The 59,355-nt window shown below is 31.8% G+C and overlaps 5 protein-coding genes across 10 annotated transcripts; 3 read left to right on the top strand and 2 right to left on the bottom strand.

Moving 5' to 3' along the window:
* The first annotated feature begins 13,876 nt into the window (after nt 1–13,876).
* On the top strand, nt 13,877–25,865 carry TT8 (basic helix-loop-helix (bHLH) DNA-binding superfamily protein). Of its 3 annotated transcripts, XM_011034428.1 has the most exons (9): nt 13,877–13,972; nt 14,385–14,563; nt 14,754–15,008; nt 16,449–16,545; nt 17,650–17,664; nt 17,808–17,864; nt 17,971–18,517; nt 24,514–25,436; nt 25,558–25,865. In XM_011034428.1, the coding sequence occupies exons 2-9, from the start codon at nt 14,460–14,462 to the stop codon at nt 25,636–25,638; spliced, it is 2,079 nt and encodes a 692-aa protein (XP_011032730.1). In that variant the 5' UTR covers nt 13,877–13,972; nt 14,385–14,459; the 3' UTR covers nt 25,639–25,865. The 3 variants fall into 3 exon arrangements, with proteins under 3 accessions (XP_011032730.1, XP_011032731.1, XP_011032729.1); XM_011034429.1 differs by lacking the exon at nt 13,877–13,972 and having other exon boundaries at nt 14,220–14,563; nt 17,971–18,505; XM_011034427.1 differs by lacking the exon at nt 13,877–13,972 and having other exon boundaries at nt 14,220–14,563.
* A 1,962-nt stretch (nt 25,866–27,827) lies between these two features.
* Nucleotides 27,828–30,456, top strand: LOC105131446 (uncharacterized). Its single transcript, XM_011034426.1, has 7 exons — nt 27,828–28,029; nt 28,244–28,301; nt 28,382–28,687; nt 28,787–28,835; nt 28,920–29,014; nt 29,497–29,618; nt 30,056–30,456. The coding sequence occupies exons 1-7, from the start codon at nt 27,896–27,898 to the stop codon at nt 30,111–30,113; spliced, it is 822 nt and encodes a 273-aa protein (XP_011032728.1). The 5' UTR covers nt 27,828–27,895; the 3' UTR covers nt 30,114–30,456.
* An 85-nt stretch (nt 30,457–30,541) lies between these two features.
* Nucleotides 30,542–32,930, bottom strand: LOC105131445 (uncharacterized). The gene is made up of 5 exons (XM_011034425.1): nt 32,705–32,930; nt 32,528–32,602; nt 31,122–31,293; nt 30,917–31,006; nt 30,542–30,826 (listed from the first exon to the last, which is right to left on the bottom strand). The coding sequence occupies exons 1-5, from the start codon at nt 32,795–32,797 to the stop codon at nt 30,684–30,686; spliced, it is 573 nt and encodes a 190-aa protein (XP_011032727.1). The 5' UTR covers nt 32,798–32,930; the 3' UTR covers nt 30,542–30,683.
* Nucleotides 32,931–40,706: 7,776 nt separating this feature from the next.
* LOC105131444 (Pentatricopeptide repeat (PPR) superfamily protein) lies at nt 40,707–42,784 on the bottom strand. 2 transcript variants are annotated; one of them, XM_011034424.1, is made up of 3 exons: nt 42,493–42,784; nt 41,103–42,368; nt 40,707–41,005 (listed from the first exon to the last, which is right to left on the bottom strand). In XM_011034424.1, the coding sequence occupies exons 1-2, from the start codon at nt 42,769–42,771 to the stop codon at nt 41,106–41,108; spliced, it is 1,542 nt and encodes a 513-aa protein (XP_011032726.1). In that variant the 5' UTR covers nt 42,772–42,784; the 3' UTR covers nt 40,707–41,005; nt 41,103–41,105. The 2 variants fall into 2 exon arrangements, with proteins under 2 accessions (XP_011032726.1, XP_011032725.1); XM_011034423.1 differs by having other exon boundaries at nt 40,768–42,368.
* Nucleotides 42,785–42,914: 130 nt separating this feature from the next.
* On the top strand, nt 42,915–49,805 carry LOC105131443 (mitochondrial Rho GTPase 1). 3 transcript variants are annotated; one of them, XM_011034422.1, is made up of 14 exons: nt 42,915–43,310; nt 43,386–43,518; nt 43,623–43,772; nt 44,170–44,346; nt 44,681–44,932; nt 45,020–45,088; nt 45,210–45,265; nt 46,870–46,951; nt 47,674–47,885; nt 48,060–48,129; nt 48,320–48,432; nt 48,796–48,946; nt 49,100–49,286; nt 49,412–49,805. In XM_011034422.1, exons 1-14 carry the CDS (start codon nt 43,099–43,101, stop codon nt 49,483–49,485), a joined length of 1,938 nt encoding a protein of 645 aa, XP_011032724.1. In that variant the 5' UTR covers nt 42,915–43,098; the 3' UTR covers nt 49,486–49,805. The 3 variants fall into 3 exon arrangements, with proteins under 3 accessions (XP_011032724.1, XP_011032722.1, XP_011032721.1); XM_011034420.1 differs by having other exon boundaries at nt 48,308–48,432; nt 48,796–48,940; XM_011034419.1 differs by having other exon boundaries at nt 48,308–48,432.
* The last annotated feature ends 9,550 nt before the right edge of the window (nt 49,806–59,355 follow it).

The raw sequence follows: 59,355 nt of genomic DNA, 5'->3' as shown, positions 1-59,355 counted from the left end.
GGGGGGACGGGGGGGGGGGGGCAGGAAATTTTTTTTCCAACCCCCTCCCTTCTAAATATTATAAAAATAATTAAAAATTTAACTTTGCTCTTCTTAATTTTTAATTTGGCTCCCCTTAGCTTTTTTTTCTTGCTCCGCCCCTGTTTATATTCTTCAGAAAAATATAAAGTTTCGTATATACTCCTTGGATCAATAACAAATAAATATAATAATGGAATCATATTTTTTATTTTGATTTTCTTAGAGAACCACGAATTTGAAATGAACAATGTTAATATTCATTATGAGACAAAATCATCAGATATTACTCTGACTCGACCACCACCTACGTCAAATCTAATTAATGGTATCATCATTAGTTGAAATTTCTTTTAATGCATGTCAAAGCAAGCGGGGGTTAGTCCATAAAAAAATGTGGAAATAACGTCAACTTATCTCCATTTAACATTCTAAACTGATGTGGTAATAAACTCGATGATAAAATAGAAATTTTGCAATAAAAGTTCAGGGAGTCCTCCGTTAACGGCAAGACTATCGAATGACTTAAAGCAAAGCCATTTACTCGGCAACCAAGAAAAAAAAAGAAAAAAAAAAAGATAGTACCAGGTTCAGTCATATGGTAGGAGATTTCTTTTCACTGGAAATCAACTGTCGACCATTAGTGAATGGCAGAAAATCCTTGGCCATGTGAAGTTGCACTTTCCCAGGCCGGGGAGTGCGGGCGACAGCAAAAGGTGCTTGCAGTTGTCTTCAATGTGTCAATCCAGGCAAAATACTGAGCAAGGAAACGAGTTGGTAAAAGATAGCACGACAGTATCGTTTTAGCGAGGTTTTAATAAAACGTGGAGTTCTAGAGTTCTAGTTCTAGCTAGTCCCTTGCTTTTCATCTAAATTATTTTACAAGCTTGAGGAAAAACCCTATTGTATTTGGGTTTTTTTAAGGCTGATGGATGGACTTTAAGATGAGATGGTTGGACTTGGATTTTATGAACACTTGCAAAATAAATCTTCAAGACTATGTTGTGTTTGTTTGCAAATAATATGTAAGGAAAGAGATGGTTAAAGAGGTTGAAGAAAAAAAATATGAGTTGAACGTCCAAACCTTTTACCTTGCCTTATTGATGTTCTTATATCTATAACTCACACTAATTTGCATGAAGATGATGGATGTTCTTATATCTATAACTCACTAATTTGTATGAAGATGAAGATGAAGATAAGGTTAAGAGTTGACTATTTAGTGAAAATAATAAGATCATTATTCATAAGTGTCATTCCTCGAAGGTATGGACATGTCATAACTTCATTATGTGAGCTTTATCACAGTAAGATGATGTGTGGGTATTTAATATATATATTTGTTTTGTCTCCTTTTCATAGTTAGTGTCAAGTGAACCAAGATGTACCTTGGGTAATTAACTCAAGATGTAGTATTGGATACATGGATATAAGCCCTGTTAGAAACGATGCATGGTTAATAAAAGGAGGGGGACTTGTGGCTAGTCTGGAAGGACACACAGTCAATTCTTATTTTAAAAGACAGATGATCAGTCTAGAGAAATGCTCCTAGATCCCGTATAAGAGTATGCACAATTAGTTCAAAATGGATGTAAGAGCAATCTAGGGATATTTTCTTGATAGGTACTTGTAGATACTCTGGGTCCAATCTAATGGGCTTTATAAAGGAACCCAATTCTTACATGAAAAAAATTTCATTGTGAACATATATATATATATATATGAAGAAAATTTCATGCAAAATACACATGGTGAATAACTCATGAAGAAAGAGCAATATGTGAAGGTAGTTTCATAAAAAACAACATATAAAGAATAACATATAATGATAAATTTATGGAGATGATTTTATTATTTATTTTACTCGAATATAGTTTTTCATGATTTGTCTTATATATAAAAGGGTAAAGGTGTATATTTTTATCCACGAAACCAACCATTTATCAAGGCCTTAATGTTGAATGGTTATAGAAGACTATTTACCTTTAATTACATATCTTCAAGGAAACCCTAGTGCCCACATTTTCTCTTTGGCAATGATGAAAAGTTTGATGAACTTTTCTTGATTGAGATACTTATGTTAAGGTAGGATATGAGCTTTATACAAAGATCCTCGAAGTAAAAAATTATTTTGGAGTTGAATAATGCCTGGTTTAAAATTAAAATGAGATGCATCAGCCAGAAAAACTATGCATGATGGCACACTTATTCTTATGGGATTCATGTGGTCTCTAAGTGTTCTAACATGATTATTCTCATTAGTCTCATTATGAAGTGATTGATTATCTTCTTTAGCCATATTTTTTAAAAATGATGAGGATACCCTACAAAATCTACCATTTGATGTACGTGACCACACTCTTATGCACGTGTAGGAATAGAATAAAAAAAAGAAGAAAACAAAAGAATAAGAAACAAGAGACAAAAAACAAAGTTATATACAAGAAAAGTGAAAAGATAAAATAAAATAAATACTATAATTTGTACAAGAACTTATCTCCCTGACAACGACGCCAAAAACTTGACACGACTAAAAGATTGATGTCTTCTCCCAAGTGCAGGAGTGTCGAAGTAATAAATAACCCAGCAAGATCGGGGTCGAACCACAAGGAGGTTAATTGTACAAATTATATGCAATAACAACAATAACAACAATAATATTAGTAGCAATAATAATTCCATATTCTGTATAAGAGAATCTTATACATGTCATTCGTATTTTGTATGATTAGTTCTAGACTTTTATGTATTCTTTTTATATGGTCTCTTGAATTTATAAGCCCATTGTAACTGTTTAAGTTTATTTTTATAGCAATGAAGTCCCTCAAAATATGAGTGTCCAATACTTGTTTAGCTAATGGAGAGCTCTTCTTTTGGTAAGGAATGCACACCTCTATATTAGTGGCTTGTACAACCATGAACCTAACTTCCTTCTAGTCGGTTTTTTTCCTGACTGCTATAAGAGACATCTAATAAGGTGTGAAGACGATGATTGCTTTTATGATGATGATTGTATGTTGGTTTGCCTTTTGACTTTTCTTGATCGTGCTTGTAGTGCCTTCTTATAGAACACTTTTCATTATAATAAAAACAACTTTTTTATTGGATTTGGTAGTGGTAACGCTCTCTCTTGCTCTATTATATGTCATTTTAACTTATTTTCCTTAAAATTAGTGTTATCTATATTTACTAAGTGGTAAATATGATGGAGCTAATAGTCGAGCCACCCTTTAAGAAAAAGCCAACACCTACAGTTGCTCTTGTACGACCAAAATAGCTTATGAAGCATTCTTATTTAATGGGCCACCTATTGCAGATATGTAGAAGTTATTGAACCACTTATGGTGGGAAGGTTTGTAAACCTTTCATTTCCTGGAGTTTCTAGGTTGTGAACTATAGAAAAACAGGAACAATATATAGAAAAAAAAATTGAATTGATTCTGTACAATAAATTTCCATAAACAGGATCATTAACGAGGTTTATAAGAGAACCCATTAAATTTAGGTCATTTCAAATTTATTAGATAGACTAGGAGATTAAGATTACATGATTTGAACTTCACTGTCACCTGCAAAACAAGTTCATTGTTAGACCTAGAGAACTCTTTAATGCTCAAGTTAGCACTAGTGTTGGAGGAATGAAGCCTTGGAGGTTGTGCTGTGTGTTTACAAAGAACATATAAAGATATAAATGATTAAAGGTTCAAATTGAGAATATAATTTAAGACCTTTAAACCCTTTACTTGATGGCTTATGCGTGTTTTTGATCTATGAGTTATGTCAACTTGCATAGAGATAATTTTAATAGTTCATTATTGAGTGGAAAAAATAACATCATGTGAGCTATCTTTTAGATATGGTCATGTTATAACACTTTTTAACAAGTTTCATTATGACAAGAGAGCGTGTGAGCATTTAACACCTATATTTTTTATCTATATAGTTGTTAGCGAGTAAACCAGGGATGATTAAAGGTAATGGACTATTAGTGTTGTTTAATTTTTTTAAAAAAACAACATGATTAATAATCGTATTTGGAACCAAATTAAGGTTAAAATTTTATTGGAATTTAACCTCCAACATAAACTTTTTAAAATGAAACATTAACATAATTTAAATAAATTATAGTTGGATGAGGAATTAATTTCAAAGAAACCTTGGTTAACATGCTTTAAAAAAACTCATAACCATTTAAAAGTTTTATCTCATATAAAAAATAAACAAGCTATCATAGTGTTTTAAATAGTAAAAATATAAAAAGTTAAAATTGGATCTAAATAGCACCCATGTTTTTGGATGAAAGAGGATCTAAATAATAGGTTTTGGGCTTAAACCAATACACATTGTATCAATCCTAGTTTTTCCAAAACAAAGCACATATCTACATAAAGAAAGTGATGGAAATTTTCTTATATATCTTTTATTTTATTTCCTTTTAAAATCTTAGTAGTGTTTCCTTTATAATAGTAACATCCAAGTTATCGACTTAACTTGTTGCATTTATATATTATTATTTTTAACTGGTGGATCCAATTATCCTAGATCATAATTACATCAAATCGACTTTATGAACATATTATCTCAAGCATATTTTCATAACATTTCTCAAGCATATAATTAGATATAATACATGAAATTTCAAAATTTAACATTAATAATCATGTTTCTAGATAAATTCAAATTCCTTAAACTTGATAATACTTGATTAGACATTAGCTAATATTTATATGAAATAATATAGAGTAAAGATACAAACATATAAGTTTAAATTAATGTTCCAAAATATTTCATACAATATATTAGTTATAGTTATAATAGTTTTCTATTTAGAGAAAGTTATATCTAATGTATAGTAAAATAAGTATAATCTCAGCTAAATAACTGGTCTTGTCTTGAATGAGATGAACTTGTTAACAAATATGTATATAATGAAGTTTATAATATAATAATTACATAACCTCAATAATAATAAAGTGAATCATTGCATTTTAATAATATGGTGTAATAAATCTTTTTCTTACAATTACATCTCGTAAAAAAAATTAGTTTTTAGTGTCAGACACCCTAATATTCTTTATTACTTATAACCTGGGTCAACTGAATCAATGCCAATATTGTTTTCATATCAATATCATTAGTTACCATCTCAATGAATAATTAAAGATATGCCAATACGTTTTTTCTATTATCATTATCTTTCATTTAATGGATAGCTAGTCGTATTTTTGAAGAATGTTGACACTAGTGTAACCCTACCGACATCATTAACCTTTATAATCCTAAAATGACTAATCAAATTTAAGAAATTGTCAATACCAACATAATTATGTTGGTATCATTAGCCTTAATGACTTGGAAGACTAATAATTCTCGTTTGATATTTTCCTCCCGTATTTTAGATAGCATGTTGATATCAATATAGTTCTTTTGACATCATTCTAGAATGGTTAGTCAAATTCTTATCTTCGTGAATGCTAATAGTAATGTTTTACATTGATATCATTAGCTTTCAATTTACCTTGGACAACTAATCAACTTCACAATTTTTTCTTTTCTTTCACCTTATTATTAGTTCATTTATTGTTCATGATTTATATTTCCAAAGAAATTACAATTAACACAATCTTAAAAGAAACAATTTAAATATATCAAAGTGTAGGATGTTAGTTGTTGTACATGATGTTTTAATACCTACTCTGTTATGTGGTCTAGCTATCAAGGTGTCCCTTGTCAAAATAGAACTAATTTACTACTATTCATTTTTATAAACTTAGAAACCACAATGAAGTTCCATTATAACAATTTCCATCATGGTATATGCCGCATCATAAAATAACTATTCTCGTTAGAGTACTTTACTAGACAATAATATATACTTTAAAAGCTAACTAATCAAAATTTCTCTAATTTTTTTTATTTATCTCCCTAGCTTTCTTTCTCTAATTCGTTACTTTCTTCTTATTAAAACTTTTTAATCTCAAGTGATTGAGTGTTTATTCCAGTAAAACCTCAAACTTAACCCCTTTAAATATTTAGTTTTTCCTAGTTTTTCACAAGATTAAGCTTAAAGGATTGAAGAATTTACTCTTTTTCTCTTTTTTTCTCAAGGCTGGTATCACACATGCATAATTAGAAAACAAAATTAGGAGATACTAAATAAATTGAAATGAGTTTGAAAGATTAAATATAAATAAATAAATATATGAAAAACAACCAAAAACTAAAAAAATAAAGAAATAAAAATAAAAATTAAATGGATATGATACAAGAAGAAAAGTGATGGGATATAATTCATTAAAATTCAAAATAGCCTAGCTTAAATTTGGTAGAAACAAATGATAGAATTGCAAAATATTACTTGAAAAACATAAAAAAAAAAAATGTAAAGGAGGGATATATTTTGGCAATTAACAAAACTATTACACACACATATCTTTATTTTATTTTCTAATTATTTCTAGGTTAAATTTAGATATTTATTAATAGTAGAAATTTAGGGCAGGGGTTTACACACATGTCTAAGTTTTCTATAAAATAATTTTTTAGACTTCAAAATATTATTTTTTATCAACTTAAATATAGACTTGGATTTGTTCCATGAAGAATTATTTCTTCTAACTTATTAGTTTGTCTTGCCCATCAATGTAATAATTTGATCCATTTTTTGCACAATAGTTTCTTCAAAACCTACATAGTATTTTTTAAGCTCAAAAACATCTTATTTAAAGTTAAAATATTCAAGTTTAATTTTTATTTTATGGTATTTTATGATGGGTAATTAAAGCTAAGAATAAATAGAATTTATTTTGATAATTATTAAAATTAACTGTATATTAATTTTGATTATGAAATCATCTATAAAATAGGGTGAATTAGAGTATTTTGTGGTTTTTTTTCTACACAAATCTTGCAGATATTTTGACACTTTTTTTAACCTAATTTTTCAATTTAGTTTTTTCATTTTAAGTTCTAGTTTTCCCCTTTGTTTTTCTCATAATCTAATATTTAGATTCACTCTTTAGAAATAATTAATTAAATAAAAATTTCTTGGTTTATTGAATCTTATTTAAGAATGTATCTAAACAAGATAATGATTTTAAAATCTTGAAAGATTTACTGAAGTTAATTTTTTTAAATTAAATGAAAAACATTAAAATTAAAAAAAATTATTCATCATTGATATCAAAAAGAAAAAAGAAAAAAAAAAAAAAAGAAGCACCGTCAGTTTGTAGGAACGCGTGGCTAATTCGGGGAAGCTGTCGTTGTTAAGCCTTGGAGACATTTCAGATCCCCTCTAACGAATACTGTAAAGGAACTCAGATCTTATTCTTCATCACTACTGAAAGTCTCTGCATTTGGTACTTCCACGTCTTGTCAAAACATCTGATCTTTGCTTATCACGATCAGGTAGTACTTTGTATCCAAAATTAAGGAAATTCCATGTAGTTTTTTTTTTTTTTTTTTTGGTGTTGCAGCATTTGATTTCCTTTCGTATTTTAAGCATTCCTGTTTTGAGTTTGTGGGTGTGTGTTTTTCGAAGCAATTTTTTCTTGTTTGAATGGAGAGAGGCCCTCCCCCTCCAGCCCTCGGCTTATTGTTGCTAGGATGATTCAGAAAAACGAAGCCCAAACTATCGATCTCGAATTGTTTGAATGGAGCCCAGGCCATGAGGTGGCTTCATATAGTTGCGCATGAATTCGGTAAATTGGACTCGGGTCTGATGCAAATTGGCTTCTGCTCCTTTTGCACAAGCACAACTAAATCAGTTAATAAATGCTCAAAAAAAAAAAAAAATGGTATCCTTCTTACATGGTTAATTTCCTACGCAAGCCTTGGAGATTGCCTTCCTAATTATTAGGGTTAATTATAAAAACACTTCTGGTTTAAATACTGGCTGCCAAGGTTATATTTTAATATTCAGTTGAATCAATTTTATCCTCGATTTTAGCTAACAATTTCGATATTCCTAAAGAGAAGGAATTAATGAATTATCCACTTATCTAATTTGGAAGAACAATTAGCAACCATAATGGTGGTGTATTTAAGATACCATTCCCCAAAGAATTATTACCGTACACACACTCTTCATAGAACAATAGCCCGTAAATTATCAAAATTATAGCAGATTGGACAAGTCATCCATTTACTAAGAGATTTAAGGTATAGAGCTTTACTGTTTATATAAACAGTTGAACTTTTATTTTTTTTAAAAAGTTTTCTTTCTTTTAATTTAATCATTCTATAGTTAAGAAATTAGTTTTAAAATTATTGTACAACTACGAATTAAAAGAAATAAAAATGAAATATAAACTACAAAGAAAAAATATGCCTAATGTCAAGTTCTTGATAATTTTCATTTCTGTTCAGAAGGTTGTTTTCTTAGTTATTTGGTCATTGGCTTTGAAAGAGGAGACAAAATTGTGGATTGCATCACTTTTTAGCGACAAAACTATTATTTTTGGTATTAATGAGGTTTATTTTACAAAGGGATTCAGCAATGATAAATTTTTTCTATAGTTCCATTTTGATTTTTTTATTTGATTTTTTGGGAGGGTAATTTAAGGGTTTTTTTGTTGGGTTTTTCAAAGCACAAACACCTAACATTGTAGAAAGGGTAAATTTAAAAAAAAAAATAGAAGTCTCACAACCTCTTTAAGCAATCTAGAGTTGTTTCAGGGTTTGAGCAAAATTTACTTAAATATTAAATCTTATTTTAAGGTTTGATCAACTTCTTCAAGGTTAAGTCATTACAAAATATAAATTGTCCAAGTTCTCTTCCTTGACAAACTACTTATAAAAAGTCTAATGAAACCTTTTTAAGAGAGAGAGAGATTGTTATGTCTATGAGTACTCTCTTTATTCTCTAACTTATATAATCTTTCTCTACCAAGAAAATATGATGCATAACATTTTATTTATAAGAAAAACTTAATAGCTTTAGAAATAATAAAATATTATTTTACTTTTTGAATAATATCACTTATATTATTTCAAGATAATTTTAGAAATTTATTCAGTCAAATCTCTACTTAATCTTATAAATTTTTCTACTTGAAAATATTATTCTAGTTTGATTTTGACCAGTGATTCTTATTGTGTTTGACCCATTAGATTTCTAATAAGTTTATTCAAATATAAATAACAATCCTAAATAAACTAGGACTAAATAAATTAAAAAAACAAATTTGTTACCAATTCAACAATTAATTGATCTATATTTAAAGATCGAGTATATTGTATAACAATATGTTATAATCCTAAAAATATTATAAAAATCATAAATGGTTTGACTTAACCTTTTAGTGAGCAGTTCTCATTGTAATTATTATTCATTCATCAAGAATAGTTGATGTAAACATTATAGCATGTAATGTGTTTGCTTTGTCAATTATTTTTGTTTTCAGCACTATAGTTATTGAATTTTTAAATAAGATTTAAAACTCTTTTTAAATATCATTATGCCTTGCAAAAATATTTTACAATTAATATTATTTGAGAGCATGTGAAATATTTTTCCTATTTCATCTATGATGATAAATTATTTCTTGATTACACAAATACTTTTATATAATTCATGTTATATATACCCAATATATGCTCATTTATTACAATTAATTAAGACAATGTATAATCAGGGTCAAAGCATAATATTTTTTATATAAGATAACTTAGTAATCTCAAGTATAAGTATCACTTACACAACTTTCATGTGAATCTTTTCGTAAATATTAGTGATCTCTCCATATAAAATTCTCATGCATGCTAGTATCAATGTATATGTCATCTGACAAGTATCTTTATATTAGTTCTAGATATCCTTAATAAACGAATTAGTTATGAAAACAATTATTTTCTTTCATAAAGAAAAGAACATTATCGCACCCGACATCGCGACGACCTTAAAAATTTAAATTCAAATCTTCAGAAAGAATGAATTTCTGGCATCCTGTTATTTAATGAGGATATTCTTTGTTTAAGGAATCGCCACCTAGTATTATGGTTATTAGGAATCCTAACTGGTCGATAGAGATTCTATGGTCTGAGACTCATTACGTAAAAGGAAAGATGTTATCACCCCTTAAACGTCCTGCCTGAGGCAGGCTGCATTGCTGATCTTTATCATTAATTGCTAATATTTTTTTTTTTAGTTTTTGGTTTATACTATGATTGTTTATGTGTAATATTCCTGACTCTGGCGCCAGTGAATATTCAATTATGGATATTTCCAACTCTGGCGTTGGTAAATATTATATAGCTATAAAAATAAATAAATTTAAATCATACCTTTTTTTTTATTCCTGACTCTAGCGTCAGTGAATATAAAAAATAAAATCAGTTTATTATTTTTTATGCATCATAAAAAAAAAAGCAAAAATAAAATAAATTTAAATCAGTATTTTTTATATTCCCGACTCTGGCGTCAGTGAATAAAAAGATCAAATAATTTTATTTTTTATACATATATATTTTTTATGTAACTAAGTAAAAGAGAAATACAATAAAATAAAATAAATTATTACCTTTATTCCTGACTCTGGCGTTAGTGAATAAACTTATAAATTTATTGTATTCTATTTTATTTTTATTTTTTTACCTATTTTTATTTTTTACGAAATTAAACAAAGTTCAATGAAATAAATTTGAATCAATATTTTATTCTGACTCTAGTTTCAATGAATAAAAACAACAAATTTATTTTTTTTATTTTTTACACATTCAGAATCTTTTATTTTTTATATTTTTTTATTTTTGGGCTGGGCTGGACCAACCCTAGCCCAGCATATATATTGGTGGCTGGGCTCAGCTCAGCCCCACAGGGACCGGTCACTGGCCCGAGCCATGCGAAAGTAACTTCACATGTGCTGCATTGTACGAAGGTAAATTACCTTCGTACGGTGATTACAAACTCAATATGCAGGGAATGAAAGGAGAAAGGAAAGAGCGTACCTGCTTTGGGAGGCGACGATGCTTGCAGCGCTGATGGATTCTCGCCTATTGCTTCCCCTTATCTTCCTTCTGTGTTCACTCGTCTGTGTGTTCTCTTTGTTTGCACAGCAGCTTTTGAAACTGAGAAAATGATGAAAAGGCCGGCCTGCTGGGAATTTGCTTTGATTCTGGATTTTCGTTGTTTACAGGGACGAAGGCAATGGCAGGGCCAATACTCGTCTCTGTGTATTGTTGCTCTCTTGTTCTTTCTGACTCTCTGTGTATTATTTCTTTCTCTGGATTTATGCTCTGTTTTTCCTCTGTTCTCTTCTCTGGTTTTTGGTTTTTTTTGTCTGGGTTTGGCTTCAGTTCTGCCTCTCCCTATTTTCGTCTTTCACTCGTTCTCTGTTCCCAGTGTTTTTTTTTTTTTTGCTCTGTATTTCTGCTCTCTATTTTTGCTCTGTTTGTATTTTTTCCTGCCCCTGGTGTTTTCCGGCTTCCTCCATTTATAGAGACCCCAACTTACTCCTCAGTAGTACTGCCTTCGCAGGACTGTATCTTCAACAATCGAGATCATGGGCAAGGATCGTGATCCACAATCAAATCTGTTGCAGATTTTCAGGTCTCCAGTTGAATCGAAATGAAGAACATCACACGACTCTCCAACCAGCAATGACGACGTTCGGCAAAGGATACTTTGACCCCTGGACTTTGTAAATTCAGCAATTGGACCCCTGAGCAATTAAAAATTTCTTTTAATTTTGCCCTTTTTAATTAATTCTAATTAAATCCCTGAATTATAATGCTATTTACACAATAGTCTTGAATTTCTAAATTATTCAATTTAATCCTTGAGCTTTAATTTTCCAGCAATTTTCTCTGAATAACCTCCAAACTTTGATATTTCTTCAATTAAACCCCTGATTCTTTTAATTAATTAAATCTAAGTTTAATTAAGTCCTCAAACTCATTAATTTCTTCAATTTCTTTTAATTTGGTTAATTAACTTAATCCCAAGCTCAATTAAATCTCAAAATTTATTAATTCTCCAATTAAACCCTTAATTTAATTAATTAAACTAGTCAAGAGTTTAATTAAATATTTAAAATTTCTAATCATGTTGCCATTAACCCAAATTTTAACTCATTCTTCATTTACTTTTTTTTTTAATCATTTTTTAATCATTTTTTAGTAAATAAAATAATTCAAATAAATAAAAAATCCAAAATTGAGTTATGACAAACATAATATGTATCAATTTCAAACTCATATTAATATCTAGTATTCATAGAGATTTTATCATAAACATTTAATTAGAAACAATTACTACCATAATTTTTAGATTTACCGACAAAAATTTTTCATCGGCATTTGCACTACCATTCTGTTGGTGAAAAATTTATCACCGATGGAAAGTCTCTGTCAATGAAACTTTCATCGATAATTTTTTATCCATCGGTAAATCAGTGGGTAATAAAAAAATATTATTACCGATGGATTTACTAACAGAAAAGGTGAGCAAATTTTTTTTATTCTATTGGTAATTCCCTCCGAAATAAACCATATGTAATTTGGTCGGTAATGATTTTAAAAAATATATTTTACAAAACTATAAAATAATTAAATTAATATTAATCAACACTCTATAATACTCAAAATGCTTGAAAAAAAGAAGAAGAAAATCAACTCAAAAAAAATTTACAACAAAAAAATAAATTCAACTAAAAAAATTCATATGAAAAAAAATTTAAAAATCCTATAAATAAATTAACTAAAAATTGATCTCATATGAAAAAAAAAAATCATACAACAACATTCATATTATTAAGAACAAAAAAAAATTAAAAATAAAATAAAATACAAATATAGTGAAAAAAATGAAAAAAAAAGATTTTTTTTCACCTTAATGTAATGGTAAGTAAAGCTAAGAAGAGGAAAACAATTCATCAAGTATACTAATTAAAAAAAAAATAAGAAAGAAGAAGAATATATAACCGAGTATGAAAAAGAAAAGAATGAGTTGAGGAGAAAAGAGAAAGAAAAAAATACATAACTGAGCATGAAGAAGAGAAAAAGGAGTTGAGGAGAGAAAAAAAAAAAACAAAATACATACTTTATCTAAGAAAAAATATTGTCTGCACTAGGATTTTATGAGGACTTGATGCACTCACCTTCTTTCCTAGTTTTTTTTTTATTATTATTAAATATTAAAATTTTGTTAAATTTTTATTTATTATTTTTTTTAATTTTAATTTTTAATATTTTATCTATTTTTATTTAGTTTTTTTTATCATTGATTAAATAAAAAATTATAATTAAATTAATTAGAATTCATCACTTAAGTTATAGGTTTGACGAGTTAACTCGGATTGATTTAGATAGATTTAATACACTATTATCTCAAAGTTTTTTATATAAAAAAATTATTATTTTGAATTTTTTTAAAATAAACTATATTTGAATTGCTATATAATTAAATAAAAATAGATTAATAATTGATATAATTAGCATAACTAGTCAAATATTCTAAAATCCTTGATTTTACGATACTCAAGGAACACAGCACAAGGCTATAGACACTCGTTTAAGAAATCATAGATTTAATAATTGATTATATATTAGTATAAAAGAAGGGGCAAATGTTTCAATCCAATCCGTATTCTCTCCTACAGAAACTCCAATTTCTTTTACCATTGATCCCAACGCCCAGTCTTTGCCACCTAAACAAATATGATCCCTCACCAAACGAGCACGCGCTCGCGAACACACCAACTAACAAACCCAGCACATACACCTTATCAGGGCAGAAATAAAACAGTAGAAAAGGAGTAATATCAAACTGTCCGGTAGAACAACCAGTCAAAATCTCAAAGTATGTCTAATTTTCTTTCTCTTGTATCGAAAAACAGTGACATTGTTTCTCTTTCCTTCTTCCGATCTCTTCTCTTGTTCTCTCATTGCGTTTATATACATATATATTTCTGCCCATAGAATCCTTATCTTCAACAATACATACATACAGAGCAAGGTAGCTAAAGTCCACTCATAACCCTTTTATGGATTGAAGATCATCTGACAAGGTCTGGTGGGCGGGGCAATTTATGTTGGGGAAGTGATCATTGTAGGAGTAGTAGTTGTAGCTGGAATCTCCTCAAAATCATGCACACATCTGCCCTTCTTTCTTTTGTTGTCCCTCTTGTCTTAATTACCTGCAAGTCCGCGCTCTACCACTGCACCTTCTTCTCTTCTTCTTTCTATATCTTTAAAAAGTACTTTCCAATTCTTTCTCCCTTGCTTGGTTGGTATTCAAGGGTCTGATTTTCGTTCAGATCCTGATTGAGTTCGTGTCCTATCTGTCTTTAGTTCTTGTATAAGAAAGAAGACCGAAGTGTTTTTTTTCTTCCCATTTTTGACCTATTTTATTCGACTGATTTTGTTAGAGTAGAGAGCAGGAGCTGGAGTATTAGAAGGAAAAGAGGTAGCTCTCTGGTGGTGATCAATATACAGTTGCAAGAATGGCTACCCCGCCTAGTAGCCGCTTGCAGACTATGTTACAGGCTGCGGTGCAATCGATTCAGTGGACATACAGTCTCTTTTGGCAAATGTGTCCACAACAAGGGTAATATTTTTCTTCCAGAAATGATGCATCCTTTATATGTTTTATGTATGATGATAGATTGATGAGCAAAACTTACAAAATTTCATCATGTTCACATGTATCAAATACAATCTGGGTTTTGGAGAATTATAATGTCAATCTCAATGAATTTATAAGTTTGAGTTATTAAGAACTGCGAACCGTTGTTCAGGATCTTAGTGTGGGGAGATGGGTATTACAATGGGCCAATCAAGACTAGAAAAACGGTGCAACCAATGGAGGTTACAACTGAAGAAGCCTCCTTGCAAAGGAGTCAGCAGCTTAGAGAGCTCTATGATTCATTATCTATTGGAGAGACCAACCAGCCAGCACGTCGACCTTGCGCCGCCTTGTCACCGGAGGACTTGACGGAGACTGAGTGGTTTTATCTGATGTGTGTTTCCTTTTCTTTCCCTCCTGGTGTTGGGTAAGTTTGTGTTTCTGTTTCTTTTCCATCTTTTTTCTTTCCAGTTATTTGATTTACTTCAATGTAAATTTCCTGATATTGAAGTGAAACCCAGTGAATCAGTCTGTAAGTAGAAGTAGAATATATATATGTGAGGGCGCGCTCGCGCTTGTGTGTGGGTGATTGTGCATTGAATTCAATTTTTTTATGGCCATAGTGAAGAAATAATGTATAAGACACCAAAACCTTCCCCTCATAAGAAATGGTGGCCGATTGATGGGTGTAAATGACGAAAAGGCTGGAGAGTACATTGTGGGGGAGTAATTAAGATAGGGCGCAGGATCGTTTATGATAGCTTGCCAGACAGATAAAAATAATGATAAGAAAAAACTGTTTTCGATTTAATAGTTCCTGAGAAGAAGCTGACTTATGATTGTCAATAAATATATCACTTTTGGAAGTGTAGATATTACTTTTTCAGTTTGCAACATGTCGATTAGGTGAGTGAGCTTTAATGTCGTCTTCTTAATTTCCGAGGAAGAACATCTTGGATTTTCGATAAACATGTAAGCGCAACTTAAGGTCGAATGCTATGTTAGAGATTCAAAGTAGTGTTTCTTATTGTGTTTTAAAAATATTTTTTAAAAAAATTAAAAAAATTAATATTTTTTTATATTTTTAGATATTATTTTACTATATTGATATCAAAAATAATTTTTTAAAAATAAAAAATATTATTTTAATATATTTTTAAATAAAAAATAACCACAATTATATTTTTAAACACTCTCTAACAATAAAATTATTGTTTTCCCACCAGCAATGGTCGGAGAGTTTTTGTTCCCAGGATATTCATTGAAAATTTGTAATACATGTTATTTTTTAATAAGATTGTGAAATATATCTCTTAAACAAACATATTTTTAAACTTGGATGGATTAAAAGTTTCAAAATTGGGACGTTAGTAACTTCATTAGTACTAACCATATATGCCATTTATTTTGATAAGGCATAAATTAAGCCAGCGCCCCTATAAAATGGGATATATATTTGGTAACTCTCCTTCTCACTTGAGCTTGCTAGCTCCATGCATGATTTCACCCCATACTTTCATGTCTCCTCTTGATTATGAACTCCATTAATGTAACAACTTTTAGGACCTAGGTTATCAAATAATCGATCGATTGCTGTCCATAAAGTGTTGAGCTAGGTCATATATTCAGCAATCAATCAAGTGCCGCGCGCAATGAAGCATGTAAATGTGTTAATCACTCCTGTACCAAATAATTCCATGGCGTGCGCGCATATCCAGCGTTGGCTGCAACTTAATTATAAGTTATTGATGCAATTCTCATTCACCGTCTCTAAGAAATACTCCCTTTCTTGCAAATATGTAATCTGTTCATGCATGTAAATAAGACTGAATGGCATATCAAGTGTATGGATTTTACGGGCGTGCAGGTTACCAGGAAAGGCCTACGCAAGGAGAAAACACGCATGGCTTCCTGGTGCAAACGAGATTGATAGCAAAACTTTCTCTAGAGCAATCCTTGCCAAGGTATTATTTGCTTCTGCCTTCATTTTGACTATCCACGTTAAATGGCTTGAACTTATGGTATTATATAACCTGCTAGCCTAACTAATTAAATTGAATGTGCATGGAGACCTGCTTTGTAATATATATATCTTACACGCTATACTCCGACATATAGTTCAATATTGGGATGGCGTTTGATTATCCAATATTTATTGAATTTGAAATATTATTATGATTATAAAAATAATCAATGCTACTTGAGGTAATATTTAGTTAATGTTTCGTGACAGAAGAAATGGAGATAGTGGAACAAAAAAGATGCATCTTCATGTATTTTCTATTTTAAAAGTATATAAATTTGATTCCAAAAATATCCTATAATAGATTTATTCTATGTTTTTATTTTTATTTTTTATACCAAACACATTTTTATTTTCATATTAGTGAATTAGATAAAAAAAAATACATGGAAGAGAAAAAATACCTTAACTCTTGTCTCACACTTCACTTTATCTCTATATTGATATTGCAGTTATTGTCCAAGGAAGCTTCTCTATAATGTAGTTATGAGTACTTTTTAAATAATTTTTATATTAAAATACATATTATTAAATTTTTTTATTTTTAAAAAAATATTTTTAATATCATACATCAAAATAATTTAAAAAAACTAAAAACATGATTTGCTGCTTCCTGCTGCTTGCTCTAGCTACTTTCATGGCCTTTATACTGAAAATGGGGAACACGCATCCCATTTCAGCCATGACTCTCAAAAGATTCACCAAAAATCTTTCTATGATGTACAACTATGAAACATTCCAGTCTAATTAGTAGCTCTGAATTCTTTCCTTCCTTTCCAGCTAGATTTGTAACTTGATACATGCGTCTATATTGTCTCCACACTCAACAAGATATCCCTATTTTTGGATAAACAAAACTAATGTAATTAATTAGTTAAAATTCTATTTAATAAATGGCTCGCATGTTATTCTTTTCATCGTTTCATTCTCAATTTCAATGTTCAAACTGTTTATTTTTTTCACTAGAAAACAAATGCTAACCATCTTCTCTCTCGTTTCTGATCATGAACCTCCTACCGATATATCGATCATAATGTTGTACTAGAGTGCTCGTGTACAGGTAAATCTATTTGCCAATGCTATTACATCCTTTACTAAGTGTATACTTGTCACGTTCTTTCTTTTCTTTCTTCTTCCATGTTATAACTTTCATACGCGATTTTGCCATATTTTTAACGTTTATAAATAAATATATTCATGCAGACTGTGGTGTGCATCCCTCTTCTCGATGGTGTTGTTGAATTTGGCACAACAGACAAGGTGAACAAATTCTGCTACTACATTTTTCGTAAATGTATTTTATATATATATATATATAAGGACTTCAAATTGTATATCAATTGGTGATCGTAATATGTAATTGAAGGTTCAAGAGGATATTGGGCTTATCCAACACGTAAAAACCTTCTTTAGTGACCACCGCCACCTTACTCCCCCAAAACCAGCTTTATCCGAGCACTCCACTTCCAACCCTGCCACCTCCTCTCATGACCACCCTCGTTTCCATCCTCCACCCATTCCTCCCTTCTATGTGGCTGCAGAGCCATCAGCCAATGCCGAACAAATTGATGAGGATGACGAAGAAGATGATGAGGAGGAGGAACATGATTCAGACTCAGAAGCCGAAACCAGTCGCGATGATCCAAGACAAGCTCAAAGCCCTCATCAAGTTGCAGCAGCTGAGCCGAGCGAGTTGATGCAACTTGAGATGTCTGAGGATATCAGGCTTGGTTCTCCTGATGATGGGTCTAATAACTTGGACTCGGATTTTCCTTTGACTGGTCCAGACAACTTGATGGATCACCGGAGCCGAGCTGACTCGTATAAAGCGGAGTCCGCTCGGAGGTGGACAATGTTGCAAGACAACCCTTTCAGTGGCAACCTTCAGCCATCAGCTTCAGGTAAAAAAAATGGTAATAGTATTTTTTTTTCCTTCTCCCTTCTTCTTCTTCTTCTTAATTTCAAATAAGAGTAAAAAAAAAAGAATGATAGTGCATGCATACGTCAAATATTCTTGCTAGGAGAGATGATCATAAATTGGGTTCCAAATTAAATTTTGATGTTTAGGGTTGTGTACCAGTAGTCATTAGCCACCCCCTGCTCATTTACAATATCAGTACAGGTGATGTCCGCGGAAGTTAAAGATAATAATAAACAAAGAAGGAACACGAGAATTTTAATAATAAAATGGACCACAGGCATAATCTTCAAGTTCACAAGTTGTATTCTTTTCAAGATAACAATCCTCTGGTCCTTTTTTAAGAAGATTTATAAAGTTTTAAATAGATAAAAATCTTTATTTTAATTAAAAAAATAAATATTTGAAATTATAAAAGAAAGAACCATAAAATCAAAAAATAATAAGTAAAATTATAAAAACTAGCAAAACCCATGTCCAAGGCGAGATTCTTAAAATTTAAAAATCAAATGATGGGAATGGTAATTTCAAATTTTAATGTTTTTTTTAAATTATTATTCTAATTTAACTCAACCAAATCTCCTCTTCAACTAAAGCTCTGTACAGCTAATCTATGCATCTATGTAATCTATCAGAAGTAAATTTTATCTAATTACAACAAAGTCACAAGTAAATACGACAAAGGATGTAGGGTGAGCATTTTGTTTTCCAGAAGATAGTGGGGTTTTTTACATTGATTGATGCTGTTTGTACTTCGTTGTGAAAAATTTGTGATTTTGGCATCAAGATTTAAAGAGATTTGGCAGGTCATGTTCATTAAGAATCCCTCTCCTTAAATTTTCCAACTTCCCATTTAAACTGTTTCGAACAATACATTCTGTTTTTTTAAAAAAACAATATAGTGAATCATTTTGGGAAGATACAAAATGAAAATGCCAGTATTGTGATCTGATTAAAAGGATGTTTGATAATGCAATAAGGGATATTTAAAAAAAAAAAATTGTTTGAAAATACATCAAAATAACATTTTTTATTTTTAAAAACTTATTTTTAATATAAATATATCAAAACAATTTGAAAAAATAAAAAATAATTAATTTAAAATGAAATAAAAAAATTATTTTTTAAAATATATTTTTAAAATATAAAAATAAACTGATTTAACTTGGTCATGTAGGGCCGTGAACAAGCAATGCAGCACATGAATCCGTTATTGATTTTGTCAATAGGAAAATTCTCACTCGTGGATAATTGTTTATTTGTAGTAAATGGACTGAGGCCTCTCTTGCAGTTTTTTCCTAGGTTCCTGAGTCCTAGTTAGACACGTTAAACTTGCTTATGTTATTATTTAAAATAATAATAATAAAAAACAAATAAACATGGTTAAATTTTTCTTAGCGAAATAAAAAAATGCTCGGACAATAAAAGAGTTTTTAAATGAGCTAAAAAAATTTGAAACTTGAATTGTTGATGCAAATGGATTCAAGAAATTATTTTAATAACATGATTATATAAAACAAAGACAATGACAATTAAAAAAAAATAAAAAAAAAATCACAATGACTAATAAAAAAATAAATATTTGTCAATATTATGAAAAAACATCCTCTAAAAATCTTTAGAAAATCTGAAGATCTCATTTAATAATAAAGTAAAAATTAAATGGAAATAGGATATCCTTATAAAGATAGAAAAAAATTAAAAAGCTTAATTATTAACGAATTAAATGTTGAAGGATAAATTTAAAAAAATTAGCTTAAAAAAAAGACAAAAAAAAATTGATTCAAGCTAGCATGCCGAATTCATAACCCGATTGTAAGGTCAAGATAGCCCTATGTAAAAAAATTGAATAAAACAACGAATGTCAATGTTTGAGTAAATTAAATAATGAAAGGAAAAATATAAAAAATTTAATAAAAAACATTAAAAAGATACGGGTTCACTTGACTAACATGATAAAAGTAAAAATGATATCAGTTTTTTTAAACAAATCAAAGTTAAATCATTCTAATTTTTCAAACTTACGACTCCGGGCATGAGATTAGACTACCCTATAATAGACAAACCAATATCATGTAATAAAATCCTAATCAACCAAAATATAAAAAATGACAATAAAAAATAAAAATCAAATCTAGATTAGAGCATGATATACTGTGAACCAAAATGTTTTTGTGATTTCTTTTAATTTTTTAAATAATGACATAAGCATGCCTAACGTATCTAGTTACATTGATTCAGAATCCTAGAAAAGAGCTGCAGGAGTGGTCCCAATCCATGAATGTTTTTGTGATTTCTTTTAATTTTTTGAATAATAACATAAGCAAGCCTAACGTATCTAGCTACATTGATTCAGAATCCTAGAAAAGAGCTGCAGAAGTGGTCCCAATCCATGCACTACGAACTGACAATACTACAGGAGTAAAAGATTTTCTTTTGACAAAATCAATAATGGACTCATGTGTTGCATTGCATGCAAGTTCACACCCCAACATGACTTTGTTTTTACATTTTATTTTTAAAAAAAATGAATTTTTTTACTTTAAATTAATGTTTTTTTTGTGTTTTTAAAAGTTTATTTTTGAACTTGTTTTCACTTGAAAATACCTCAAAAATACTATAAAAGCCTTGATAAACTCATTTGTAAGTCTAAAAAACCCTAAAATACTTAGAAAACCAAAAATCAATCAAATCTAAAAAACTTCTTGAAACTCAATCTATTTTTTCAAATAAGATAACATCTTAATGAAACTTTTTTTGTTGAAAGAAACCTGTTAACACCAAGTATAAGCTTTTTCATGACCAGAATCTTGACTAACTGATAACTTTTTTTCTCTTTCACTATTTTTTAACGACTTTCTCTCCCCTTTCTCAAATTAAGGACCAAGATGAGAACAAAAGAAAAGCTTGAATTGCAATATTTGATCTCCAAACTAAAGGGATAAAAAAGAACTTAAAAAAAATCCAATGAAAAGTTTAACAAAAAAAAAACAAAGGAACTAATTTTTCTTTTTTTTCCACGATAGAGCTACTATTGTTTGCTTTATTCATTTTCAATCCCTTAAATTTTAATTTCATGTAAACAATACAATCAAATAGATTTATGAAAAATATATAACCAACCCAATAATGAGATTTTTTTCGAGACTTTGACATTCCCAAACAAAACTGGGAGGAAGAAATTACAAAGCCCAACTCCCAATAAACACAATGTTTAAGGATTAGATTTTAAAAAATGAAAAAAAAAATTAATAGGCTAAGAAAAAAGAGTATTGTTCTACTTGAAAAGTGCTATATGAAGGGAGCTAAATTGAAAACACCAAGTCCTTTAGGTTCTTTTTAATTATTAGTTTTACTAAGTATTTTTTTATTTTTATTTAGTTTAGAAAATCAAATATTATGCCTAATAATTTTATTTTTTCTATTTAATTTAGGAATCCCTATAATAACTCTATAATTATTTATTATAATTTTTTTCTTTTCAAGATAAACCTAAGACTGGTATAAATTAGGTAGTCTATATTTTATTTGAGCATGTTACGTGAGGATAATTATTTAGTAATAAAATGAATCATGATTCTTATATGGTGACCTTGTTCGACTAAATTATATGTTGGTTGTGCTTATTATATTTCTTGTGTTGTTCCTGCATGCATAAGTTGGTTTAAACATTTATTAATGGATTTCAAATAAGAATTTTTGTGAGGTGATCTCATTCGATAGAATTTTGTGTTTAATCATCTTTCTCATGTTGTTTTTATTTGTATTAGTTAATATTAGAGTCCAATAATTTTTTTGGTTAGTTGTTGAGTACTATTGAATAATTATGGCTAAAAGAGATCACATGACATGATGCTTTTTTTTCTTGTGTTGAAGAGGATAAAGAGGTTTCGTCTCATGAAAGAGACATTCAAGAACTAATAATAAAATATACGTGAAGATAAATTATAAAATTAACACGTTGATTAGATGAGATGAAAAGAAGAAAACTAGAGGTGAGTGATCACAAATCCAAAATCAATTTCAAGAACCAATTTAACATTAACCTAATAATTTCTAGTGGTTTATTGCTAAGTGTCGTTAAATAACTATGGGCAGAAGAGGTTGTATAATAGGGCATTCTTTTATAGAAAGGGATAAGAAGGTTTTCCCTCGAGAAAGAGGTGTTTAGGAACTAGTAATAGAAAATATATAAAGATAAATTTCAAAATTAACCCATCAATTTTATAAGATAAACTTGTTGAGACAAGTTGAATAACTATATTGTCAATTGGCTGAGATGAAAAAAGAAAAGCTAGAGGAAAATGATCATGAATCCATAGGTAATTTTAAGAGTTTGTTTCAGAATTAGCCCAACGATTATTGATGGTTAGTTGCTGAATGTTATTGAATAATCATGGCCGGAAGAGATTGTGTAATAAGATGTTCTTATGTAGAAGGGGATAACATGGTTCTCCTTTAGAAAATGGATGTTTAGGAACTAATAATAAAAAACATATAGAGATAGATTGTAAAACTAACTTATTGATTGACAATAATAAACTTATAGAAGCAAGTTGAAAAATTATCTTGTCTATTGACAAAGATAAAAAAGAGAAAAATAAAACATTATGAGAAAAGTAATCAAGAATTCATATCTAATTTTAAGAACTTGTTTAAGAGATGTAAGTAGAAGAGGTGGTCTCTTAATTGAGGTTTATAAGAGAAATTTCATGAAGAATCTAATGTTGAAATTGAATTTTTTTTATAATGCTATTTCATTTTTGTATTGGAATCAACTAATAAAATTAAAAAAGAATAAGGAAAATGACACTAAAAGAAAAAATTTCAATGCATAAATCTAGTATGTGATGACCCTAAATATGCAAAATATATTCATGTTATGTCATTTGAGTAGCACCACTACCACAATGCTAGTAAAATAATGAGTAAATGGAATCTGATTTTAATAGTTAAACCACCTATAAGAAGGAAACCAAATTAGATGTGGTTTTTAGATAAAATTTTCTATGAAATATATTGTGGAAGATCTACCTTACAGTGTTTTAGGACAATTCTAGAATTCATAGGGTTAAAGTTGATTTTTTTATAATCAATTAAAATTTATAAAGCAAATGTTTAAAAGTTCTTATGGTGGAAAAACTAGCACATTTCTTGTAATTGATGATCAATATGAAATACAAATGAAAGAGATTGTTTGGTCCTTATAATGCGCTGGTTGAGTTAGAGTTTGAGAAGGTTGCTATAAAAGTTGTTATATATGATTTTCACCATAACACTAAGATTTGTTTAGTTATTGGAAAGACGGAGCATGTTGCTAAAATATATGATATTTTTAATGAAAAGGTTGAGTAAATGAAGGGTTGATTGTTTTTAATTGAATTTTTACAAAATCAAGACAAAAGTTTTTTGAATTTGATGATGAGTAGTCTCCTATCCAGGAAAGCTGGTGTAATAGGATTTTTATGACAAATTATTTGTTTTCTTAGTTTTTTTAATTCCTATATAGTTTAGGAAAATATTTTCTTTTATAATGTTTTATTTATTTTTATTTAGTTTAGGCCATTAAATATTGTGCTTGGTAATTTTATTTTATTTATTTAATTTAGAAATCCCTTGAATAAACCCATTATTATTTATTAGAGTTTGTTTCTCTTCGAGATAGACTGAGAACTAGTATATATAGAATTATTTAGATTGTATTTGAGAAAAAAAAATCAGTTATAAAATTTATATGTGATAATATTATATAATAAAATTATATATTGTTTGTGCTTGTTTTTAGTTGTTGATGTTGTTTACTTTGAGCGAGCTGCTTCCGTCTGTTTGATTGCCATTTCTTTAAAGTCGGAACATATTCTTGGGTGGCGCCACCAGCGAAGTTTCAAGTAGCCTGTGCAAAACCGAAATTGACGGTGTATTGACCCATGTCATCAGCATAATCCAACAAATGCGCTACTGTACTTAAAATAATTAGCTTTATTTTTGCAGGACCACCTCCACTAGAAGACTTGGCGCAAGAGGACACGCACTACTCCCAAACCATATCGGCCATCCTCCAAAGCCAACCGGTATGGCTGTCAGCAGAGCCATCGTCCATTGCATACGAGGCACGCTACCACCAATCAGCCTTTTCCAGGTGGACAAACCGCTCTGAACACCTTTTCCACGTGTCCGTTGAGACCCCCTCTCAGTGGCTCCTAAAATACATTCTCTTCAGCGTACCACACCTCCACAGCAAAAACCGCGAAGACAATTCCCCGAAGTCACGTGACGGTGAAGCGGCCAGTCGGTTCCGCAAGGGGACCCCACAGGATGAGCTCAGTGCCAATCACGTGCTAGCAGAACGACGCCGTAGAGAGAAGTTAAACGAGAGGTTTATAATGCTAAGGTCGCTAGTGCCCTTTGTGACCAAAATGGACAAAGCATCAATATTAGGGGACACAATTGAATACGTGAAGCAACTCCGTCAAAAAATCCAGGATTTGGAGACGCGTAATAAACAGATGGAGAGTGAGCAACGCTCAAGATCGGTGGACCGTCCACAGAGGACTTCTACTTCCGATAGTTTGAAAAAGCAAAGGAGTGGGGTCACAGTGGTGGATCGGGCGAGGAGTCTTGGGCCGGTGCCAGATAAGAGGAAGATGAGGGTCGTAGAGGATAGTGCTGGTGGTGGTGCCAAGCCCAAATCGGTGGGTGCCTTGCCACAGCCAGAGCCGGTGGTCCATAAGGAGCCGGAGACCAGCGTAGAGGTGTCGATAATAGAGAGTGACGCATTGTTAGAGTTGGAATGTGGTTTTAGAGAGGGGCTTTTATTAGACATAATGCAAATGCTAAGGGAGCTCAGGATAGAAACTATTGCGGTTCAGTCTTCTTTGAACAATGGGATCTTTGCAGGGGAATTGAGGGCCAAGGTATGTCTTTAATTTTTCCATACAAAACACCTTCATCATTATCTTCTTCCTTTTCTGTTGTCTGTAAATAGAAATATGAGAGCTATCTGCCTTGACTAACTCCATGAGTTTATGCTGGCAGGTGAAGGAGAATGTTAATGGAAAGAAGGTGAGCATTGTGGAGGTGAAGAGAGCAATACATAAAATAATACCCCATGATTGAGTAGAGAGACTCTTACTACATATATCAAGGGAAAAACCCAACGAACTGACTTTTTTCTTTCTGATAAATTCTGCTAATTAGCTGTGCATAGCTTAGTATATTGTCTGACCCTCGTTATGATCAAGTGGTTATCCCTGAAATGTAATATAAGTAAACAAAGCTTGTATGATATTCAACAGATTACGAGAAACGCCGACATTAAATTGCCTTTCTATATATAGTGTAAATCAGACCAACCAATTTTCTTCCCTGCACTAACACAGAAGAAAGCAGCAGGATGAAAGAAAAGGGGAAAGAGAGAAAAAATTAGCAGCAGTACTCGAAATGCGCCAAACAAATGGGACTTCTTTATTTTTAACTAACCAAGCAATGCAACTTGTCTGAGCATCATTTTATGCCAGTTTGCAGCATTTAGCACAGGGCACTAACTGTTTAAGGTCTTTATCCTTTTAGCTTTTGGAGGCAGCCTCAAGCAGAAATTTCTAAAACAATTATAATGGCCCCGACACCCCATTTTTTCTTCTTCTAAATCGAATCGCCCACACCTCTTAAAGACTAAAAATGTAAAACATAGGATAAATTTCTCTTATACAAGAACTATAAGTCTTAACCCATCTCCAAACCATAATTCCACCGTCAAAGAAACCCCTTAAGACCACTTGATCAAAGTGATTAACAGAATACGAGATTAGCAAGTAAATTCCAAGAATCAACTCTTCATGTCTTTGCAGATATTGGGTATTAAGAATTTAGCCTTATGGGGTCTCTCTCTCTCTCTCTCTGAAGAAAAAGAAATGGATTCCTTTTACGATAAGTTCGTGGAGTCAAGGATTAACAGAGTTAAGTTGGGTGCAAAATGTACAATAATGATAGATGGTTTTACTGGTTCTGGGAAAAGCCATACAAATGCTTCGTTTGGGATTGGAGCCCAAATGGATATAGGTTAAAATTTTAATTCTCTAATTTAAAATTAATTTTTTATATTTTTTATATTTTTTATATTTTAATATTAAAAATAATTTTGAAAACATAAAAATATATATAATTTTAATATATTTTCAAAATAAAAAGAGATTCCTTAAGTTTGCCTTTTGATTTGCTCAAAGCAGCCAGGCTGTCTTACTGCGTGGCTGTTGTATTTTATTTTTTTTATAAATAGAGAAAGAGAATTAATCAATTTTGATGCAGCAGGTGTTGATTGTAAATTTCTTGGCTATGAGCAGGGTGGAGCTGGTAGTATTTAATAGAGAATATTAAAATTAATATAACAGGATATATTATTAAAAAATTCTATTTATTTAAAATAAAATTTCATATTTAAATATTAAATAATAAAAAATTTAAAATGTTTTGCAGGCCGACCCTGCTTGACTCCTGCTTACTCCGCCCCTGGTTATGGGTTTCTTAGGTAATTCTAGAGAGAAAAAAGGATATAACGGTAAAAGGTGGAAGGCTTTTTTATTTTTATTTTTTAATTTGACTGTAAAATTATAATATTTAATATAAAATATTTTTAGTTATCAATTGAAATATAATAATAATTTTATAAATAATTTGATTTTTTTATGCCCCGGAATGGAATAGAGTGAGGATGGAAGGTTTTATAAATTTATAAAAAAGTAGGATATAAATAAAATGAAAAGGTAATTAAATTATATGATATAAAATATATTTTTTCATAATTGAAAATCACACATAAATAAAATTACAATAATATGATCAAAACATCAAACAATAATGAATGATTAAAATTTGTTACTGCAGAGCAAAATGACTAGTTGTATAAGGTAAAATATTTTTGTATAAAGTAAATCCCAGATGCCCAAAACGAATTGCCAGGTTTAATTTTTGTCTTCGGGCTTTTGGAAAGACATTCAAAATAGTTTTTCATCATTTGTCCTATAGAGAAATACCCAAAAGCTGATTTGCCAAACCGTACATTTAGCTATTTGTTTTTACGCTAAAATCATGTTTTATAAAAAATTATTATTATTATTATTATTATTATTATTATTATTATTATTATTATTAAATTTCTTTATGTGTTAATATAAAAAATCATATATATATATATATTAAAATATTTTAAAAAATAACCGAATATATAATTATAAAGTAGAATTTTAGCTGCAGTATTTATAGAATTTGGCCAAGCCCAGTAATAAAAGCCCATTTCTCGTGGGCGCTCCCGTCCCTCCCAATCATCTATTCAAATAAGCCGATAGGCGAAAGCATCTCTCAACTAAAGCAAACGACGATGGTAGGAAGCTCATCGGATATGGAGTTCACAGAGATCGAGACCAACGCTGACTCGATCGACAACTCAGTCATATTCCATGTTATCAAAAGCGTTTTCGGTTTTGTTCTCTATATGCACCAGCAAATCCCTTCGTAAGTAACTTCTCTCTTCTGCTTCTCCTAGTTTCAATTTTAATTCTTCTCAAGAACGGTAACTGATATTGCAGACGCCGATCAGGTTTTTATGAAATAATTTTATTTTCTTAGTAAATTCTCCAAATTATACTTTTAATATGAAGGTAATTATTGATCAAGAGAAGGGAATTAGAAAATGCTCTAAGAAATCTTTTATTTCTTGATAATGCAGGATTTTTCAGGATATTAGTCTTGAATTTGATTCCTTGCAAACAGAGTATAAAGAGCTGGTATGTTATCAACTACATATTATTATTGTTATTGTTGTTATTATTATTATTATTAGAAGCCAAAGAATTGTTATGTATAGGAGACGACAATTACAAAAACTGAATTAAAGGCATCTGTTCGAAGAAATCACATTAGTAGAATGAGAGAGGTGAAACATGGGATTAAGAGACTGGAAAAATTGGTGAATACAGTTGGTGGGCTCGAGAGTGCGTTGCAACTCATAATTAGTGAGGTTCTTTGCTTCGAGGAAGTGATTTTAGTACTTGGGGCTAGTCCAATACGGCCCCAGCATGTCTATGAATTGTGCTTTTCGCGTGGAAATGCTGTCCCAAGAGATGATGGTGGTTTTGCTAAAAGCAAAGTTGCAGAAGGGCTTTCAAGAAAGGTTTGCCATATGTATATCTATGTTATTTGTAATTTCATATTAAGTTGCAAATTTGACAAAATTTTATAAAATTTTGATAGGTCAAATGTCTTTTGACAGGTTGTTCGTGCGTTGATCTCGAAAGGTGCTGGATCTAGTTCGTATCCAGGTATCTGGTAAAGCTTGTCCTGTCATTATTAGTTAATCTGCTGGGAGGAAACTCTGATGTTTCCGTGTTTCTTTCTTTCCATAGGTCCTACTAAATTGTTTCTTTTGATTAAAGCTCCATCTTCTTTCAACTTGCCCCTGCATTTTCTTCCAAAACGTGACTTCAGATACAGTAAAAAGGTATAGATAGAGCTACACAAACCAAAAGGCTTTGTTGTGCTTTTAGTTGCTTGAGTTTTACTTTCTGAGATATTATATATCACTTTAAGAAACAACCACTATTGCAATCATACTAAAATCATGCATCCTACTTTGCTTAGAAATAAATCCACTTATTTTTACTGCTGAATTGGCTAGCAATGTTTTGATCTTTACAATACTCTAATGGAACAATCATGTTGATGAAACAATGAATTTCATACAATGACGTTAATTTTGGCTGCATTCTCTTTTTTGCATGCATGTTCCGTCCTTGTATGAGGCACATCTTACATGTTTTAACTGATGTCTTCAGAACAGTTTCTGATTGTCACCAAAATGAAATATATCTGAGATCATAGAATCAGTGCTTCTCAGCCTTTGTCATTATTGGATTTTTTAGATCAAGGCCAACCTTGCATTAATATCATATGATTGTTTTGTTTGATTGCATTTTTGGGCAGATTGTGCCTTCCAGGCTGCAAATTAAGTGTAGAAAAGTTCTGGAAATGGATGCTCCTGAATGTGGTTCTCAAACCAGCAGCTCCAGAAATTCGAGAGAATCTGCTTCAAATGATTTAATCTGGTATGGGACAATGACTGCTATTTTGATATCATTAATAGGTTTTCTATCATCTGAACCTGAGAGCTTCAATTCTACAGTAGAAGATTGGGAACTCATATCAGTCGAATAATTTGAAGAGCAGAAAATTAACATTAATAATGAGTGAACCACCCCAAAATGATTTAGTGGATAGATTAGTTTTGTCAGCTTCATGGTCAGAAATGAGTGAGGCAGGAAAAATACAATCCAGCATCGTTTGGTCTGTGCCTCTTGCAATTCCAGAAAAGAAAAGGCCCCTTTCTTTTAATGTAATAAAATGTTTTAACTTTACAAGTTTCATAATCTAGAAACTGGGGAGAATTGAAGCAATTTCTGACACTGGCTTCTTGATGCTGTATGAGATTGTACGGGTCACGAGATATTTCCACATCATAAGGTAACGTGAGTTTCTCTCGCAGGTTTCAATGTCGCCATGTAGTCAAGGGCCTTGCATTCAAGATCCCAACAGAAGAATGACCGTGTTTTCATCATTGTAGAGCAGCTTTTGTTGTGCCTCTTCTGATCATGCTTCCCTTAAAATACAACACACCTGTGCAGCAGCGTTCGTAAGTAACTGTCCTTATCTTATCTGTAGTCAAATTTGTTCACCAGCCTTGACGGTAAAAAATTCTGTAGATCTGTGATGCATTACTACTCGACTAGAAATTTGATGTTTGGTAGCTTCACTTGGTATTCTTACTCAACTAGAAATTTGTATGTTACCCTTATGCTATTTGCTTGACCTTTTAGTTTACAAGATCATCAATCAGACGATCAAAATATAGCTTGCTAATATAATACCCACCAGAGACTTCCATCCTGTCACTGGAAATTTTTTCAAGATTAAACCCAGTGCTGTCCTACCATTATCTTACTTCCATGCAAGCAATAAAAGAAGTCTCATGCCAATAAAGCTTTGGATAAACAATGAAGGAGATAGCGTGCGCTGTTATTATTATTCAATTTACATTGTACAAGATATTTAACGGCTCAACATAATGAGAGCTCTTGCTTTTATGCACTGTGACATGGCAGCCCCTTCGGGGATTAATAAGTCCACTCTTTGGGAAGAAATATCTCTGGTGAAGAATTCTCATTATTTAATGCAACAGCGCATTGTGCTGACGCGTCCTTGCTCTTCTTATTCTTGAAAGAATTGCAGTCTCTGCCTTTTGATTTATTTTTGGCATCTGCAATAAGACAATAGCTGGCAACAAATTAATCATAAAGCCAAGAAAAGCTATACGCATAGAAGAGAAGAACATAAAGCCTAGCCTAACCTTTCCGGCGTGATATGTGCAAGCCTATTTCATGCACATTGATATTTAGAGCTTGAACAACACGTGCGGGGAGGAGAACAGGAGCGCAAGCTGCACAATCATGAAAGACAGGACATCAGTTATAATATTTTCAGTGCCTCTTCATTTTAGCAGGATCACAGTTGTGGTATCAGACGTTCGCATCATTCCATCAAAGATGCAGTACCTGGCTTCTTGCTAGATTGCATGTTGGTTCCTGCCCTTTGTGGAAGAAAAACTCCAGTCCCTGATGATTTTTTACCAGAATCTAGAAAAACAGCTTGCATTCCAGGGCCCCCTGATGCCCAGTTAGTGGCGTATTTTGTTCTACAATCTGGTCTTGGGCTGGATTTTGGGCGCTGATAGAACACAAGCAGGTGGGGTTATAAAGTTTCATTACTGGAGTCCACAGATATTTTAAAGGAATATTTTTAAATGATGATATCTTCTGTACTTCTATTATTTAGCAAAATTGGTTTCAGAGAAGAGATTTACAATCTCGGTCGTGAACAGAAAGAAAGAACCACTATGAAAACGCTCAAAAACATTTTACTGTAAACCCTACAGTATTTCGCCCGAATCAGTGCGCAATAAAATCATTTAGAAGGTCTTGCTCTGTGCAGGATATTTTATATTATCAGTAAGCATCTTCGTTTTCTCCTCTTTGTTGTAGTTAAAAACGTATATGGTCCGTTACTCAACTCCCTTGTAATTTTTGTGTGATGTTTTGTGTTAAATTCTCTTCCATCTTTATCTTACTCACCATCCGTAGGATCGAGTTGGGTACATAGGCCTATGTGATTTTGTTCTTCGAGAAAACTTTCTATATATCGCGTATGATGACAAATAGGAAGAATTCCGATACCAACGGCAAACCGCTTCTCGGAAAGCTGCTTTTGACGCATTCCGGCCAAATTCTCAAGCTAATCTCACAAGCAACCACAAGAACTTATCCATATCTATCCCGAATGACAGGGAAAAAAACATAATGCATGTCGTTTTGGTTTGTAACTGTTGAAAGTACCATTTATTTATGAGGACAAGAGGCTAATGACATGATCGTAACCCACTCATCTATCAGCATTCCTATCACGTTTTACCTGCAATCTAGTAGCCATCTTTCTATTAATTGCATGTCCTGTCTTTTAGATTTCATGCATGCGTGTAAGAAATGACACGCCATCAACATTCATGTCTATATCCCATCTAACGCCTCTTCCACCTTAATTACACCAAAATGTAGAAGCGTGCAATGGACCCTTTGAAGCGATAATATCATCATCGAGACTATTTGCTGGGGGCACTAAAAGAAGGCCATAGATGGTTGAAAACCGATCGAATGGCCATTAGGCTTCAAAATCAATTATACATTCACTTGCTTTTCCTAGTTATTGGGTTATGGACGTTCAAGCAACCAGTAGCTAGCATTCGCTTAAGTGAAGCCCTGACTTCCGCAGCATTAATTAATCATATTATAGCAATTAATACTCTTCAATATTCAATAAACGAAAACAAACGTTTGAACAGAATATATATATATAAAAAAGAACACTTTCTGGAAGTGGAAGCAACAAGAAGGAAAGAAGCGCATACCTGTGGATGTGGGTCTAGAGGCAATTTAGGAAGACTGCGATATTGATGGTGGTGGTGGTGTTGCTTCGCATATTCCTAAAATAAAACATGGCCCCGAAACTTCAAAAACAAAAAATTGAACTGTGATTCATTTGAATGATCATATTTGTGTATCTTGTGTACGTGTATATATTATACCTTGGAGTCCCATATAGCCTCATCTAGAACATGAGAAGGTAGGCATGAAATTGCTTCTTCAAATCCAACTTCTCCATCTTCAATACTGGCCATTGTACGCAGAGAGAAGGACAAAAGGGAGAGAAAAGCAAAGGGAGGTTTCAGGCTTCACTCTTCAGGCTTGGATTGTAATTGTAGTTCGTTTCTTGTTCTGGAGTAGAGAGATGGAGGCTTTTAAGCTCCAACTTCTGACCTGCAATCTAACAAAATAGTTACGTGGAAAGAGGGGGCGATAAATGATAGATGGTGGGACCTTTTTAACAAGATAATAATCACTCTCTTCTTCAGCGCGTGCACAATGTTTTCCAAGAGATATGGACGAAATGATGACGATTTTTAGTTGCCTAATGGTTACTGTTCCTGTAAGCGTATGGTTTGCGCCCTTCAATTGCTTTAACTGACCCTTAATTTCGGACTAGATTTAAGCATAAAACCACCTTACCTTTTAAAACATTTACCCTACTTATTTGGTGCTTTGGACTGTAAATTTACTAATCTGACCACCTACATCCTTTTTATTATAGTTAAGAAAACTGGAATAGTTCGATTAATCAATTTAGTACCTGATTTAAACTAAATGTAATATAGAAAAGATAAAAAATAATTTAATATAACTTAATTAAAAATTTGAATTAATTCACAACTTGATAAAAACTTCTTGACTTAAAAAAAAAATTAAAAATACTTTGTTTTGATTATTTTTATAAAAAAAAATTAGTTAATTTTGTAATCCATAATTTGTGTTTTATGTAACTCCATCTCGGATTAAGTTTAAAAATAATGATTTTAATTACTTATAATTAAAGAAAATACTTAGCTTAATAGTTTTATTTTTATTGTTTGGGTTTGTATTTTTTTCATTCATATTTTAAACAAATCATCATCTTTAAATACTTTTTTTTTCTTATGATCTTCGCATGCATAACAAACCTCTTAAATACATCTCTCTCCCACACAATGCCGTATAGATTTACGGTATCAATTCTTGCATAGTTCATACTAGTAAAGATATGATCATGAGTGGGTAAACAAATAATAAACCTTCTTTGATCTTTTAATATATATATCCGTAACGTTTTGTTTCTCCTGATGTGTTTTATAAATATGTTAGTTGAATTCATTGTGAAACTATGCATGCTTTTACTTATGATATTATTGAACTATACCTTTGGTGTCTTTTATTTTTTCAGAAATTTTTTTATTAATTGATTGGAAAATAAGATGGTTTTATTAGTTATTATTTACATATTTATTTGATCTGAAATTTCATAAAATTTTAGTCAAAAATAAAAATTATATCACTCTGAAAAAATTCCAAAGGTAAAGTCCCAATAAAGTTTTTTTATTGGTAATCATAAAAAAATCCAAAAATATTTCTTTATTTGAAAATATATTAAAATAATATAATTTTTTATTTTTAAAAATTTATTTTTATATCAATAGCGCATCAAAACAATTCAAAAATAAAAAATTTAATTTTTTTCAAAAACATAATTCAACTGTAATTTTAAAAACTCACTATTCCATGATCATTAACATTGCAAACCTGTTTTACAATTCATGATCATTTTGGTTTTGGATATGGTGATTGGTTGGTGATTACACCACATCTCCACACGTAACGTGGTACTAGTAGCTAAATACTCTATACATATATAATTTGGTGATCAGTTGAGCAGATTATTACATGGTGACAAATTATCCCAAAAGAGTAGCCTTGCATGTTGGAGCTGGTGACCGTTCTTCTTAACAACCAATACCATCACACGAAACTCCAGCGTCATCAAATGTTTCGTTTGGTTTAGGTAAGAGTGTCCCACGGAGGATATCATACACGTGTCAAGAGCCCAAAGGAGTAAAGAATCTATAGATGACTCTTTTTAGTTTTCATGTTTTGACTTGTAAACTTCGGGCTTCTATTCTGATCTACTTTGATAATCTAAAGCGTACGATATTGGTGAACTACCTGTTCTTCTTCTCGAGTTGTTTGGAGATTTGTCTGCCGTCTTTGGCAGAAGTGAATTTTTTTCGTTGACTAATTTTTTCATGCTCGGATTTGCATTCCTACTCAGTTTTCAGCTGCCTATGATATATATATATATATTAGACGTCAAAACCATTATTTTTCCTAATAGAGTGAGAGGGTTTCCCACTTGGACTATAACTAGATACTTATCCCGTGTCACGGGTTAAATTTTATATGTATATATTTGTGTGTGTTTGTAGCTAACATCATAAAAAAATCAATTACGAAATACAAATCAATTGTTTATTTGGACAATCCTATTTGAAATAATGAAAAAGTGGCATATTAAATAAAAAAATTAAAAAAATATTGAGACAACAATATATTAAATAGATATGAACCAACTTTAATTAACCTAGAAAAATTGCAAATAAAATCATAAAAAAGTGATGATATTATAGAATGCAAAGTTAAACAATTAGGAAGGCCAATAATCACTAAGCCAAATATATAAGGACAAAAAAAAAATCAACTCGGATAAATTCACAATTTAAGTCATGAAAATTATGTCACCTCTAGAAATCAAATCAAGAAAAACAACAAAGTTAAGGTCTCGACCAACCTATTATTGAATGATAAAATAAAAAAATAATTAAAAAAAACAAATATGAGTCACCCCGACAACCTTTCACTCGGGTCACAAGACCGAAAGCAAATAAAAACACAATAAAGCCTAATTCTCAATCAGCTAAACACATAACCTCAGTTAGGACAATGAGATTACCCCATAGAAAGAAAAAAAAAATAAAGTCCAACTCCCAAACAATCCATTGTTGAAGGACGAAATAAAAAGGAAACAATTTCAAAAGAATAATGAAAAAAAAACAATCCAAGTCAATTCAAGTTAAGCTAATAAATTAACTACCTTAATTATGAAATGAAGATAATCTAATAAAAAATCAATAAAAAATCACAAAACTTAATTACTAACTAATTAAACTTACGAATTCGAGTAATGAAAATGAGAATATCCTATAAAAAGCAAACAAAAAAACAATTATAAAACCCAGCTTCCACCCAACCCATAATTGAAAGATGAAATATAAAAAAATAATTAAAAAAAACAACTTAGCTAGGAAAACCTGTAATTCAATTCATGAGAATATGATAATTTAATAAAAGACAAATGGAAAAAAATTTATAAAACTCAATTTTCAATCAACCAAACGTTAAACACTGAAATTTAGAAGAAAAAGATTTTAAAAAATAAAAAAAAATAACCAGAGTCAACCCGAGCTAACTTTCCAAACTAGTGACTTGGATCGCAAAATCAAAATAACATTATAGAAAGCATATTTAAAAGAATTATAAAGTTATTCAATGCCTAAACTCACTCCATGTTTAAAGGAGAAATTAAAAAAAAAACCTCGAGCCAACTTATATTAACTCACAAAACTTGTCGATTAGGTCTTGAAATCAGGACAACCTGTAAAAATGAAAGAGAAAAAAAAATAATGAAACTCCATCCCCAACTAACCATATGTTAAAGGATGAGATTGGAAAATAAAATTAATTTTAGGAAAGGATCTAAACAAAGACCAAAGTCAATTCAGGCTAACTTTCTGAACCCATAACTAAGGTGATGAAGCTGGGATCATCTTATAAAAGACAAGTTGAAAAAAAAATTATAAAGTTCAATGCTCAATCAACCTAACAATAAGGGATTGAATTGAAAAACAAAAATCAATAAAAAAATATTTTAAACAAAACACATAACAATAAAAAATATAAGGACCATATTTGACATGAAAATAAAATAACAAAACACCTTTGTATTTTTGAGAGAATAATATGAAAATGGAGGAGAGGATAGAGAAAAGAGAGAGGATAAAAAAGAAAAATTTATCGTCACGCTCTTGCAACACCAACACATTCAACATCATCAAAATGTGTTTGTTGAGACATGTCTAGAGACACCAAGGAAGGTGATGGTTCGATACTGGAGGAAGTCGTATGCGCCACTAGAGCGTAACGATTTCCTTCACACGCTAATGCTTGTGTACACATTTGTCTTTGATCTTTTACCCTACTCTTTATTTTATTTTATTTTATTTTTTATTTTTAACTTTGGTTTCTCAAGCATTAATTATTTTAGACCAATACAATTATGCAGGATTTTACAAAACCTAGCATTGAACGCATGTTAGAATTTTTCTTCGATACCATAAGATCTCCTTTTATAAGCACTCAAAAAACAATGTTAAGTAAAATCCTAATAAACTAAATTTAAAATGATTGAATTGATAAAAAAGAAAAAATTAAGTGATAAAAAACAAAAATCAAAGTTGAACTTTTACATGACTGTGCAATTCAGCCCTGATTATTTAAATAAAAGGAGGTTGAATACTTATCTATATTTCAAATTCAATCTCCGTAGCTCCAATAATTTTAAATCAACAAATTTTTTTTAATAGATCTAAACTAGGAATCCATTGACTGATTTTTTTTTTTTTTTTATACCCCGAGACTCCATAGGCTAGGCATCCAAAACAAATAGCAAAGTCAAATTTCAAATAAATACAACTTTAAAGGAGCAAATAAAAAAATAATTAAGGAATCAAATTAAAGAAAACCAAAGAATCAAAATGGAAAAAAAATTGTGTTTTGTTATTGTGTTGTAATCCACAATGACATGGATATTGGTGAACAAAACTTTACCCGTGATCTTTATTTTTTCTTAAACCTTAATTAATGTCTAATGATTAAATATATTATCTTTATGGGTTAAAATAGTTAACAACTTTTAGGATTATAAATAAAACTAAAACTCATCTGTAGATTGTGCATAATGCAATCCACATAATGATAAAGAATAACAATGAACACACACTTAAGGATATAATTTTATTTTTACATATTTATTGCATAATGTAATTACTCTCATGCTTTAAAAAAAAACAACTAATGTCTAAGGGGAGTTTTTATATTTTCACATTTTTTGTATAGTATAATTGCCACATAGCTTATAGGGTCATTTTTTTCCCCACTAAGGTCAAGGGGTTCTTTCGGCTTTTTAACCTTGGTTTTCTTGTACTAATCTTATGGAGTCAAAGGTATTCTAGTCTTTCTATAATTCTAAAACAAATAATTAATACATGCAGAATAAGCACTCGCAAGTAGAAGGCACTAGCACCTTTTAAGTGGTTGGTACGACTTCTTCCAATAGTTGTTGGTAGCCTTCTGGGAAGTGTCCAAAAAAGCACACCACCCTTTGGGGCGACGTGTGTTAGCATACATGGCATGGAAGAACTCCTGTGAAATTTTTTTCTGCCCCCTCTTTTCTCTTTCCTCTACCTTAAAAGGTGTGCTAGCCTTGCAAAGTTGTAAAGTTATCCTTAATCTTTTGATTATATCGAATTTGATTTATTTGTTTTTCAATTTTATTCATTTATTTTTGTTTTTTTTAATCAAATTTGATCCTCATTCTTTTAATTTCTATTTATTTTGCTTTTATTCGTTTTCTGTTTGGATTTTATTTTTCAATTTAATCCTTAATCTTTTTGTTTTATTTTTTTTGTTGAATTTGATCTTCATTATTATGATTGCAATTCCTTTTATTTTGAGTTCTCTTATTGATTAATTGTTTTGTGGCAATTTCATCTTTCATTGTTTAATTTCATTGAGTTTTCATATCATATTTAGTACTTGTTTTTCTTTTATCATGCTTTTAAAATTCGGCCTAGGAGTCAACCCACGTCATGTCTCAAGTTACGTATTGGGTCGAATTAGGGGTGATCATTTTCAATTCGGTTCAGTTTTTAACTATAAAAATCAACCAAACCAGTTTTTGTTTTTTTGAAAAAAACAACCGAAACTGAGTCAAACCGATCGGTTTCAGTCCGGTCCGATTCGGTTCTTAATTTCAAAAAACCTAGAAAACCTATATGCTCATATTTCTCCTCAAACTCGCCAGTAAGATGCCTTTTCACAACAATTATTTTCCCTGCATTGTGCAAACGAAGTAAAAGCCAAAAATCAATACCACTGATTTCATGCCAAATCCAAAACTCTGCTATAAATCAAAACCCTAAATTTCCAGGCACTAGAAATCTAGACTTCTATAGAAGTCATGGAAACTGAACCTTACATTATTCAACACAAAATGCAAAATCATGAAGCAAGCAAGCAAGCAAGCAAAGCAATTATATCACTAAATTGTTGCCTCAAATGTAAAGGGGAAACAAATTGAAAGATATCCATCCTACTCACACAAACAAATCTTTCTATGGTTCATTGGAAAGACTACTAACAATAACATTTTGTATGTGGTGTTGGTTGGGGTTCTCATGGCTTACTGGGGATGGTGGTCTCTGCAATCATGTAAGTCACAACATATGGATTTATGTTTGAAGCAATCCTTCTAAGTCTTGGGGGAGGGAGAGGGAGACAGAGAGGTAGAGGGCGCTGCGGCTAGGGTTACTGTAGAGAAAGAGTGAGAGGGGGCTGCGGCTAGGGTTACTGAGGGGGGAGGGGATAATTTTTTCTATTTATAGTGCCTTTTTTTTAACCGACTTAACTGGTTCCTACATTACAAAACCGAAAACCGAACCAAACAAAGATTTTTTCTAACTATTCTAATCGATTTAATTGATTTTTTCTCTCGGTTAGGTTGTTTCGATTAATTTTTTCTCGGTTTTCTTAGTTTATTTGGTTTTTCGGTTTTTTTGCACACCGCTAGGTCCAATAACCGGGTTATCAGTGTCAATTAGATTTTTATTGCTTTTTTTATTGTTTTGTTTTGTTTTATATATTAAATATGATACTCATTCTCTTGATTTTTTTTTTATTTTTTTTATTTTCTTGGTTTTTTTATTTCATTTCTTTCTTCTTCTTCCTTTTTTCTAGATTTTGTTATCTTTTTTTTTAATTTAGTTTTTTTCTCAATTTTATCCCTTAATATTTTTTTAAAAAATTTTGGTTATCATTCTTTTAATTGCTCTTTTTTTAATTCTTTTTTTATTAAATCCCTCATTATTTTCTTTCATTAGTTTTGTGCTAAATTTAGTCCTCATTATTTTATTCTCATTATTTTAATTGCTTTTTTTTTGTTTTTTAATTTTTGATGGTTAAAAAATTTGTTCAATTTTTTTTTTTATCTTCTGTTTAATCATCTCGATCTCATGATCAAAATTATTAGTTTTAAAAATTAACCTGATTTAGTTTTGATTTTTTTATTTTATTTTTGATTTTTTTATTTTATTTTTTAACTTTAAGCTATTAAACTTTAGCTTTCTATTATTATTATTATTATTCTAAATTATGAATTAATAAAGTAAATTCAAAAAATTGACCCGCCTTGGAGGTGGCATGGGAAAGAATTTTAGTATCCATTAGAATTTATTTGAGATTATAGTAGCGATGATGGTTGTAATTAAATATATTTTTTATTTAAAAATATATTAAAATAATTTTTTTTTTATTTTTTTAAATTTATTTTCAATAACAACATATCAAAATAATTTAAAAACACAAAAAAAAATATTAAAAAAAAACATAATTTTTAAAAACACAACCCATTTCTGCAAACAAACCTTAAGCATCGAGCACGCATAAAAAATGTCTTTCTCCGTATAGTTTATAGTTTGAAGTAGTGGGGCAACTTTTTTTACTGGAACCTGTATTTTCTGAAGAGAATTATGGCTTCCTATTAGGATATTGTCCCAACCACTGAACGAATTTTTCGATTATCCAACCACTTGTTATGATGTTACGCTAAACTAAACCGGAACTAATCCACTTCAAATGGCTGTTCAACCTCACTCTCTCTCCCTATTCATCAATGTCATTGTTTATAAAACAACCTGCAAGGATCCACGGCCATGCACAACCCGATCCTCTCTGCCCTTAATTCAGTTCAAAGGTTCACCAACTCTGTTTTAATCTGGTTGAATATAAGAATACTCCCATCAACTCCAACCGTCTATTGGGCAAAACTTATTGAATAAGGTGGTCAATCAAGGGCATAACTATGACAAATTCCATTACAGAGATACAGATATAAAAAAATGGAACAAAAACACAGAATATGATTAATGCTTAAACAGAGTCATTACTAGTGCCTCGTGATGTATTCAGTAATTGTCCACTTGAATAATAACTATCTATTGGTAGAACCCTAATGAATAAGGCGGTGGGGGGGAGACCAAGATACAAGAGTGGAGGAGATGACCAACCATGGCCCTTTATTCCATCCAAAAGGATTTCAAGGAGCTCTGATGCACCAGGGGAAATGCAGACTATCAAAATTAAATTCAAATGCAAATTATCAGGAGCCCAAACTGAATAGCAGAATATCACAAGTTACTAATGCTGAATTTAGATGACAAAGTATACCGTTTATTTCAGAATAGGCAAACTTGAAACTTCACTCACACACATGGTGCTAGTTGTCTGTATGAGCCTATGTGTTTCGTCATCTAACTCCAGATTATCCTTCTGCATACGCTCCTCAATTATAACTGGCATCTTACCTGCTTTCGCATAGGTTCGAAGAAGAGAATTATATATCATGGTACTCACATGGCCAGCATCTCGAAGTATAACCAGTAGTTTCTCTGCTCCTTCGATGTCGGCCCGCTCTTCCAGATTCTTGAATATATCTCCAATCAACCTTTTATCAGGAGTCCATTTCCTTACACTACATAAGGCTTTCTTAAAATTCTCTAAAACCTTTTCCATCTGCTCCGTTTTCAGATGACCACAAGTAAGAAGCTCCCAGGTAGTATAACAGGGAGTGATGCCCTTTTGCACCATGCGCTGGCAAAAATTTTCAGCGTCTTCCATCTGATTTCTATTGATATAACTAGCAAGAACTATGTTTGAAACCCTAGAATCTCGAGTTGCAGAAACTGATTCCCACTCATTGTAGAGATTCTCTGCTCCTCCAAACTCCCCAAGTTTAACAAGTGAAGATATCATACAATTATATTCAGCATCATTCATTTTATTAAACACCGATTTCATCTTATTCCAGGTTCGATGTAGCCCGTCCTTATCCTTCATGTTCGCATGCAAACTGAGAAGAGAGGAGTAGGTGACTCGATTTTTCTTTGAAGCTCTCTTCTCCACTTCCTTCAGAGTATACGATGCTTTGTCAAGGCATTCCTTTTTGATATACAAGTTGGTTAACGTACTATACGTTACCCAATCTGGATCTAATTTTGACTTCTTCAGCTCCATAAAGACTTTCTCTGCTGTTTCCACATCGTTTTGCGAGGCACACGCAGTTAACCACATATTATAAGTAACAACATCAGGTGAAGTCTTTTTCTTTAACTCTTGAATGATCTCCGCGACCTTTTCCAACTGCCCATTTGCAACATACACTGATAGCATGTGGTTGTAAGGAAGAGCATTCTTCAAGAACCCACATTCAGACATTTTCTCCATCAAAGCCTCCGCTTTGGAGATCGATTTATTCTGGACATAAACATGGAGAAGAGCTGAGCATGCTTGATAATCCCTCATTTTATCAGGAATATCTTCAAAGAACTTCTCTGCACTATTTAGACCACGAATTTTCGCAATCAAGTCCAAATGAACAGCATAATCACCCGGTACAAGTTTTATATCAGACTGCTTTGTCATCCATTCACATACCTACATGTCTAATAACTAATCAGGTAAAAATCACAACAAAAGCACTCTAAGATTAACAACAGCCTCCTAAATTAAAACAAACAGTTCTAAAAAATAAAGCAAAGACAATCAATCTGATTCTGACCTCGAGGGCGTGCTTGTACCGCTTCAGCTTACGGAGCTCTCTAACAATCCGGTTCAGCTCGTACTTTCGGACGTTGTGTCCCTCTTCCTTCCATTTCCTTATTGTTATTACTGCACTCCGTTTTCCATACACCAAACTAAACAGCCTCCTTCCAAGCGTGTCTCCACCACCACTCTTTTTCCCTTCTCCTCCGCTAACAATACCCTTCTCCGTCACTGCTGCAGCCGAGAACTGCCGCGCGGCGGCTGCAAGGGTTCCCCGCACGTTCCGCACCAACATTTCCAAAATGCAGGCCGAGGTTTAACACTGGGCTGGATATTTAAAGAAATGCATGGGCCTACATGAGGCTTTAATTGATTGAGCCCTAAACAATAAAGCCCAAGTAGAAAACAAAGCTAGTTCTAGCTTCACTAGACGCGCGAGATAACTTTGAAAATCTCAAATCTCCAACGAACTCGGTGGCCAAGCTTGGTGCCCCCTCACAAAATGAATTAAAAAATAAATTACTAAATATAAATAGCAGACTCTCCCAAGCTCTATTTTAATTTCTTGATTCCCTCGTTTTGCAGTCGTGCTCTCTATTTTTTTTATTCTTAAAAAGATTCAATGCCAGGCGGGAATTCTGCTGCCGCCGGCGGAAAGACCGGTGTGAGAATCGTAGTCGTCGGAGACCATGGAACAGGAAAATCGAGTTTGATTGCGGCGGCAGCCACCGAATCTGTCCCGGAAAATCTATCTCCCGTGCTTCCACCCACTCGCCTCCCTGCCGATTTCTTCCCCGATCGCGTTCCTATCACTATCATCGACACTTCTGCAAGGTAAGCATTGTATTTTATACACACATACGCATTGTATACGCATTTTTAATGTTAGTTTGCTTGAATTTGTTAAAGCTTGGAGAGTAGAGGAAAGCTAAATGAAGAATTGAAGCGAGCTGATGTGATTATATTAACTTACGCGTGTGATTTTCCGTTGACGCTTACTCGTTTGAGTAGTTTTTGGCTTCAGGAATTTCGTCGATTAGAGGTTTTTTTTTTCTTTTTCTGTTTTCTTATTTACAATTTTTGTAATTATGATGTAGGTTATTAGTTGGTGAATGTAATGTTACTTTTTTTTTTTTTTTTAATTAGGTGAAGGTACCGGTGATAGTGGTGGGTTGCAAAGTAGATTTGAGAGATGAGAACCAGCCGATTAGCCTCGAGCCGGTTATGGGACCAATCATGCAACAGTATAGGGAGATTGAGACCTGTATAGAGTGCTCTGCTGTTACCCTTATGCAGGTATTTATTCTCTGGATAGAGGCAATTGAATTTCATAGCAAACAATTACATCTAAGAATTTATTAAGACATGCATAGAGCGCTCTTCTGTTTTGTATCGTTATGTTATGATGAATTGTAAAATGTTGTAAGAGAACGGAAAGTTGGTAGTGATGTCGAGAGCTATAAAAGTAGAAAAGGATAAAGAACTAAGGGATTTTTTCCCTGCAACTAGTTCTGTTTTAATGACCAGGCTTCCAAATTTTTAGCCTTTTGTATTGGAAGGCAGAACTTTTTGGTTCATATAGAGGTGTTGTCATGCTTTCTTAGAACATTAACCTTGTTATTTTCTGCGTTGAAACTCACATGGTAGCAGTATAAAAGGTTAGAACTTAAGAACCAAAGTTAACTATATGTAGGTCCCTGACGTTTTCTATTATGCTCAAAAAGCTGTACTTCATCCAACAGCTCCTTTGTTTGATCAAGACACTCAAGCTTTGCAACCCCGATGTATAAGGGCATTGAGAAGGATATTTATTCTATGTGATAGTGACATGGATGGTGCACTCAATGATGAAGAGTTGAATGATTTTCAGGTTTCCTTTCCCTTTCTACTCTTTTACATTTCTTCATGGACAAATTGAATGTTACAAGAAACAATAAAAAGTATTAAACATTCACTTTCTCAATAATGGCAAACTATATTATTAAAATAATGAGAATGATAATCCAAAATGGAGAATATGAATTCCTTCTAGTAAAAAGGAACCAGAAATTAAGACATTGAGGGACCCCAATTCACTGAATATCAGTTAGAGTAACTTCTTTGAAAACCCCTCTAATGCTAGGTAGCATACCCCTTAAGAAGCCCAAAACTGCTTTTCAATTCTGTTGCTGGGGATTCTGACATGTTGCAATAATGGTTACCAGGTTAAATGTTTTGATGCTCCACTGCAGCCTGCTGAAATAGTGGGTGTGAGAAGAGTTGTGCAAGAAAAGAAGAAAGAAGGGGTCAACGACCGGGGGCTTACCCTTGAAGGGTTCCTGTTTCTCCATTCTCTTTTCATAGATAAAGGGCGCCTTGAAACTACTTGGGCTGTTTTGAGAAAATTTGGCTACGGCAATGATTTAAAACTGAGAGATGATTTTCTTCCAGCTCCATCAAAGCATGCTCCTGATCAGGTGTGTGTGACTGATATACATTATTGGACTGCGTGTCTGGTGTTGGTTCTTATTAATTCTTGTAGAGTTTGTTCTGTCATCGTGCAGAGTGTAGAGTTGACAATTGAAGCTGTAGAGTTTGTTCGTCGGGTGTTCCGATTGTTTGATACCGATAATGTATGTATTAACTGTTACCAGATTATTGATCGTCACTTCCTGGAAGTTTGTTTTCTTTTTCCATTCTTATGTAATTTACCTCCAAAAGAATTTCTAATGTTTCAATCTTTACACTTAATAGTCTGGAGCCTTACGACCTACTGAGCTTGATGAGCTATTTTCAACTGCTCCAGAAAAGTAAGTCTGGTTATTTGCTTTTGTTCCTTGATTTTCTTTGCTATAATTTGCCAGTGTTTGTTCACTGTGTATTTTCTTGGGTGCATTGGTCTCTGTTGGGTGAAAAATGATATAATAAATCCACAAATTGCATGCATCTAACTTACACATCATATGTGATGATGAATGAATACATGTTTCTCATTTTAAACTTACACGTCATCAGTTTATAACGGGAGTTTGAACAAAATACAACCTTGCATCCCCATGCTTCATGTGGGTCTGAATTTAGACAATTTACCCTGCTTCAAAACAGTATGCAGGCCTGGTTTTATTCAAGACAGGACTGGACTTTATCAGACAGAAGAGGACTAGGGTGTTTTTGGCTCAAGTATAAAGGGGAGGGATGGTATGGAAAAAAAAAACACTTCTGATGCTTGTCCATGGGATTGGACAAGGTGATGGTAGGAGGTGGGGCAGAAATTCACATATTGTCCTGTACTATGCATGAGCAAAACACTAAAACAATAGAGTGGCCCCACCTATCTCTGCAAGTACTATATATATGTACACTAGTTAGCTTATTTCAACTATTTTTTGCCTTCAACGCAAAAAATCATGCAAAGCTGAACTCCTTATAAACTCTCCATGATAAAAACATATGTTCAAGGATTGGAATGAAAGAGCCAAATTTTTCATATTTAAATTTATCTAAATGTTGCAAAATAGAAAGCTCATGAAAATGCCACTTCAATGCAAAGAGCAATAAACATTTATATCTCAGAACAAAATCATAAAATGAACAAGCATAGCTGCAGATTTACTACATCTTTAGTTTTCCTTCTATTGCTGGATTCGGTTAATGAGCTAGATGTTTGATCCAATTCTGAATTAATAAAACAAAATATAGGATATTTTTCTAGGCATGTATTTTTCCTCCTTCCTAAAAGTTTGGGAATATTTCATTGTTATGTCAAAAAATATTTTAAGGTATGCTTCCTGTAGATAGAATATCGAAACAAAATTCTATTGATCAATGGTTGAAAGCTGGTAACAAGCAAAGCAGGTTTGGCACGTCCATTTCTTGTTTCTTTAAAGGTAGTTTTGCAATGCTGTATAAGGGTTGCTTATTGATTGTCCAATCTCTGGAGGACTTTGTATCTTGTTAACTATGAGGAAACTATGATATTAGGATGATGGGAAGCAAGCATGAAGATATGAAAAATTGGCTTGTTATCTCTTCCTGTTGCAGCTGCTATTGCAAGATCTCAAATTTGTTGTTTTTCTGTCAAAGGGAGGCTTTGATTGCAAATACAGTAATTTGTTTTTGAATGACAACCTCAAATACAAGAAGAACATTGTTTTTTCTTTGTATCGATTCACAGCATTGCCAACAATTATCTAGGATATAGCATTGAGGGTATTAGGCATAGCTACATTTCCTCTCAGTTTCTGTTGAAGTTATTTTCTTTTGACTGCATCTGCATTGGAAGCAAGGACTAAATATTATCCTTTTCCCAATCTGCTTTTTTTTTCAAGTTTCCTAGGGTCTTGCAAATTGCTGTAATGGGATTTCATCTGTTTACATAGTACTTGTAAATGTGCTATTCATTTCTATATTTCAGTCCTTGGGGTGAGGCTCCATACAAGGATGCTGCAGAGAGAACCACACAGGGAAATTTAACTCTGAAGGGTTTTCTATCTGAGGTTTGCAGTGCTAACTACTCTTTATCTAGTTCCTGCTCATTCTTGGTGGCTTTAACGCATTCCAACATGCTACACTATGTGACAACAGCTTTCTCTTGGCCACCTTAAACAATTTACTTTCTTGCACATGCCCTGTTTCTATTCCTTTGGTTGTTTGATGGTGGTGAAGGCATGATGCGTGGAAACATCTGACATCAGCCTTCTGAAAAGTCCTCTTAAACATGAAAAAATAATGGATGTTTTTGGAGGCTTACAAAAGATACTATTAAATGAACCCATGGTGATGATATGCTTATAACTTGGTAAAACACTTGGTGCCAGTATTCTGTGAAAGTTATGGAGTCCTTATTCAGAGGAATCTGCTACTCTGGCTATCTTATTATGATGGAAGCTTGATTGTTGCTTCTCCAATTTGTCTGGGAGAGGCCTATCTTTATATACTGCTTCGGAGTTGTTTTGCTATAATTGCTTATCTTCTATATTGTTTCCTTGAACTAAAAAATTGGCCTGTGGTTACTGTTTATCTCTTTTTGTGTCTTTTCTACTTTTCTTTCTCTTTTCTGTGTTTTTGGGGAAGAATATCCTCATTTTCTCTACAAATGGATGACTTATTTGTAAATATTTGTCTACATCCATTTTTTTATCACGTCACTTTTAGTCCGTTACTTTTGATCTTCTTGTGCTATCTGTCAAATTTATTTATATTGAAAATTTGTTTGCAGTGGGCTCTTATGACCATGCTGGATCCACGAGGTAGTTTGGCTAATTTGCTGTACATTGGATATGGAGGAAATCCTGCTTCAGCACTTCATGTTACTCGGAGAAGATCTGTTGATCGTAAGAAGCAACAAACAGAAAGAAATGTTTTCCACTGCTTAGTTTTTGGCCCTAAAAATGCTGGAAAGTCCACTCTGTTGAATTCATTCTTAGGAAGGTATTGTTTCGAACCTATGTCATGTCCATTGTAGCCAATATGCTCCAGATAATTTCATCTGTTAACTTCTCTGAGTCATTCAAGGAGAACCTAGTTTTGTTTCCAGTTGTTTTATTTTTTTAGTTCTGCTTTCTACTAAGCAATAGTAATTTTCTGCTGCCAATTCCAACACAGGCCATTCTCAGAAAGTCATGAACTGATAGCTGGTGAGTGCTATGCAGTGAATGTTGTTGACCAGCTTGGGGTACGTATGGTAGCCACTCTGTTGGGTGGTAGTTCTATAGAACACCATTCTAAACAGATCTTTTTCAAAACATGAACAAAAATTATGTTTCAATGTGTATTTATGATCTGATATTATGGAGAATGTACTGGGTCATCTTCATCAAAGTATCATAGACATAAGCTATACGGTCATGCAGTTGTCCTTGCAGGGGAATAAGAAGACTCTTATTTTGCAAGAGATACCAGAAGACGGAGTGAAAAAATTTCTATCCGATAAAGAATCTCTGTCGTCCTCTGATGTTGCTGTATTTGTTTATGACAGGTAAATTTGACTGGTGATTTTTAGCAGGCAAGTTTGACTCCCTTGTATTTATTGGTAGTCCATTAGCTGGTAGATGATCTCTTTTATGACCATATATTATGTCTGTCTCAATTATATGACTCTGATTGGTGCATGATATCTTCATTTTACCAAATTCTTCAACTATTGGCTCTGCTCCATCCTCCACAAATGCATGTGCCATGTGAGTTTCACGTGCACATACCTTTAAAGTGTATGAATGGCATTGATTCTATTGGAAGGGGAAGAACTATACTATTGGAATTAGTTTCTTCTTTATACTTGTTAATTTCCTCTCTTTAAATATATAGATATCATGGCATGACATATAATTCTTATTGCCAGTTCGGATGAATATTCATGGAAAAGGTCAAATGAACTTCTTGTAGAGGTTGCTAGGCATGGAGAAGAAAGTGGTTATGGGGTGCCTAGTCTCATTATTGCTGCTAAGGATGACTTGGATCCGCATCCAATGAGTGTGCAAAAATCAGTAAGGGTATACATTTTGTCATTGAAACCTCATCTCTGCATGCCCAGTTTCCGAAATTTGGTACCAAAAGTAAAATCTTGCAACTTCACAAACACATTGCCCGTCACTTGTATTATTTTTAAGCTATGGCTGTGGTGATAGTTCCAAATTTGTCTTCAGGTTTGCCAAGAGCTGGGAGTAGGGGCTTCTATTCCTATCAGCTCAAAGCTCGGAGATATGAATAATGTTTTCTGCAGGATCTTAAGTGCCGCCGAACACCCTCATTTGAACATTCCAGAAACTGTGGCCGGGAGGAAACGCAAGCAGTTCCACCAGCTTGTCAATCACTCTCTTCTGTTTATGTCAGGTTATGCTTCCCACCGCCACTTGCGAAAAAGAAAAGTCACTACACTGATGCATGAACACAAACGGCACTCATATCATGCTATACATATCTGCATGAATTGTCTCAACTGTGTTTTACATGTGCAGTTGGTGCTGCTTTTGCTGTTGCTGGAAGGGCAGCTTTTCGTGCCTACAGTGGAAGGAGAAATTCTCCTAGCTAGCTTCTATATGATTTGACCAATCATCAACTCCTGCTATTTGCTGGCTTTGAAACTTGAAGGAAGGCTTTTCCAAGTTTTTGCAATTGAAGCTTATGATGGAGCCCGTGTATATAAAACATCTACAATTCTTTCAACCACACTGCAATAACCTTCTAATTCATGTTCTGATTTTTTTCTATCTATAACTTTGCTAAGCCTCTATCATTTTTCTAGTTTGCTAGGACTTATGCCTTTGGCATTGTTGAAGTACTACAGAATGTGGACCGTCTCCTTTTGCCGTGGTGCTATCAAACCTCTCTCTCTCTCTTTATAATTGTATCTATGTGCACGCGTCCCAGTTTGTGTATTTGTATATTAAGAAAATCACCTTGTTCAGGCACGCCTTCCCTCTCCCGTATGGTTGTGTTAAGAGCACGGTTGTCTAAACCGGACCTGATATGGCGGGCCTTGCCCAGCCAGCCACCAGGTTACTGATTCAGTGGGGAGGGTTGAAATGAATTGCTTAAAATAAAATAAAATAATTAAAATCTGAAATGAAAGTAAATTAGTTGATCTGTTCTGCCTCGTATTTTGAAAATTACAATTTGCATTTTATACATTACATAACACTTTATATTCTTACTAATTAAATTGTAATTATTTTATAAAAGTAATGACTTGAGTCTACAGTTTTATTTTTTTATAATTTAATTGGAATAAAATAATAAATAAATATTAAAGGTGAATTTTATTGTAGGCTCTCAGATGTGAATAAATTTTATTCTTGATATTTTATTTATTAGTTTTTTATAAAAGAATTGATAAGTTCTATGTATAATGTAACATTTGCTCAAAGAAAAGTTAGAATTTACCATTAAATTAACATTGATTAATTTAGATAAAGTATATGTTTTATGGTATTAAAGTATTTTCTTGGTTATTGCAACTTGTTGCTTTTATTGTTAAGTCTAGTATTTCAATGCTATGTGGTTATAATTTTGTTGATTGGAAGAAAAATATACCCTAAAGTAGACTAAATGTATCTTGAAATAGATTTTTTTATGCCTATATAATCAATAAAAATTTAAGTCCAAACAACCAATCATCTTAAGGTGATTAGCATGTCTATAAATGATCAATATACCTAGTAACTTTTTTAATAACATTTTAGTGGTTCGATTACTTTGTATCTTTCCAATATTTTTATTGTTAGCTTTGACAATAGCTTTGACAATAAGTGCTACAGAAGATATATAATTTGACTTATTGAATCTTTCCAAAACTTTTTCAATATAGATACTTTAAATGATTTTGATGTCCTTTTATACATGTCTCTTTCACATTAAAGTTTTGAAAAAGAAATTACTTTATATCATTTAGCACATGAAAGTCATTACCCCCATTAAAAAAAAATGGATTATTTATAAGATTATCTTTATATTTTATTTAATAGTTAAAGAGTCTTTCTAAGTAAAATTATTATAAAAGAACTGAAATCCAATGTCCTAATACTCACTTTTGGGAATTGAATTCTCCATCTCATATCTCACATGAATCTATATGTCTCCTCTCTCCATAGAAAATGAATTCTTATAAAGCTCCTTATTTTGGAACTGTCTTTGTTAAGACCACCATTGTTCAAGCGATTCATCAATGCCAAACTCATTTCTCCAGCGAATCGTGTTCTTGAGCATGGCGAAGGCAACTTTCACCGTGAAATCCATTTAAGTATTTCTTCATGTGCATAAATGGCTATCATGGAGCTCTGCCAGCAATTTCGAGTACTTAATTTCTTGCCATAAATCATAATCAAAGAACTGTTTTTTTCCCCCTCCATGGAAAAAAGAAACTTGATTGGACAAAGTGATATAGCGATGATCACGGATGGGTACTTAAGGGGCAAAGACTCTTGAATCCTCCTCGGGCTATTTTTGTAGGAGACAGTCCCTTTGCCCGCCACTCATTGTTTTCCATATTTGTTTCCTTGATGGGACTTGTTCACCGTAATTTTCTATCATTCCATCATCTAACAACCTTACAATTTTAAGGTAGTAATAATAATAATAATAATAATAACAATAAAAAAAAAATAACAAATTACAGATTAAATGTTAGTCATTGCTATTAAAATTAAATAAACTGCATCCAAATACGAACTTGAAATCACAATTTGTATGAATAACTCTTCATTTTATCATTTTATTGGGCCATTTATAGACATTTATTTGAATTGAAATTATATTTGGTATTGGCTGAAGCATGAAAGCAGGGGGCGATTTTAGAATATAATTTTATTTTATTTAAATTAAAAATTATCATAAAAAAGCTATACTACCAACTCAAAAACAATAATTAGATTTATAAAAAATATATATAAGTTTAAATAGAAAAACTTGTGTTGAAAAACTATGAAAAACCTCTAAAATGTGTTTTCCAAACTCAATATAAATTTGAGAACTAGAAAAGTAGTTCTTCATTTTTCCAGAGCGGGAAACACTGCATTTAGATAGAAAGTTCCAGTTTTTTCCAATTTTTCAGAAAATTGAAGTATTATTCTGTTTTTAAATAGCCCTCTTAACAAGTTAATGAGTTTTAATATAGATAGAGATGAGCCTTTTCACTAACTAATGGCATCTCCTCCTGTGCGTAGGGAAAAACAAACCTGCAGATGGTTGTTTGATACAGTATATGAAATGGCTGTCAACAACACCTAGAAATAGTTTTCATGCTCGACTCGAAGACCGCCCACAAGAAAATATAGGATACTGAATCAACTCATGGTCAATTATTTTATTAAAACACTAATATTTTTTTATTCTCTTGAGTTGATTCATCGTCCATTTTTTGAACTTGTTTATTTCAACTAAAAACTCAAGCCGATAACATCTTTAAATCTTAGAAATTTTCGGGGAACCTACGAAACAGTTTATCAAGGACGCGGCTAGCTATTTGACAACGATAATTATTTTAAATGTCACCATAGACATGTTTTTCTTGGTGCACAGTGTTTGGTTGTGTTCATTGATTGAACACTTCATGAGCACCATTCATGGTAGCATCATAGCGCAGTACTCACTTTGGAGACATGGTGCAGATTCATGCAGCTGATACGGATCTTTAAAACGTGTTCGTCTTCAATTATATGAATGCTGGTGGGGAAAGTCAGGTTTTGATGAGTGAAAGAGAGCAGAGGTATCAGCTAGGGCAAAGGGAAGATCTCCTTTAAGAGATGCGGTGAAATCGACTGAGCATCTCGTGAAAATGAGAAGCGGATGATGTGAAAGGGTTGGATTCTGGTAAATCAACTTGACAAAGAAAGAGTTAAAGAAGATCTCTCATTTCATTGATGCGATCCATCACTCCCAAGAACAACATTGATCCCGCTATCTTCACCATTGTCTCAGCCTTATGTTTTGCTTGATATATGGGCATGGCGTGCTTTTGACTATTTCCTCCATGCGTGCATCATATCAAACATATTTGTCTTCACATTACACACATTTTCATTGTATATTCGTAAGAGACAGAATCTGACCATGACTTGATAGATATATGTTAATATGCTCTTCACTTCCTGCAATTTAGCCAAGTGCTGGGCAAATTGAAACATTTAATGGTCAAAATTGAGATTTTTTCTAAATTTTGTGGATGCCGCCGTGCCCCTGCAAAGCAAAACCTAATTATGCCCTTGAGATCACATTATGTGGAAATAAATCGATATATTAACTGTTGTACTTGTGTTCATATATATATATATGTGTGTGTGTGTGTGTGTGTGTGTGTGTGCATGCTTGATCGTCAATAAGTTAATTAGTCCACCAATTTGCTATATCAATATTTAAAGATTGTATTTTGAATTTCATTGCATCTCTCATATTAACCGGAAATAAATGAGAGGCTGGTCTTACTTCTTCTTTTTTTGAAAAAAAATAAAAGAAAAGAAAAGAAAGAAAGCTTAGGCTCATACCGTTAAATTTACCCACAAACCATTCGAATAATTACCTAATATTCTAAAAACAATTGTGGGTTGATACCTCTTTTGAACAGGAAAGCTGCTCTCTAGATTATTTTTTTTGTTCATTAAACTTTTTTAATTACAATTACAATCTTCAAAGTTATAGAATCATGGATTTATAGGTTGATACCTCTTTTGATTAGTGTGTGCGTGTATGGATTTTTTTATGATAAACTGAAGATCAATCTTGAAAAATAAAATATTATTTATAATTAAAAATAAATTTTAAAACAATAAAAACTAAATTTAACAAACAAAATGAGAAAATTTTATTTTTATATTAATATGAAGAATTTCAGTTTGCTTTATACTTTTCAGTTCATTTATTACTTAGTCATTAAAATTCTAATATTTTATATTTTCATTTAAAAAATTATTTTTTAACGTTTTAATATTTAAAAGTTGAGAAAAGTTAAAAAAAAATTATCAAAAAAACTATTAAGAAGAGGAAAAATTATCAGATATTGACATTCTAATAAAAAAATAATTGTGATGTCAATGGATTGAATTAAAAGAAAGTTTGAAGGGGGTGATTTTCTCCTCTAGAAAAATATATATTGTAAAGGAGAAATTTTTTATTAGCAGGGGTAAAAATTTCTAGTTAATTATCATAAAAAATTGAAGAAAATAAAAAGGTAAATTAGTATGTGAAAAGCACTGACGGTGGAAGATATGGCCGAATAAAAAGGGGACAAATTAGGAATGACAATTTCATAATTAAAGCAAAATCTCCTCTACCTTTTTAGCAAGACAACCGACGACATTAAGAGGGAAAAAAGGCTTGAAAATTTTCTCATCTCATTCATTTTCTACAATTTCTCTCAAACTGATTTGAATGGAGAGTGTGGACTAACTAATTCATACTAAACAATAAAACTAGACTAAGTTCATAAACCTTGCAAGGAGAGAGATTGGGGGTTCGAGAATGCAAATTGAAGGAGAAATAGGAGAATTCTTGGAATTGTTGCCCCAAAATTAGATCAGTTAGTTGTGGCAAGAGGGTTTTTTTTTTTTCAAATAAATACACTTGTTTTATCGGTTTTGGATGGGGGTTGAAAATTCATAATTTTGAATCGTTATCAGGGTTTATCTAGACTTTAATGGAAATGTTAAATTGTATAAATTTATAGCTCGATTTTAGAAAATTAAAACCTAAATGGCCGGCCATGATTTGATATTTTAGGGGAATTTGAATAAATTGTGTAAGATTGGTGTTCTAGATAATGTATTATGCTTAAATTGAATGATATAATGATGATAATGTATTCAATTTCGATTGTAATTAATATGGAATAAATTGGTTGAAATTGTTTATGGAATTATGTAAATAATGCTATTATGTTTAGATTGATTAGTACAATGATAATGGTGTGTTTAATTTTGATGATAATCTATATAGAATGAAGAGGTTGAGTTGGCTGGTTAAATATAGAAAAATATAAATATGAAAATTGAAGTCTTGGGTGCTTAAACGATGTTGTATGCCTAAATTTGATGAGAGGCTTGTAATTTGAATGATTTTGTGTTTAGGGTCTTGGTTGATGTATTTGATTAAAAAAATGATAATATATTTCAAAGATTTGGATATTACTTCAAAATGTTTCCTTAAATATTAAAAAAGATTGTAAGGTTGAACTAGTGGTTAAGAGAGCATATATTATGGAATGCTAAGTAAATGTTAATCACATCACATTTTATTTTGAAAAATATTATCGTGAAAAATCTCTTTATACATGTAATATATTTTTAAATGAATTGTGAAAAATTATATAAAATATTATTGGTTATTTATATGAAAGACTAATTATATTAAATATAGTCCACCAATTGGATAGAAATTAATTGTATAAAATATAATATGTTGTATGGGCGGAGACCAATTGTATTAAATATAGTCGGTCGGGTGGAGGAATATTAGTTATAAAAATGGGTATTTGTTATAAAAATGGACGAAGATTAATTATAAAAAAAGTCTATCAAAATTTCTTATTCTTTACTTTATATAAACAAATTGTATTTGCATGGTCCAATAAATCAAGTGGTTTTAGTTCAAATCAACGATAAATGAGTACTTAGGTTAGCCAACTATGAACATGCACTCCATGTTTCCAAAAGCTTTACCCATCTACCAAAGGGCCCCCCGTAACTTGCTAAGCAGGTGGGAAACATGGACGGCTGGGAATCCCCCACCATAATTGATACTGGGTCCCACTCTACCCGAGTCTTGCTAGTGGCCCACAGCCAATGAAGACATCCCCTTTTTCCTTTTTCTTTTTCCCTTTTTCTTCTTGGAACAGCAGGTGAAGACGACATCCTCAGATGAAGAAGCATGTCTTTCTGGGTTTCTTGAGGCCTCAGGGAGCCGAGACTCGGGGGTCATGTACGATTGAGAGATGGTCAGTTCCCAAAAAGATAAAAGAAAGGGGAAACGAGAGATGACAAGAAACCTGAAGGCTAGATTACAGAATCTCTCAAGGTTTGTGAGTTGTGGGCCCTGATTCGATACTTTCATGGATCCTCTGTGATCTCTAATTTGTCAGCCATTACAGGGCAAAAGCCCAGAATTCGGTCCACCCCTACCTCATAGCATGACTTTTAATTTTCCCTCAATTATTTTCCACGAAATGAAATGTTGCTAGTTATCTACACGCGCCTCTAGGAGACTGTATCACACACCCATGATAGGCCTTGTCCACGTGGACTCCCAGGGTTTCCAGCAAATCCTCGCTTTTGATTGAGCTTTTTTTTTTTTTTTTTGAATATTTTAAGCAAACTTTATTTCTATGGGGAATTCATCGTAGACGATGCGATAAAGCTAGCCGGCCACGTTGTACAAAAGAATGTTTGTTACTGTAACCATTTTTAAAAATATTTTTTATTTGAAAAGATATTAAAATAATTTTATATTTTTAAATTTTATTTTTAATATTCGTATATTAAAATCATTTAAAAATATAAAAAATTATTATTTTTAAATATATTTTTGAAACATAAAAATAAAAAAGCTATATAATGAGTAATATAACTTAAAATATTGTATTTTTTATAATATTTAAGACTATGATAGAGGTTGTTTTTTTAAAAAAAAATATTTAAAAATATATATTTTTTAACATCAACACGTAAAAAAATATAAAATCATAAAAATATTTAATTTAAAATAAAAAAATTAAAAATTTCCAAAGATGCGTTTTAAATATAAAAACAAACGCAATATTAAGATTTGAATCTTAATCTTTCACAGTACAATTATAAAAAAAATAAAAAACTTAAAATTGCGGAATAAAAATTCCAAAACATTTTCTTGGAGACAACTCATAGTTGATAATGATTAGTAATGCATTCATATTAAATAAGTTTGTGCGACCCACCAGACGGGTTAAGTTGAGAATTTTAGAGCTTGTCTAGGCCAAATTCTTAACTAAATCAGACTAAATATCTAATCTCTCAAATTAATTCAACCCAGCTAGATTTTTAATAATTTAATTGATCTAGATGAAATACATTTTGGTCAATATTTAATAAAAAAATATATTATTATTATTATTATTATCAAAATAATTGATGTTAATTAACTCAGTGATCCGCACGCTTACCCAACAATTCAGCTATTCAAGTCTTCTTTTTTTTTAATCCATCCTGGATAAGTCTGACAATTATGAACAAATATTGGTGTTCTAAACTTGATATACTTGGGCTTCACCGTGGGAGGTCAACAAGTTAAGATCCGAGGGTCCTATATGGCAACGTTTTCAAAACCGCCAACACCAAAACGTGACGTTGAAAAGATAAGCACCGATGAACTCTGCAAAGGTTTTGGTCGAAAACCAACCGTGTCCATGGGCCATGTTAACGTGTTTTGTCTGTTCTATCAATGGTCCCTGTTTTCTTCAATTTTTTCCCCTTCCTTTATTACTTCTTTTTCTGAAAGATCATCGATTGAAAATATCCCCTTAATTCTTTTCTTAAATATTCCATTTATTTAATTAAAAATAAATTACTATCAATGATAAAGTCCAAATACATAGCTACAGTAGGGTAGTGTCTGGATGCTTCTTTCATTGTATATAATTAGAGATTGGATGCTTTTTATCTGTTGGGAATTTGAATAATGTAACCTCTCATATTATTTTCATTTATTTATTAATTGGTCTCCTTTTTTTTTTAAGATGAACAATATTGTATTTCTCATCTTATTTTGGGCCATACATATCTTAAACATATTCGAACATGCTTTTCTGATTAGTGATTTAAAAAATATTTGTTATTATGGGTACAAATTTCATCAAATTGAGCTGGACTTCTTAGACTTTAAGCAGTGAGAAACTGTTCTATGAGTGAGGCAGTCAAGTTCTCGATCGAAATCATGATTTGTTAATCCCGTTGCCCTATGAAAATCAAGATTGATAGGGTTAATTATGAAAGATGATCATCAGAGACTGGATAGACTGATGGCGTGGATGTCCAACAACTATGCATAAAGCATTGCATATTGATAAATAGGATGAAAAGGGAAGTTCCAATCAGAATCAGATACATATGTGCATGTGTGGAGAACAATCTACTTGAACACGTAGGACTTGTTCGAGATGGGTAGCACGATTTGAATGCCACAAAAATAAAATAAAAGAATACAACCTTCCTGGTTGGCATATGACAAGGTCGTCGACCACCAGCCATGTTTTCTTGTATGAGGTTCAACTATTCTTGTGTGTATATGATATATTTATGTGGTGCCAATTTCAGGTGTAGCTAATGGCATGCCATGCCCATATATTAAATGGACAAGGACAGCCAGACCTTAGCTTCGCAGATTAGATTTAACGAAGAATGAGTCAGCACGTTGAAGAGCGAAGAGCTTGGAGCTCAATTCACAGAAAATGGAGAACAGGACGCCAAGTTCTGTATCTTCGCTTGGTAGGGTTTGTGGTGCTTATTGTGTCCATGGTTGGGTGGGCAGAGTGGTGGGGTTTGAATTCGATTAAAAAGACTACTAATTTCTTTTGTTTGTTGGTGGATGGCATTAATACTATACACAACAAAAACTAGCTTTCCATTTCTTTTTTATGGAAGCTCATCACAAAGCATACGTGGCTGCATTCATTAATTCCTCTCCCCAAGCAATGAGCTTCATCTCTTTCAAAAAATTTCACCCTCTCCCTCCCTCCCTGAGTTTAACAGTGAAAAACGAAGTCTACCACGGAAAATTATGGGTGAATCTTGGCATGCAAGGAAGGAAAAGAAGTGCAAACAAGATTATAAGATCGGATAATGAGAACAAAATCGATCGAGGGATTTGCTTATCAGAAGTCTTGCCTGTATATCTGCTGGGAGAATCTAGAATTAATTCGATTGTATAATAATTCCATTGAGGCAGACAAATATAGGTGATGCATGTTGCTTTTGTTTCGTAGCTCATATTCGTTTTTTTTCCCCGCAATGCCAGAACTTAATTTTATTTGATTTTGCAACTATTAAATTTAATCATTTGAAATAATTTTAATGACTTAAATTAATTACAGAGTAAAAATTAAAAAATTATGAATGGGTGAAAAAAATGTATGGCATAATTGGACATTTTTTAAAATATAATTTTAGTCTTTAGAGATAACTTTATTATAATATTTAAAAAAATAAATGAAAAAAAGAAAATGAAAGGCTATCTAACAAAAAAGTTAGTTTAAATATTGTAACTTTATCATAATATAGGGTCTCTGGGTGTAAGAGAAAAGTAAATTATGTAGCTCTTTCAGTATATTTTATTATAATAATAATGAATATATCATTTGTGGAATAAACAAACAAATTAATAAAAATAAAGAATTGATCATCTATAATTTAATTAGTATTTCGAATAGAATCTATATATATATATA

The sequence above is a fragment of the Populus euphratica genome, unplaced genomic scaffold (assembly GCF_000495115.2).
Source record: "Populus euphratica unplaced genomic scaffold, PopEup_1.0 scaffold23.1, whole genome shotgun sequence".
Classification (NCBI taxonomy): Eukaryota; Viridiplantae; Streptophyta; class Magnoliopsida; order Malpighiales; family Salicaceae; genus Populus; species Populus euphratica.
Note: the sequence above shows the minus strand (reverse complement) of the source record. Positions and strands in the feature narration are given on the sequence as shown.

Coding starts and splice junctions, on each gene's coding strand:
- TT8 (XM_011034428.1), top strand. CDS start 14,460: ATGGCTACCCCGCCTAGTAGCCGCTTGCAGACTATGTTACAGGCTGCG. Junction 17,865..17,970: donor AATTTGGCACAACAGACAAG/GTGAACAAATTC, acceptor ATGTAATTGAAG/GTTCAAGAGGATATTGGGCT. Junction 25,437..25,557: donor CAGGGGAATTGAGGGCCAAG/GTATGTCTTTAA, acceptor TTATGCTGGCAG/GTGAAGGAGAATGTTAATGG.
- LOC105131446 (XM_011034426.1), top strand. CDS start 27,896: ATGGTAGGAAGCTCATCGGATATGGAGTTCACAGAGATCGAGACCAAC. Junction 28,688..28,786: donor CAGAAGGGCTTTCAAGAAAG/GTTTGCCATATG, acceptor GTCTTTTGACAG/GTTGTTCGTGCGTTGATCTC. Junction 28,836..28,919: donor TGGATCTAGTTCGTATCCAG/GTATCTGGTAAA, acceptor TTCTTTCCATAG/GTCCTACTAAATTGTTTCTT.
- LOC105131445 (XM_011034425.1), bottom strand. CDS start 32,797: ATGGCCAGTATTGAAGATGGAGAAGTTGGATTTGAAGAAGCAATTTCA. Junction 32,603..32,704: donor AGGCTATATGGGACTCCAAG/GTATAATATATA, acceptor GTTTTATTTTAG/GAATATGCGAAGCAACACCA. Junction 31,294..32,527: donor CTCTAGACCCACATCCACAG/GTATGCGCTTCT, acceptor GTGTTCTATCAG/CGCCCAAAATCCAGCCCAAG.
- LOC105131444 (XM_011034424.1), bottom strand. CDS start 42,771: ATGTTGGTGCGGAACGTGCGGGGAACCCTTGCAGCCGCCGCGCGGCAG. Junction 42,369..42,492: donor GGTACAAGCACGCCCTCGAG/GTCAGAATCAGA, acceptor TTAGACATGTAG/GTATGTGAATGGATGACAAA.
- LOC105131443 (XM_011034419.1), top strand. CDS start 43,099: ATGCCAGGCGGGAATTCTGCTGCCGCCGGCGGAAAGACCGGTGTGAGA. Junction 44,933..45,019: donor CAAAGCATGCTCCTGATCAG/GTGTGTGTGACT, acceptor GTCATCGTGCAG/AGTGTAGAGTTGACAATTGA. Junction 48,130..48,307: donor ATGTTGTTGACCAGCTTGGG/GTACGTATGGTA, acceptor ACGGTCATGCAG/TTGTCCTTGCAGGGGAATAA.